Source organism: Amblyomma mixtum, chromosome 2 (assembly GCF_055824585.1).
Source record: "Amblyomma mixtum isolate Tamu chromosome 2, ASM5582458v1, whole genome shotgun sequence".
NCBI classification, from domain to species: Eukaryota; Metazoa; Arthropoda; class Arachnida; order Ixodida; family Ixodidae; genus Amblyomma; species Amblyomma mixtum.
Genome location: NC_143013.1, coordinates 230,794,553 through 230,849,209, shown reverse-complemented (window position 1 = coordinate 230,849,209; position 54,657 = coordinate 230,794,553). Strand labels below are relative to the sequence as shown.

At 48.9% G+C, this 54,657-nt stretch overlaps 1 protein-coding gene and 7 non-coding genes across 8 annotated transcripts; all 8 read right to left on the bottom strand.

The window, feature by feature from the left end:
* Window positions 1-26,903: 26,903 nt before the first annotated feature.
* TRNAL-CAG (transfer RNA leucine (anticodon CAG)) lies at window positions 26,904-26,987 on the bottom strand. Its single transcript has one exon. It is a non-coding gene; the product is annotated as a tRNA-Leu (tRNA).
* Window positions 26,988-28,569: 1,582 nt separating this feature from the next.
* On the bottom strand, window positions 28,570-28,653 carry TRNAL-CAG (transfer RNA leucine (anticodon CAG)). Its single transcript has one exon. It is a non-coding gene; the product is annotated as a tRNA-Leu (tRNA).
* A 12,715-nt stretch (window positions 28,654-41,368) lies between these two features.
* TRNAL-CAG (transfer RNA leucine (anticodon CAG)) lies at window positions 41,369-41,452 on the bottom strand. Its single transcript has one exon. It is a non-coding gene; the product is annotated as a tRNA-Leu (tRNA).
* A 75-nt stretch (window positions 41,453-41,527) lies between these two features.
* On the bottom strand, window positions 41,528-41,611 carry TRNAL-CAG (transfer RNA leucine (anticodon CAG)). The gene has a single exon. It is a non-coding gene; the product is annotated as a tRNA-Leu (tRNA).
* Window positions 41,612-45,167: 3,556 nt separating this feature from the next.
* On the bottom strand, window positions 45,168-46,085 carry LOC149362945 (uncharacterized). The gene has a single exon (XM_089569841.1). It carries the CDS (start codon window positions 46,083-46,085, stop codon window positions 45,168-45,170), a length of 918 nt encoding a protein of 305 aa, XP_089425967.1.
* A 461-nt stretch (window positions 46,086-46,546) lies between these two features.
* On the bottom strand, window positions 46,547-46,630 carry TRNAL-CAG (transfer RNA leucine (anticodon CAG)). Its single transcript has one exon. It is a non-coding gene; the product is annotated as a tRNA-Leu (tRNA).
* Window positions 46,631-46,705: 75 nt separating this feature from the next.
* TRNAL-CAG (transfer RNA leucine (anticodon CAG)) lies at window positions 46,706-46,789 on the bottom strand. Its single transcript has one exon. It is a non-coding gene; the product is annotated as a tRNA-Leu (tRNA).
* A 77-nt stretch (window positions 46,790-46,866) lies between these two features.
* TRNAL-CAG (transfer RNA leucine (anticodon CAG)) lies at window positions 46,867-46,950 on the bottom strand. Its single transcript has one exon. It is a non-coding gene; the product is annotated as a tRNA-Leu (tRNA).
* Window positions 46,951-54,657: the final 7,707 nt, after the last annotated feature.

Below are 54,657 nucleotides of genomic sequence, written 5' to 3'. Positions count from 1 at the left end.
GACTTGCATTTCTGTCGGAAAGATCCCTGTAGCGAGAGCAATGTTGTAAATGTGAGTTAACGGTACAGCAAGTAAGTCAATAATAAACTTAAAAGGTTTTATGCGGAATCCATCTTTGTCCTCTGCACTGCTACATTTTAGGTTGCTAAAAACTGTTACGACTTCAGTTTCAGTTGTGGGGCAAAGGAATATAGACTCGGCAACAATTGGTGTTTGCAAAGCGTAGCCGGGATTCGGTGCGGTGGAAGAAAGTAGGGTTTTTGTGATACTCGAAAAATGTTCATTAAATGCATTTGAGAGGTCGTCTCCGGTAATAACGATGCCGTCTTTCATTAATGAGGTAACAGGAGATTTGGGATTTCGGTTTAAGAGTTTGTTTAGTTGGAACCATTTCGCACTCACATTTTTACCAGACATGGATGAGAAAGTGCTGTTGTAGTAATTAAACTTCGCGGATTTCAGCTCTCGGTTAAGAGAATTGCGGTATTTCTTGTATTTCTCTAGCTTTGACGGGTCGCGGGATTTAATAAACTGTGCAAACAGCTTTTCTTTAACCTTTATTTTGCGCAGTAGGTCTTGCGTTAACCACGGCTTTTTAGCTTTTTGTTTGCGAGGACGATCAACCAAGAAGCATTTATCGTACACAGCCTTTAGTTTCTTAACCAGGATGCTGTATGCGTCATTCGCATCCTTTGAGCGCATCACATCATCCCACCTAGCTGCACACATATCCGTTCGGAAGCGTTCCAGGGTTATCATATCTATGCGCTGATAGCTATTGCAAACTTTTTGTCGGGCAGAATTGGACCTTGCAGCAGGAATGAAAGCGAAAGTTGGAATGTGGTCACTTACGTCTGATAGAAGTGTGCCAGCCTTTGCATTAGAAATTTCCGAGTTAGTAACGATGATATCTAGAGAGGAAGATGTAGAGCAGGTTATGCGAGTGGGAGTATTGATGAGGTTTGAAAGTCCGTAAGCATCAAAAAGGGACATAATTTCTGTTTGTCTGGTCGAGATGCTTTGCATGTCAACGTTCACGTCACCCGCTAAAACCAGTGATTGTCGATTGGTGGACACATAATCAAAAAGGCTTTCAAGCATATCAAGGCATTTCTCGAAACTACCGTCTGGGGGGCGATATAAAACAGTGTAAACTTCGCGATCATGCTCAACAGTTTGCATTTCATAGTCAGCAGTAGATAAAGTGAACTGTTTTACCTCTGTAACTGCGCGAGTATTCAAAACTTGGATTGAAACGCCACCACCTTTGCGGTCAGATCTATTGAGGGCAAAATGCGTGTAGCCCTCTAAAATTAAATAGTTCGATTCGTCATGATACCAGGTTTCTGTGAACATTACGACTTCAAAGGAAAATTTAAAAGAGTCGAAAAGTGACTGTATTTCATCGTTCTTGTTGTTCACCGATCGGCAATTCAAATGGAAAATCTTCAGACTTGGTTCCTCGGCAACCTTGTTTAAAGCTACCGGAGCAAGCAAATGATAACTCTCCATTTTCAAGAGGAGCCATCGATTTAGTGCACTGACTTAGGTCATTTTGTTCACGTCCTCAGTGGTCATAATCTTTAGCACTTTGCTCTTTTCCATTTTCCGTGCGTAGATTTGACCTCCACGGACCCAGACAAATTTCCAGCCTGCCTCACTTTTCTTTGTGATTGCCAGTGCTAGCAAACGCTTGCGATCAGGGCATAAATGCTCATTTATATACACCTGTGTCTTTCCTTGAACCCAAGTTCTTTGCAGGAAAGGTTCTTATTGCTTCTCGCTTTTAGAAGGACTGCATCGCGTTTTTTGCGGAGGACGAACTGGGCAACAACGTTAAATGCAGAAGGGTTTCCATACACAGGAACGCGATGGCATGCATCAAGGTCTGAGGCCGAGATTTCTTCGCCAATAACGTTACCGATTTTTCCCATGATTTCCGCTAGATCCTCCTCCGGTTCAACGGGTATACCTTTGATTTCTATGTTAGCATTTCTTGAATATTGTTCACATTGCACCAAGCGTGCCTCGCAGATTTTAGTCTGAGTTGTTAGCCAGTCACATCGCTCTTGCAATGCTTCATTCGTCTTTCGCAGATGCTCATTTTCATCAAGTGATTTCTTAAGGTCATCTTTCATTTCATCGTACTTCTCGCTTATGAAGTTCAGGCTGCTTTTTATGTCTCTGAGCTCTGAGCGGATGTCCCGCTCAAGGGATTCTTTGAAAGCTTCCAAGTCACCTTTAATTTCATTCTTCAGATCTTCAAACGCACTTAGCAAATCCTTATTTGGCATGATTGCACGAGGAACGCGGTTTCAATGCAAATACAGTTTCATGCAAAAAATGGCAGCAGTGGCGTAGCAGCTTTAAAGTACAGAACGAGCGGTTATGTCACAATTTTCAAAGCACCAACCTGCCCAAGAAAGAGCCGGGATAGCCAGGTAAGTGGGAGTGCCGTCCGTGCTGCTCACGCCACAGCCGCCTTGTAAAAAGTCGTCCGGTCAGTCGTCACGTTTTATAGATGCAAATGCGTTGACGTCACAGCTTATCCAGGCGTAGCTTGTGCGCAGGCGTGCCGATAACTGTCGATGCGGTTCACCGATTCCCATGCGCTGAAGTCGACGTTGCTCACACGAGGCCAGTGGTACTGCACAAGAAAGAGCCGGGATAGCCAGGTAAGTGGGAGTGCCGTCCGTGCTGCTCACGCCACAGCCGCCTTGTAAAAAGTCGTCCGGTCAGTCGTCACGTTTTATAGATGCAAATGCGTTGACGTCACAGCTTATCCAGGCGTAGCTTGTGCGCAGGCGTGCCGATAACTGTCGATGCGGTTCACCGATTCCCATGCGCTGAAGTCGACGTTGCTCACACGAGGCCAGTGGTACTGCACAAGAAAGAGCCGGGATAGCCAGGTAAGTGGGAGTGCCGTCCGTGCTGCTCACGCCACAGCCGCCTTGGCACGTGGGCGCCCGACTCGTGTCAACAAACAGCAGCAACACAGAAGTTGTGGAACGCTGAAGAATGCCCTTCCCCGATTTGTCAGAGTTGGAGCGTGAAATACTGAGACGGAGCGAAGGAGCCGAAAGCTCCACTGCTGTCGTTGCTCGAATCTAGAAAGCATCCTTTCAGGTAGCATGGCTGTTTTTGTATTTTCTTGTGCGAACGTGTAGTAAGCCTGCCGGCCGGCCAGCCTGCACGCCGGGATCCCGTCTGCCGGCGTCATAAAAACGAGCTAAAGAGTGTTCTTGACGTAAATAATAAAGCCTGGGATAGGAAAATAAGAAATATATCATTTTTCTTGGTCACTGGCCAATACCGAGTTGCTGGTAAAAGTGACAACTGTGGCACGAGCGAATTTGTTGTGAGAACCGCCTCGCAGCTGCCGCAACGTTGGCTGCCGCTGGCCCGACGGGGTCCGGCTCGACTGGCGCCCGCTAGCTCCGCTGCTGAGGGCGTAGCGGAAATTGACCACACTATTATTTTATTGTGAGATGATGCTGTTGACAGCAAAGCGGTGTGAAGAGTAGGCCTTTTATTATAGCGCAGGCGACTTCAGAAGCGCCGGGCCCTGCCACTTCGATGCGAAGCAGGCTATAGGCCTAGCGACGACCACGGCTGACAGGCAGCAGCAGAGCTCATCGCCCGGTGCGCGCGCGAGCGGTGCCGTTGCCGAAAGCGCGCAGCATAAGCAGGCATGCTTTGTCGCTGCTCGAGTATAGCTGGCAGTCTTTCTGATAACAAGGCGATCTTGTCTTTTCTTGCGATATTTATATACCAAGCCAAGCAGCGCTAAGGCACTGCTGCACGGCGGCGAAGTGCAACACCGGCTGTGGGCGGAGCTTGGGTAGAGCGGCGTAGCAGAAGGTCGCGTCCTTTGATGCAAAGTAATAGCCAGCGCCTCTGCTGGGGCTTTTTTTTAACAAACTTTGAAATGCTTTTGCGTAAGAAAAGATGCTGTTTTTTTTTTCAATTTAATATAAAAGGACACAACACAACATAGCATATCGGATTCGACATCAACAACAACTCGACGCTGGTCGCTACAACCTCCGACACCGATGCGTTCGGTACGAGCCCGGCGACTCTGTATGGGTATGGACACCTGTGCGCCGCCGCGGACTCTCCGAAAAGCTCCTCCGACGCTACTTCGGATGTCACATACGAAGTTGTTCCGCGGGACACGACCTCCTTACCACGTCGGCGCCATCCGACCGAGACTGTCCACGTGGTGCGCATGAAGCCCTACCATGACAGGCTGCAACCCGCCGCTTTACCAGCTTTACAGCTCTCTGTATTCTCTGCCGTCCGCCGTGTATACCGAACATTACCTTTGCTGTCCGTGTTCGTTTCCGGCGCCGGGCCGCCGCCTTGATGGAGGGGGTAATGGCGCGTGCTCATGAGAGCGCGCCGACGATGAAGACGAAGTGTGCGTGTGCCGGTGGACAAAGACGAAGTGTGTGTGTGGTTCGGACAGCCATCTTGTGAGTTCTCTGCTGTGCGCTGAACTTCGCTGAAACTGTGATCTGTGCCGGTCCTGTCTTCGTTACAATATTTTTGCTAATGAACACAATTAGCTTGTTACTAGTTGTTCATCCAATCATAATCGCCCGCCAGCTGAAGTCATATCCGCTGCAAAAGACCACCACTGTGAGACGACACCATCAGTGCCATGATTTTGGTTCTCGAGCAAATTAAAATATCAAATACAGTAATATGCGTGTTATGACCGGTGGTAATAGCGTCGCCATAACTCAACAATTACAACAAGGAAGCAAAACAATGCACTCAGATTATGTTGCAGGGCCCCTTTAAAGGCGGAGCTTAAGTGTGCCCCAAATATACGCTTCGTTTTGTTTCTTTTACTACGATATCGTGTACAGTAGGGTCATTTCGCAAAATCCCGGCGTCGGTGTATATGAGACAAAAGGCTGCTGCAACTCCACCATCAGGCACGTTTCCAAGGGGAGGGGGGGGGAGGGAGGGGCGAGAGGGCCCTCCCCGTAATAAAGCTCATCACCCCCTTTACCCACTTCAATTATCTTGGTAAGTACATCCAGGAACAATGCCGCGGTCAAGCGCTTCAAATGTTTTTGGCGCTGGACGGATGACACTAGGTCGACCACGTTGTCGATTGAAGAGCGTCCACGTCGAAACCCAGACATTATATCCGGATATATGCGGTAGCGCATACGACAATGTAACCCACCAGGCTATTTTGGACGCTCTGGAAGCTGCCGAGCTTGGTGGCCGCGTATTCTGCTGGATACGTAGTTATTTATCCAACAGATCTCTCTTTGTGCAGACAGAGGAAGGCCCAACATCTTCTCATTTCACTTCCCGTGGAGTCCCGCAGGGTGGAGTGCTCAGCCCAACGTTGTTCAACCTTACACTTGTCGGGCTTGTCGATATACTACCACAATCGGCGCAACTCTCAATATATGCGGATGACATCTGTATCTGGGCATCCGGAGTTACGCGCCCACAAGTTCGAGCGAGACTTCAAAAAGCGTCAAGTATTCTTGCGCCCTACCTTCGCCAGCAAGGACTACAGATTTCAACCGAAAAGTGCTCGCTGGTTGCCTTTACACGAAAGAACATGTCTCCTTATACCGTATGCATAAACGGCACAGCAATACCCTACGTAAAGAGCCATCGGTTTCTGGGAGTAATCATCGACCGAAATCTATCATGGACCCCTCATATCTCATACATGAAAAAGAGACTGACAGCGATTTCTCACGTTCTCGCCTTTCTTGGGGGAAAGTCGTGGGGAGCGTCGGTGCGGTCGATGATGCAGCTCTACAACGCCTTATTCATGGGATTTCTTCGCTACAGCCTCCCTGTACTTGGAAATATTCGAAAAACAAACATACGAAGCCTGCAAAGCGCTCAAGCTCAAGCTCTCCGGACTTGCCTAGGATTGCCGAAATGTGCCTCTACGGCCGCATCTGTACTTATCGCCCAGGAGCATCCAATCCCTACCTACTTAACAGTTGACGCACTGAGGGCGCATTTCCGGCACATTTCCCGGGTTCCCTCTCACCATCTTGCCAGTCTTCCTATCACCAGGCCGCGTACATCGTTTGCAGACATCATTGTCGCACATCCCGCCATTCTGCCGTCCCAGTTTACACCTGCCTCTAGACCGTCCTCGCCACTTCGGAGCCTGCACAATCCCCGTGTGCTCCTTTCGATACCTGGCATCAGGAAGAAGATAGACTTATCGCCGACCGAACTACAACAAGTCACCCTTGAATATTTACATGAGCACCATGCAAACCGGGTGCACGTTTACACCGACGGCTCAGTGAACCCTATCTCTTCTTCTGGCTCCGTCGTCATACCCGCAAGCACTACAGAAATTAGAGTTAGGACAGGTCACCGCACTTCTTCGACGGGTGCAGAACTCACCGCTCTTCGTGTCGCCATTGAATACATCAGTCAGCAGCGCCCTCAGCGGTGGTCTATTTTCACTGATTCGAAAGCTGCCCTCCAAGGCTTACAAGCAGCTCTTCGCCGCGGAGCCCATGAACAACTGGTCGCAGAAATTCGACAGCTACATCACTCTGCCATCAACAAAGGACATGACATTATCTACCAATGGCTACCGGGGCACAGCGGCATAGCAGGTAATCACCGCGCGGATGAGGTCGCGCGAACTGCTCACGACGACGGCGATTTTGTGTCGATCCCCATTTCGAGATCGGATGCAGCGAGCAGGCTTCGCGCACTTGCGCGGGACATCACGCTTGCCGCGTGGAATTCCGGCCAATTTTGCACTTCCCGTTTACAATCCTTGGACCCAGATCTGAAGCTCCGGCTACCATCAGGCCTACCAAGACGAGAAGAAACTTTGCTGTGTCGCCTCTGGCTTGGTGTAGCTTTCACCAACCACTACTCATTCTTAATTGGTATGGCTGATAGTCCCGCATGTTCCATCTGTGGGCATGACGAGACCATAACCCACATTCTCTGTGACTGCCCTGCCTACACCACCGAAAGGCAGTCTCTCAGCCGTGCGCTGGAGCGCCTAGATACACGCCCTTTCACGGAATTGAAGATTCTCGGCCACTGGCCGCGGCGGTCGTCGGCGGAGAAGGCCTGCAAGGCACTGCTCCGCTTCTTGAGAACTTCTGGCCTGCACCATAGGCTGTGACTTTAACGAACAGTGACGTTTTATAGTGACTTCAATTTTCTGTTACTCTCCTTTCTCTTTCTTTTTTTATCCCCTCACCCCCTTCCCCCCGTGTAGGGTAGCAAACCGATTATTAGTTCGGTTAACCTCCCTGCCTTTCCTCTTCTATATCCTCCTCCTCCTCTTGGTAAGTACTTTTCTCGGTTTTGCACCCCCTCCCCCCTTCCCGTAATAAAAGTATTTCCCTCGGGCCCCACCTGAAAAAAAAAACAAAAATCCTAGCTACGTGCTTGTCGCGACTTCAATCACACATCGTTGATGACATTAGGGTAACAGTAAGGGAACCTGCGGACGAAATGGAGCCTGTTATGATTAGGTAACACGTTGTTTGCCCACCAACTGCTTTTATGCGTGTCATCTTTCATATGAAAAAAAATTCAGAGGGCACTTTGACGACACACGAGGCGGCTATGGGGCGACTTTGATTAGCTAGTCATGACTAATTAGTCACCACCCATCATTAACTAGTCATGATTGTTTAATAACTAGTCATTACTAATCAGTTAATGACTAGTTAGTGACAACTAATTAGTTGATGGCTAACTAGTCATGACTGGTTAATGTCTAACTAGCCATGACTTGTGACTGGGTAATGAATAACTAGTCATGACTAACCATTAATGACTAACTAGGCATTATTGGTTAATGAATAACTAATCATAACTGGTTAATGACTCCCTAGTCATGACTAACCAGTAATGACTGGTTAATTACTAGTTATGAACAATCATTAATGACTTACGAGTCATAATTGTTTCATGACTAAAAAGTCGTGACTGATTAATGAAGAACTCACGACTAACTAGTCATGACTGGTTAATAACTTGTTAGTCATGACTTGTGACTAGTAATGTCTAGTTACGACTTTCACTTCAGATGTAACGGACGGACGGACAAACTCATGGCTGCGAGTATGAGCGCTTAATCGCCTTAAAATACTGGTTGTGGGGCCTGTAGAGAGGGCAGAACATTGTTCTATGGAATGCTCGAGCTGTGCGCTCTGGAGTGCGAAAGTGGACGTCGAAGCAGCGGCGACGAGCAAGGCGAGAAAAGACGACGCCACTCCGACAGTGTAGATGCGCGTGCTCGATTTCAGCCCGTTCCGAAGCAGGTCTTACCGCTAGATGTCGCATGTGTTGCCCGGAACACGTCCAGGGCACCCACCCCAGGCGTTTCAAACAAGCGTTTTGACCTCTGCACGAGTGTATGCATAATGCGATCTGAAAAGAGCTGAGGAGGATGTAAAGAGGTGCGGCTTTCAATGAAGTCGCCTCTTCTGTGAAAAAGAAACAAAAGCCGAAACTTCCTACAACAAACTTCCAGTTGCATCTCTGCCACTCGATGAAAGCGAACTGTGGTTGTGGTTGTGCTTTTCATTCTTATTGATGCAGATATTTAGGTATTATTTCTGTCATCCACGCTCGTAACACAAATCAGTTATATCAAGTTTCCGATACCTCTTTACGTGGGTGAGATCTTAGTAGGGAACAAAACAAGCACCTTTCTCGCTGAAATGCCCGTTCTCTCTGTCTTGGAAGAAGAACCCTCGCTCTGCGCTGATGCAACGACGTATTTCTAAAAAATTCGAACATCCTCGCTGTATTCAAGGCAAATCCACTTGGCGAATTCGCACTTCTCGGTTACATAACGTTGCCGATGCTTAAGCTTTTATATCATGTTAACTGCAACCGTCCTGGACGAATAGTATGCGACCAAGATAAAATCGTCTCTCATTTCCTCCCCTTCCCGTTCATGGTGCGGAATTTGTCTATGCTTCAGCGGGATTTATTCACTGTTCACGTGCTGAAAGGGGCTCCCTGCACCAGAAAAAAAAAGTGCAATCAAGGACACATGCTGCGTAACAGAAAAATATTTACTTTTCGCAAAGGTTCGCCAAATATACGCAACAGTGGAAAGGGGAGCTCTTGAAACGAATGTCCATAAAAGCCGCGTACACGACGGCTAAAAGTTGTCTAGCTTATTAAACAGCAAGCCAAGGACGGTCCGCTGACGTCAGCACTGTAGCATGTGCACTTAACACAAAAACAAGCTTGTTTCCTTGAATCCTCTCGCTCCTTTTTTTGCCGATTGGGTCAAGATCTCTATTCTACCAAGCGCCTGCTGGGACCCGGGATTCAAGGCCGGGCTGTAGTTTCGGTACACCATATGACATCATCATCATCATCATCAGCCTGACTACACCCACTGAAGGGCAAAGGCCTCTCCCATGTCTCTCCAATTAACCCTGTCCCTAGCCAGCTGCGGCCACTGTAATCCAGCAAACTTCTTAATCTCATCCGCCCACCTAACTTTCTGTTGCCCCCTGCTACGCTTGCCTTCTCTTGGAATCCACTCCGTTACCCTTAAGGACCAGCGGTTACCTTGCCTTCGCATGACATGCCCTGCCCAAGCCCACATCTTCCTCTTGATTTCAACTAGGATATCATTAAAGCGCGTTTGTTCTCTCACCCACTCCGTCCGCTTCCGATCGTATCAGTTCAAATTTCATTCGGCAGAGAACTGTTTGGAACACACCCTCATGGTTTTCAGCGGAGTTGTCTTTAGAAAAAAATCTTAGGATTTCATGAGTAATGGCAATGTACTGTAATAACCCAAGGCAGATATATTCCTTTTCTATTTCATTGTCATGTGGTGCATGGCCCTCTCAAGTAACGTCGTAATCTTAGTGCAGTTTAGATAAGAAGTAGCAGTTACGTTTCGACAACTCAGCGAATATAGTCTAAATAATCTAAGATGCTTGACTTGCAAAAATCAGTTTAGCGGCCACTTTTGGACAAGACGCACTTCTTTACATTCTGCAATGCTCCAAGGATGTCTTGCTTCAGTGGACGGGTTGCATCGCATCCATGGCTAGAAATCCCAACAAACGCGAGTAGCTCACAAGTCTTACCACCTCGTTTTAGTACTTTTAACTGTATGTGTATCTATGCAATGCCGGCGCAAATATTCTGCGCCAGGTTGCTTACCCCAGGGGACATTCATGGGACATTTCCCAACGAAATTTATGTAGATAAAAGGTTAACTCGGAAATGTTTTCAAACAATAACTGCTTAGCATGTAAAGCTTTTTAGGGATGTCATCGTACATGCAGAGCAAGCAGTGAGAGATATTTCTCCCCTTAGTGGGGAGGCGTGGATCTTATGTCAGAACGATTTGGTTGGTTATTCAAACTAAACGTGTCTCAAGATAGTCTTAGCATTCAGGTCTAACATTTATTTCGCCGAATTTAGAATCTCCCGCGAGGGTGGGTTCTGCGCGTCTCATCCTGCGGTTCGTGCCATACGACTTCGCTGAAGCTTGTGCGAATACAAAGACTATTACATCGACATACATCAAGCGGCAAAAACAATACACGCCGCACATCCTCAGTTTTTTTTCCATCTGCAGAAATGCATGCAGTAGGCATCTCACTAAACTGAGGAGAAGGATCTCCACATATTTACTACATTGTTTAACGTCACGACTGGTTTATCACTAAAAAAAATATGCGTCCCGCTGCTAGGGCGTCGGCGTCAATAACATGCTATAGTGTCCGACGTCATTTGAGAGGTGCCGTTTGTCACATTCGTGGTGCAAGGGTGCCGCGGGTCGACAACAGGCCCACTTCACTTGCGAAGAACCGGGCCGCATCATTTTTTCTTCTTGTGGGTCTTCCTTCCGAAGGGCCAAAAAGCGGACCTGTTGTGGCCGGTTAGATCAAGGTGTATCCTAACTTCGTCACCCTCGACTACCGTCACGTTCGTCGGGCGCTGCTCGCTGATGGACGGTGCAGTACTAATTCCCGACATGGTGAAGTCCGTTGAAAGAGGTCGGGCAAAAGGCGTGGTCGTCGACATCACACCCGCCGCAGTCGTGGCCAGGGACTGTGTGGCAATGGCTTGTGCAGACACGGGTTGAGTGGTGGAGACGCCGGGCTTTTCGGTGCCCTCCGGTAATCTTGTCGCGGTGGCGTCACCTACCTGCGTTGCCGAGGCAACTTCCCCGTCGCTAACCGCTGAAACTAAATCCACGGCGTGTTTCGCCTTCCTCCGAGCCTTTCTGGACTTCCCGCCATGTTTCTTTGTCCTGGAGTGTCTCGGTGTGTGGCGAGAGGCGACAGCTTCGTCCATGGTTTTCTCAGCGCCCTCGGCGGTTGATGAGCGAGGGATGTCGGGATTAGATAATCCCGGCGCGAATTCCGTGGCAACCGTGGCTGCAAGAGGTGGAAGGGCCTTCTCAGCCATAACAGGTGCTTTGGATCTGTGCTTCCTGTGGTGCTTCTTGTGTCGCTCGCTCGGAGGTCGGCTAGACGACGGGGACCGGACTGTTGTGAAGGTCGTGCTGTGTGTCTTCTCAGCAGTAGCAGCCATCGTCGAGGGCTTTATTACAGCTCGGTCTTCGGCTTCTGTGCTGCTCCCTGAGAACGCCTGGCCAGGCGGATACCTATCAACTGTGTTGAGGTTGTTCTCACCCCCGGAGTCCAGCAGTGAAGAACTTCTGGCAGGCAAAGTTGGTATTTCGGCCCCTCCAGCGGTCTTATCGTCCATGCCTCCCACACAAGGCTGCCTGATGCCTATTTTTGTGTGGACCATTGGTGTTGCGTTGCTCGGGAGGGTGGGAATCTTAACAGGACCTTCTTGCGACCACTTGATATCCATGTAGAAAGCCTGGTCGGCTTTCATTCCTGTTGGTCTCATGGGATCCTGTCGCGGAAGAGTTGATGGGCTTGCCGCAATATCTGTTCCTTTTGTTTCTGGGAGCTCTGCTGACGTGGTCCCGGTAGCTTCCGAAGAATACTTACTGGTGGAGCTTAGCTGAACTGAGCTAGCCAATTGGTAAGCCTTGTCCTGAGAAGGATCCCAGGTTTCGAGTTTGCGCCGAAGTTTTGTTTCATTGTCGGCGCCACGTTCTTGTTTGGTACCTTTACGGGATGAGCTCTGCAAGGCTTCGGCCGACTGCTGTTCTTTAGAACGCGTCGCTTTCAGTTTGTCCTTGGACCTCTTCTTGTGACTTTTGGCCTTATGCTTCCTTCTTTTAGTCTTGTCTTCCTTGGCAGCAGCTTCCGTAGGCCCAGTTGGAGCAGCGCCGTCGTCACCTGTCACAGACTTCCGTTTAAATTCCGTTGTGGTTGTTGCCATGACGTCAGCCCCTGGCAGGCTCACTATTCCGGTAGTTGTGCACGACTCAGATGCAGTTGCAGACGGGGGAGTCAGAGCTTGTTCTTTGGCCTTTTTGTAGGCTTCTTGTGACACCTTGGGCTCCGTCTTCTCGGCCGGGTGGCCACGCAAAATAGATTTTTTGGGTGACAATAGGCCCTGTTTTTTGTTATCTTCCAGCAGATCCTGTAAGTTCTTTCCCTGATCCGGCGGAGGTGATAGTTTCCGGCCCCTCTTGGTCGCCTCACCTTCTTCTCGTTCAATAAAACTGCCCTTGGACTGCTCTGGAGAGGTGATCGTGATAGATTCATCGAGGTGCCTAGAGTCGATGTGGGCTCCCGCTGCCTTCACACTACAGAGGGACGACGTCTCGGAATGCATATCAGACCGGCCATGGACTTCGGGCGGTGGTGATGCCCCGGGCCTTTTTTTACGACCTGAGAGCGCTCTGAACGCCCTCAGGCTGTCATTGTCCGGAAGAAGTTCTTCTGCGCTTATCATATGGGCGGTCTTGGCTGCCGCGCCCCTACCGACGTCCTCGGTGTCCGTGCTTTCCCTGGAGTCCGACGAGCCAGCCACATCTATGACGACACCACGCACCGGAGACACACATTCCATGTCCGCCAGCGGCGTGCCTGAACCGCGCACTGCCTTCCCAGCACCCTTCTCTCTCTTGGGGGATAGGATAGAGCCACCGCGGCCCAGTAAGCCATGTCGCTTTGGCCCAGGGCCACTGCGGCCGTCCACAAACTTCTGCCTACTCTCTCGTATCTTCTCGATGCGCTCCTGCTGCTTGCGGTTGCGCCTCATCTGCGTGTACAGGTCTCCCTGGAAGGCGAGCTCGTTCTGCTGGGACGTACTGGGCTCGGGCGAAGTGTCTCCTGGTTCGCGGTTTACCCTCGTCCAGGCCTCGGCGTCAGTGGCCACGCTCTCGTCCGTGATGTGCAGCACAGATGTCTCTTCGCCAGGTTCGGTAAAGGGGGCGGGTGCGGCTCGCGAACTGAAGCCGGAGGTGATGGCATCCCCGATGGTCTCGGACAGCCGCCGCACGGGTCGGAAGAGGTTGCTCAGGGCGCCCGAATCCCAGAGCTGGATCAGCACAGGACCATACTTGTCGTATAACAGGGCCGGGTGAAGAGTCCAAGCCATGCCCGCCATGGGTCAGTAAATCGTTCTTTTCAGCTCTGTGCAGACCTGTTGGGACTGTGGTTGCAGTGCGAGCGTCAGGGCACTGCAATTATCATGGCAGCCGTGCGAGCAACAGCCGCCCGCCAGGTCGGATTTCTTCTTTTCTCTCGAGGCCGCTATTGACGGTGATGATTTATTGGAATATGGAGGTGTTTAGGATGAAGATGTGAATGTTGGGCTAAATACATAAAGGCATGAAAAGAAGTATAACTAAACAAAATAAACAAGTATGCTCCTGTGGACTAGCCTTGCAAAATATTGCAACATATTGCGCCTGCATGCAAAATGCAGTCGCAATTCGGTAAAATACCATTTTAGCAGAGGGTTTTGTTATTTACTGTTACAGCTCCGTCGCTTAGGAGCCGCTTGAAGGGCCCCTGATATGGTTTGCGCGGTAGGTAAGAAAAGCGATAGATTAACGAATGCTGAATCGTCCATTATCCTTCCGCAAAAATATATATATAATGTATATATAAACTGATTGCACCAGACATATCGGCTATTCAACACGTTCCTCTTTTCGCTCTCACTTTATTCGCCAGAGCGAGCCAAAAAATATATGAATATTAGAGACCGAAAGCCTAGACTATACGAGACCCCGCTCCATCCACGAATACCTCACCGGGCTCGGTTAGTTTTTTTTTTTCTTTTCACCGCTCTCTCCTGCGCTATGGTACGGCAATACAGGGGAGATGGAAGGAATCGGCCCGCCGCCGTCTCCAACAGGGCGTGTCTTGCGCCTCCTTAGCTTGCTTTGTCTATGAAAGCAGTTCTCGTTTTTAGCGAGCCAGTGAAAGCACCTCACGCCTGACGTCGCATGGCAGGATTCGCGGCAGGGACATGCACCAATAGTCGCAGCGAGGCGTGGGAATGCGACATTTTAAACATTTGGTAAGTTATCGGTTAGCTTTTCGAGACTGGTACGCGGCATTGAACGCTCGATGAGCTTTATTTTGATAATCGCTTTGCGGTTTCATGCAGTTCACTCGCGCGCTTTACAGCGATGTTAGTTTGGCGTGACATGTTGGTACCTGTGTTTAATCCCGCACACCGTTCGCAACATGGATATTATAATATAGGATTAATTACGCATTGGCACCCGTACAAGCGCAGCCATATACGGCTACAAAGGAAAGCTATAAAGCTTACACAGAAACTACGTTAGTTATAGAAAAATTCGCCATGGTTCTGAGTTATGTGCAAGCTGTATTAGCTTTCCTTTGTAGCGTGTGGCTGCGCTTGGGTGGGTGCCATTTAGTAATTACTCCTTTATTAGAAGTTTACCACACATTGTTGCTACCACACATTGTTTACCACAGGTTCGAGCGCGCGTGCTCGAACCACTGAGGGGCCGCCGCAGGTTTTTCCTCTCTGCGCCGGTGTTCTATTCGCGTTGCACGCTACAGTTTGGTGGAGCAGTGCTGGGTACGCTTCCCGACCTGCAAACTCCGTACAGCGTCACTACGGACCTCACACCGGTTCACCAGCGACCCAGCCGCCGTCTCCGCGGAGAGTCGCCTGAATTTGGGCTCCTTCCCCCGCCAACAAGGACGACGCAACCTCGACCGCCCAGCCCAACTGACATGGCCACTGACACCAGGCCCTCGCCGCCGATCCAGCCTCTACCGTCGAGTCCAACTGCCATGGCCGCTGACACCAGGCCCCTGGCGCCGATCCTTTGCCACCCACCGCGAACACCGCCATCTTTTCACGGTGACGTGTTCGAAGACGCTGAGGATTGGCTGGAGACTTTCGAGCGGGTGGCACGCTACAACGGCTGGTGCGACGAGCGCAAGCTGAATAACGTCTACTTTGCCCTGGAAGAGTCTGCTCGGACGTGGTTCGAGAACCACGAGGCCACCCTTCCCACCTGGGAGGCGTTTTGCCGGAGTCTCCTGGCCACGTTCCCCAACGCTGACCGCCGGGAGAAGGCTGAAGCTGCGCTGCACTCCCGAAATCAGCGCACGAACGAAAGTGTGCGCATGTATACCGAAGATATGGCCCGTCTCTTCAAGCGCGCCGACCCCAACATGGCAGAGGAGAAGAAACTGCGCCATCTCATGCGTGGGGTTATGCAGGAGCTGTTCGCGGGCCTCGTGCGCAGCCCACCCCGCACGGTGGCGGAATTTATAACCGAGGCGACCACGATGGAGACGACGCTGCAGCAACGGGCCCACCAGTACAACCGGGACATCAACAGCATGGTGCCCGAAGGCTTTTCGTCGTGTCTCGGCGGCAGTGCAGACACACTGCGCGAACTAATTCGCTCAGTTGTCCGGGAGGAACTTAAACGGATCCATCTGCCCCAGGTTGCACCACCTGCGCCGCTGGCAGCGCTGACCGAAGTCGTCAGGGACGAGGTGCGACAGGTTGCGCAGGCGCCTCCTGTCCCCGAAGCGCCGCCCCGGTTCGACGAGAGACCTACGTACGCATCCGTTGTACGTCGCACGACTGGCTACGGTCCCATTACCCCGACGCCTGGCGTGACCAACATCGGTACGTGTCACGCAAACATGCCTGGCTACGGTATGACCCCTACGACCCCCGTGAGTAACATCGCCGCATATTCCGCCACCGCATCTGCTACAGCTGGTCCATGCCCTCGCAAGACGGATTTGTGGCGAACACCGGACCGCAGGCCTCTTTGCTACCACTGTGGGGAGCCCGGTCACCTCTACCGAGCGTGTCCGTACCGCCAAGTGGGCCTTCGCGGTTTCCATCCCGACGCACCTTGCCCGCAGAACGGCGAACGACCGCATGAGATTGCGCAGCATCTCTGGGCACGCCAGAACCCTGTCTACTCTGGAAGGCGCGAGTCCCGTTCGCCTTCGCCTCTCCGTTATCGCTCTTCCAGCCCTGGCCGCCAGAGTAGCTCTCCTGGCCGTCGCTCGCCGAGTCCGCGTCGGGAAAACCAACACCAGCGACCTCTGGAGGCAAGGCCGCTGACGTCGGGACGTGTCAAGATCCTCCATCGTGCAACCCTCGAGCCGACGATACCTTGACAGAGAAAGGCAGCGACAGTATCAGATACGCTGCATCCGATTTGCGTGTGACAATTGATGGCACTCAGATTACCGCGCTGCTCGATACCGGTGCTGATTATTCTGTTATGAGCCGTGCCTTTGCTGGAGAACTCAAGAAGGTTCTGACACCATGGACGGGGACCCCCATTCGCACCGCTGGTGGCCACCTAATTTCCCCTGTGGGCAAGTGCACGGCTAGAGTTGGGATTAGTGGTTTCACGTACGTTGGTGAATTTGTTGTACTCCCCGAGTGTTCCAGAGACTTGATTCTGGGGATCGACTTCCTGCTGTCGAACGGCGCTGTGATTGACTTTCAGGAGGCACGCGTCACGTTCTCGACCAAACAGGCCGTGGCGCGCTTTGACAACCGCGATCCCTGCAGCAACGCCCTGCGCATTGGCGAGAGACAACCAACTTCTTTCTCTACTAGCGCATGCACTACTACTGTCTCTTCGAAGGCATGTATCAATATGTTGCTACCGCGAATTTGTTTGCGATGCATGAAAACGGAGGCACCATGGAGAGGAGATATCGGAATGTCTGTAGATTTATAAACGTATTTACTTTATTTAGTATCTTACAGCAAATAATCCTTATTTTTTCAGTCATGTTTTATGCTCCTTGCATTATTCGTAGGTCACTTATTTTCCCTGGTTTCTTTTCTGCAATTCATGCCGCATTAATAATAGCCCATGTGGTGAACGTCGTTCGCTCAAGTTTGTCCAGCTTGAGTTCTGTCAGTATAGCCGTAGCAAGACCTTTATTCACGAGGCACTTCAGAAATGACTGTTCATTCGTAGCTTCCGCATGAGGCTCGCAGAAGCCGGCTAGTACATGCGTTCGCCTGTTACCTGCAAGATAGATAACAAGCAAAAGTACCTCTCTTTCACTCCACCCCGTTACAGCAGACGACCACAAAATCTAATACGCAGATAGGAAACAGAAGAAGAGCAGAGCTGACACTGGACTGGTGCTGGATTTTTAGCACTGGACTCACCGCTTTGTACTCGTAAAACTTTACAGGTTGCGTGCAGGAGATATTCTCCATAGGGACGGCCGTTCTGTTGAGCATGATGCCAGCGCTGCCTGCAGATGGGTCATCGGCCTGGCGAACGAGTAGGCCGGAGGCATACAGCTTCATGAGAACGGCTATCCTCTTGGCTGGGTTTGGTGCAATAACAGAGGCTATGGGCGTTTGGCCCTCAAGCAACTTGATCCTGTTGGAAGAGAAAAGTTTGTCTCCGAAGTTATCAATGGTGCATGGACGTTGTTTGGTTTGTTCTTGACAGAAAAACTATCAAGCGGCTGTAAAAGGCCGCGTTATATAAGGGCAGTGCGACGGAAAAGAACAAGGTCAAGCAAAAGATAAAAGCGATGAAGACGTGAAGTATCTTACAACATTTACATAACTACACGGACCTTTATCGATCTCTTAGACTGCCAACAAGTGAATGTCGGTCCATGCACACTTGGGCATACCCGAGGTTCATGATGCGTCTTCAGTCAAAGCTGTTCATGTTATTGCGAAATACACACTTACTCGCTTCGCGCTTTCCATTCACCATAGAACAGTATGTAGCCTCCCGAACGAATTTTGACGTCCGTGTGATTGAACTGGTAAGTTCGTGTTATTCCAGAAGCCTACGGAGGGATCCAGAAAAAGGCCTCTTAGATGATAACAATCGTCGAAGTAGTCCCACAAACCAGCCTTCCTTATAATCTCTCCATCAGGCCTCCGCCCACCACTCCTGCGTTACCTTTCCATGGAAATCCGCTCTGCTATTCTAACGGATTATATATTAGGTGTCCTGCACACTACGCATTACGCCCAGGTCAACGTCCTTCGCTTCATGACCACTTCCATATCACAGCGCTAAGCACTTCAGCGAGATGAAGCGTGGCGTTAGTGTGTGTGATGTCATGACCGAAGCTGTCGTGTCTCTGAGCTACTAAATCGTTGCACATACACGCTGGTGTAAGGATTCACTTCTCAAGGGCCATACTATGCGGTAGGATACGCTCTATCCCACAGGCTAGCAGATTGTATTCAACGCTATATCTGACGTCAGTAAATGATGGCCCGAATACCTGGCAAGTACGAACGACGCTTGGAGCTCAAGCGTGTGATTTTAGCCATCATAATAGGCAAGAGTACGGCTACAGATACGCCTTTAAAATGCAAACCAGTCTAGCGTGGGAAAATTGTTTGTAATCCGACTCCTTATTGGCTTCTGCTAGCACAAGCTGCCCCATCAGTCTCATCATATTGTGGCATAATAAGCGGCTTGGCGGGACAAGGTACTATTCGCCGATGACAGCCACGGCTATAGAGGAAACTTTGCCAGCGTCAACGGCGCAGACTTACCGTCATCGACGCCACGGGGTCGTCCATGGTGAAGTGAGTCTCGAGAAAGATAAATGGCGCGTTCCCCTTGGGTGGTGCCCGAAAGACGGTGTGCTCTTCCGAGTACTTCTTGATGGTGTCCGATGGTGCGAGGAGCTTATTGTCAATGTAAACCTGCGGAACGTTGGCCCTTGTTTGTGAAGGGAGTAGGGCTTCTTAACGACGATGACATTCGAGAAGAATCACGAGGAAAAATTGAACAGCACTGGCCGACAATTACGTGCATCAGCAGCGCTGCTCGGAGCCTGTTTCTTTCGGTTTCTGTCCGTTACCATTTTCGGGATCGGGCTACTGCATTTGGCATTCTCATGCGACACACTATTAGCCCAGACGCGCGTAGTGGTGCAAGACTCAGAAAAAGATTTCGATCATCTGGGGGTTATTTATCGTGCGTTGAAATCTCATCCACTCATAACAAAGGTCACAGAAATGCATCCACCGCGGATGGTAACTGAGCCCCTGAACTTAAGCTCAGTAGCCCAAAGCATTCGCCGCTGACCAGTACTGTGGAGAGGAGCATCGATGAGGCGGACATCACAAGAAGTTTGTTTCACGGGCTCTGCAAAGCTAAACAATCAAGCGCGGAATTCTCAATGCAGACCCATTCAGTCCTTCTTCGAACAAATCTCAGAAGGATCCGAGTTCGAGGCCAAGGTACACCAGCTGACCACTGCCCAATGAACATTAGAACTCCCATACACGTCCTGCGAATGTCTAGGACGTCTTTAGGACGTCTCATGGACGTCCAAAGGAGTTTTAGTGTCCATTGGGTGCATGGTGGCTATAGGTATGGCTTCTACGAGGCGAATGAAGAGTGGCTAATTCTTGTGTACCCTCAATTAGAGCTGGATTACCTCCGAGCAAACAGGGGTCTGCGCAGAAGAATTTTTGATATACAGTGGGTGGGGAAGAAAAAACTTCAAAAAATGCCTTTTTTTTAAGACACACTATAGGCTGAATCGTGTTTCTAGACAGCTAGAAGCGTCCTAGACGAAAACTGGAAAACGTAGACTTTAAACTTCACACGCGTGTTACCTGTACCTTGAGAGGTGCCCCATCACAATGCCCACGCGGTTCGAAACACATCATTTTCCATTTGTAAAACCAAATACATTTTACTTTCATTCCATTAGTCGAAGCGACATTATCTGCCCCTTTAGACAGTCAGGAAATGTGGCTTTCCGCTTACCTCAAGTACATTTTTGCTTCTCCTGTACTGAAGTATGTATACGTTGGCGGTTCTGGTGCTGAAATTGTCGGTTGTGGGAATGCGCTGTTTGCTTCCGTCCGTCTGGAGCTGAAAGCCGAGAGTGTCGTTCAAAATCTCAATTTCGGCGTACGAGTCATCGGCGTCGTGGGGAACTCCTAGCCTGAGAGGGTAAACTCCTCTGAAAACAGACGGAGTAGATAGGAAATAAATGGAGAGGGCTGATTATATAAATTTGAAGATACGTGTATCTAATACATCTTTTCCATCTTCATTTAATTTCATTTCTCTTCTCCTTAAGAATCCGAAGGCATTATATAGAGGGAGTTGGGTTAGCACGTTTAACAATTCATGAGCAACGTTTGCTTGGGGGCTAGTTTGTTTATGTTTTCAGGGCGGGATTCTTTTTAATGAGAATTGCATGTGGGGGGGGGGGGGTGAAGTTGAACTTGATTTCGGGGACGGGCCCCCTTGGACCTCAGCCCCCACCCCCTCCCCCGCCCTTGGATACATGCCCGCGCAGGGTGCATGACATAAAGGAAGGATTTGGTTTGACCATAATATACATAATCAGAAGGAGCTGTTAAGCGGAAATAGAAATCGATACTTTATCTCTCATAGCTCTTCTGTGCAAACTTCATTTGAATACAATGTCTTTTAAGCCAAAGCGGCTGAAGATTAGGTACAATGGCCGTGTGAACGTTGAAATCAAGCAATCATGGATAATGAACTGCAGGCGACAAGGGAGGAACAATTTACTGACGTCCTTCAGAGTGTAATTAATGCCACCCTCCCGCTAAGAGTTTTACTAAAACGGTTTAAATCAGTTATTTTTTATTCGAATGGGATTGCATTGAGCGGGGACGTCATTTAGGCAGATGTAGCACAACTTCACTTAAAAATTCAACCTGTTTTTAGGCGAATCGTAAATGACGGTAAGCGTAAAAAATTTCAGGTAAACACTAGAAGATTTCGATAAGGGTAAAAATAGTATAGCTCACAAAAACTTACTGGCTGGTTCCTAGGTACTGAAAGACCACTGTGAAAACAGAATGTTCTTGCATAGGGCAGGGCAAATCGGCTCTGAAATCCGCTTTATTGGCGTCGGTGCCGCCCTGAAAGGCAACGCATAATGCTTATGCAGGGAAATTCTTTTGCGTTTCCGATGTGGGAGCTTTTATAGATGCACTACGGTTTCTTATGTTTTAATCCATGTAACTCGCTCGTAGCCTTAAATCATCCCAGCAGAATGTTTGTAAACGATATAATATATTCATTACGCTTTTCATAGGGGATGTGCGAATATTCGAAATTTTCGCACAGCGAATCGGATGTCGTCCTATCCGATTCTCAGAACGAATGAAAAAGTGAATCTTGAATATAGTCGTCCGACAGAAACCGAATATGATCTCAAATATTTATCGAAAAAATAGCACAAATTTCTAAAAAAAGACAAGCCGTAGTTTTTTTTTTTTGGACGACTGCCCACTGCGACGCCGAACAGCATGATGCAACGATTGGTCCTCACCGAATGAAAGGTTCAGCTCCACGACGCGGCCTATCCATACGGCAGTATTCGGAATACTAATACATGGCCTTCAAGAAGATTGGGCGGCGCAGCAGGCCTCGTAAAAGTTCAGTAAGCCATGCCTTGATGCTTCCTTTCGGGGGCAATGGTTTATTTAGCTCTCGCCCCTGTCATCATCTGAGATGTGGTGCGTTAATACATTGCCGCCATGAGCAGCAAAACCACCTATAACTCCATAACGCATAGCACAGCGTCCCTGCTAGCGCTGGGGTGTTTCGTTTAGTTTAGTTTAGTTTATGGGGTTTAACGTCCCAAAGCAACTAAGGCTATGAGAGACGCCGTAGTGGAGGGCTCCGGAAATTTCGACCACCTGGGGTTCTTTAATGTGCACTGACATCGCACAGTACACGGGCCTCTGGAATTTCGCCTCCAAAGAAATTCCAGCCGCCGCGGCCGGGATCGAACCCGCGTCTTTCGGGTCAGCAGCCGAGCACCATAACCGCTGAGCCACCGCGGCGGCGCTGGGGTGTTTCGTACGATTACTTGTTTTGTACGAAAGGCAGTACTAGCGGTTATTTAAAACGACACAAAGAGAAAAGAAAGCATTTCGCCGGCCGCTGCAGTTGTTATCTAGTATCTTAAGCATCCGAGCTGCGGCCAGCAGAAACAGGGAGCGAATAGAAGTACAGATATCAGCGATAGCGAGAAAGTACAGGATCGAACATTCGCTGTAGTAGCAGGTATTGGCAAAAATATTCGATTCGCATTCTCTTCGATCAGGTGTTTCCTTCACTATTCGTATTCGATTCGGTTTTTAAAAACATCCCTAGACAATTCGCAAACACTATCGCATTTAACCACAGATGATCATTCCAGTGAATCTTCACTTATTTGTGCCCAAACTTGCTGCGGATATGCAACGGTGCAATGTACGAGTCTGTAAATGATTAATTGACGAAGATAAAGTTTCTAGTTTTTACCTTAATTAACAAAACTTATTGTAAGACCATGTTAGGAGGTCGTTATTTTATCTGGCAACGCCATCATCAAAACACTACTGCACTGAAAGGTGACAGAAACTGTCACCATCAGTTCGGCGCTGTCATGTTGAATTGTACAGTTGACGCACTTTGTCAGAAAATTGGCCCTGATTATGGTGGTTTATTGCGTCAGATGAAATTTATAGTGTGGTCAGATAAAACTGGCCCTAATTCAATGACTGAAGTAGGCGTTAGTTTATTACGCGAATGGGTTCGTTATGCCTGCAATTTCGGTATGTGGATGCTATCTGGATTAAATGGACGCTCCGTCTATCCTCTTCGCAACTTCTTTGGTGGGGACTCTGGGCTATAAAGCAATGCTGTGGAGATCGGCCATCGGTTGATTGGATTGCAAAACGTTTATTTCGTCAGAAAATACGAAGTGCAGATGATTCGTACTAGGTAATTATCAGTCCACGGCTGACAGCGACCTGAGTAGCCCATTGAACGGCCCGGGTTTGAACGCCCAGGTCTGAGCTGACCAACACGGCCTCCCAGTGATCGAGAGTTGAAACCTGTATTCGAGATTCCGGTGGTGGCTCCTCTTTACAGTTCCACAATATGGGATCGTAAATGGCTATTTTGCCAAATAGTGTACATTCCTGGTCGTGATCACCGGGATAGAATTTTGATAGTAAGTAAATAATCATGTAGATCGCGTCTATGGAGTCGTCTCCAGGTGGTCTCTCTCCTGTTGTTTATCTAAGGTTTTGTGTGCAGGGGGAATGATTATCCTTTCTTGTTTCAAATGATTGGTAATATGATATGATGCTACAGGCCGTCCTTCGAGAAACTCCCAGTAACTACCGCGTCCCCTGCTCGGCTGGCGAATACTCGAGCTTTGATGTGTGCCGCTTCGTTACCAGGGTTCCTTTAAAGAAGAAAAAAAAAACACATTACAACTTAGTACCCTCCTCCTCCTCCACATGGGATGAGGAGGTAGCTGCCGTAGCTGTGCCGTACTCTCTCCCCTTTTTTTGATGGCAAGTGATCCCGGAGATCCTTGATTATCAGATTTGTGAAACTCCTCACGCAGCCTGGGCATGGAAATCTGGCGCTATGACTAGGCCGAAATTTGGACGCCATCATATACTGTCGCTCCACCTTCGGCGTTCAGATGAACTTCTGAGCGATCACGAATGGGAGAAACAAAAGTCGCGGGGAAACGCCAATAGCGGGCTGCCCAGCTAATAGGCAGAGCCACGGCCTCCTACACGAAGTCGAAATAAAGTTGAAAATAACTTTCGAAATAAAGTTGAAAATAACTTTTCGATGTCCTGAACCAAACGGGAAGCTGGCTAGAAAACAAAAAGAATGTTTGTCACACACTGTTAAGTGGTAATCATTAAGTTGATGCCCATACTTTGCACCCTTTCATACTGGAAGGGCCTAACACAACCTCAGTGTTACATGTGACGAAAGCCCTGCCAAAATTTCTTGCTGGGCACGAGTCTCGTACGTCCCTTTGAAAATGCTGCGTGTGTGTGTTTTGTGTGTATGTGCTCCGCTTCAATTTTATCGCCTTCATATCTGAAGTAGGATGCCGTGCATATTGCCAGGTTAGCATCTTAAGTGATTAAAAATGGCCTTAAATGCCTGAAGCTTTATTCCCTAAATCAGGCGCATCGTTTTCATCTATGTTTTTAAAACGTAAAAAAAAATTAACATACAGACACGACTTCGTTTTCCCCCTCACCGTGAAGTACGCATGAAATCCACGTCGCTGCCTCTGTTCAACAAGGATGAATACTTGGTGCACATCCGCTTCGTTCAAGTAGACCGCAGGAAAGGCCATGCCGAAGCTTCTCTTAGTAATGCTGATGCTTCCTGAGCAGGATTAATCCCGGCCGAGGAATCGGTGTATAGACTGTATTTTGGTGATTTCTAACCTCTTAAGGCAAAGGGAGCTAATTGCTCTAATATGGTGAGCAATGTATACAGATCGCCTAAAGCTTAGCGCGTGGTACAGTGAGCTGAAGGTAATGGTAATGAATACGACCAAGCACTGTGCGGCAGCTAGTGCCCTCTTGGATAGCTTAATTTTGCCACAAGTTGCGGGTATCCAATACAAACGTCAAGTAAAAACTGCCAGGGAGTCCATCGTATTAGGAGAGATATGCCTGGAGAAACAAGGCAGAGTTCAACGCTGAACAATACTTTACTGTTGGACCAATTACAGCACTTCTGGACGTAGCGATGCAGCTGGCTTACTGAGTTTCATAAGTCACGGCAGAATCTTATTTTTGCGCCAGCTCCCATTGAATCCTGCAGCTGAAAGATGTCGAGAGCATGGTTCAGAGACAGAGATAAATTGGTCCTCTCTGACATAAGTTATTCTTCTGCCAATTCGATACCAAAAGGCGGTGGTAGCAAAACGTATAATTTGCACCTTTTCTTGTTCACGCTTGACGAATATTCAAAAATTCTGGACAATTTTTTCGTATAATGTAAGATTTCGCAATAACGGTCAATATATCTGCAGATCACTCGACGGCAGTCTTGTATTTTTTTTTCTTTTAGCGTTTTTGCTATCGTCAAACGCGTTCCTCATTGGTTTTATAGGACAGTCTTAACTGTTCAATGCGATCGACGGAAACATTTTATAAGAAAGTTCTTGCTACATACCAGAAGAATGGACCACACCTTCAGTGCTTCCATAACAATATCTTACATTTTTTCTATTTTCAGAATTTGTGTGCGAGAATGTTGGACATGTGTTGCGCACGAGTCAGTGCATGCCGGCGCTTGACACCGGATAGTGCTCAGTAGATAAAGATGGAATGGTTTGAAGCAAGCTAAACTCCTAGTTTTCTGCTCGGGATCTGCAAGTATTTGCATACTTGGCATGTGGCTTATTTATTTATTTATTTATTTATTTATTTATTTATTTATTTATTTATTTATTTATTTATTTATTTATTTATTTATTTATTTATTTATTTATTTATTTATTTATTTACACTACATCCAAATGCCCCAATTGCGAGGGTATTCTCCTCTACGAAGTGCAACCGCACTCTTACGCGTCTTCCATTAGAATTTACTGAAAAACTGCATTTAAAAGTAAGCGCTACGTATTGGCGGTTTTCACAAAATCGACGCCACGCTGCGGCGGCGCTTCGATCCCGTTCCAGCCAATAGCGTCGGATGATCCTCGTGACCCTGCTATAACCCTGCTAGTGTGCCAAAGCAGGGAGTGGTAGCTGAAAGGGGATAATCCCTGAACTCTATGGTCCACGATAGACCCATCTCTCCATTGTCCGCTCCCTGCATTGTCACCCTAGCAGAGTGAAGAGAATAGGCCGACGCCCTTGGCTGGAAAAGCAGAGGCGCTCTTGAGTTGCATTCGACTGTAGTCTACGCAGGATCGTCGAGCGCGGAAACGCGTCATTTGCTTCGTTGCGTGAGTTGTTTTTCGGCACATTCAGACCTTACAGAGTTTTGCTGCAAAATATATCTTAGGAGATCTGTTACACGGACGTTTCCATGGTAACGCGGTAAAAAAGTCGCTAAGTGCCGTCTCGTGTGTTTTCTGGTGCATGCTAGTAATACGCAGAGAACATGGGAACAGGAAAGTTCCTCATTGTAGTGGAACGCTTGCAGAATGCAGTTCTTATCAAGAATTGAGCCTATATTTAGTTGCTTTGATCAAACAAGAAGAGGTTATGCAAAAACGGGCGCATTTCAAGCACGAGGAGTTTTGCCCACCATTGCTTCTAAAATGCCCTCATTCCAGTTCAGTTTGGTTTGTTTTAACCCTTCGTTATTGCGCTGTGCCCTCACTGTCACTAGAATCGGTCAGTCAGACACGCGGACGGAAAGAATAGGATAGAATCTCACGAAGACAATTATTTCATAGCGGCCTTACATTTATTACATGCATTTCATCCACTGCCTACAAATAAACTGAAAGCACGAGGCCCGGTTAATTGCCACCCAGAAAACAGAGCGCCGAAAAAGGCGACGTCATTGTTACCGATCTTCACCTGTATACGGTTATTAATCTAAATTCATATTCGAAGTTGCACGTTGTCAATGAAATTTATGAGCACAAAAAAGGGCAAAACGGCGCACGGATAGTGGGAGAGCTGGTGCAACGGTCGCAATGAGATCGTTGCAGAGTAAAGCCTTCCTTTTTGGTCTTGCGGGCATAAAAAGAATGTGATGTCAGAAGTGGGATTCAAACCCATGCCCGGAAGACCGGACTGCGACCTGAACGCAGCGCCTTGGACCGCTCGGCCATCCTGACAGAACATTTTTTTTCTTTATTTTCGAGATTGACATGAAAACAATAAGACCACTTCAGCTACACTTGAGCTGATACGGGTGAAGTTAAAATTTCCTAAGTTTCACTAGATCATCTAGTAGTGTTACCCACTGGGGTGGGTCACGCTGCGCCTGGTAACATTCCCGCAGATAAACAGCACTTTCAACAAAGTTCTCACGTGTACTGCGAGTGTTTATATCCGCATGCCTTACTTGCATTCACGTTTTCCACAAGCTGTGGAGGCCAAGAAGCATTAATAAGTCATAGGGCACCTCATTGCGATCAACTGGTAGAAATCTGATACCATAAGGGTGCAGAGGTAGTTCTTTCTTGATGGTTCTCTGCAGGACATCCCAGAAAAGTATGGCGTCCCAGCAGTCTAGGAAAACATGTTCAATTGTCTCCGGCTGCTTACATAACAGGCAGTTTGTTGTCCATGGGACAAAGATTCCTTTTTTTTTAATGCAGCCAGGTTTTAACGGGTAGTGTATTAGAGTGCAATTTGAAAAAGAATGTTTTCACTGTCGGCCGCACCGGCATCATTTTCACCCGTTTTAAAATATCCTGCCCTCGGCCTCCACGGTAAGGCGCACGATACAAAGGTGGCGGCAGCATAATATCAACCAGACTCTTATACAGCTTCTTTTTGGGAACGTTATACAGGTATTCTAGTGAAAAACGCACTTCCAACAACCTGAAGGAAAGGACAACCTCACGCAAATATCCGTTTGCAGCACCACACATGTTTTCACACGATGACACTATGATTCCGGGGAGCAGCCTTTGCAACCGCATTTGCATAACAGTTCTCAAAGATATATCATTTTGATCACGAAGCAAAATAAAGCGCGACACCACTTGACGCAAAAACAAATAAACCAGTCCAACGCCACCGCTTTTGACTGAAATAAACAAGTTTGTTCGCCTGGTTTTCTCCCAGGTCGACGCCCAAAGAAAAACTGCAAACACTCGATGGATTTTTTGAATATTGCTGCGCGACGCACAGAGCACATTCATCACGTAACATATCTTAGAAATCAAGAAAACATTGCTCACAAAGGCACGTGAAAAGATTGACAGCTGCCTTCCTTGCCACGCGTCCGCTTTCTCTCTTGCCTTTAACGTCTCCTCGTTCCAGTGTGTGCTGGGATCGCGATAACTTTTTAGGGGCACCCCAAGGTACCGCGTCGGTAAGTCAGTCCATTGCAGTCGAGAAAAAAAATGTGGTGAAATATCCCATTCCCCATGCCAATATCCTGAGCTTTTTCCCCAGTTTATCTGACATCCAGTTTGGTCGCAGAACTTTTCGACCACATTCGTAGCTTCACGAATGCTGTCTCTGTTTGTGCAAAATACCGCTATGTCGTCCACGTATGCAAGGATTTTCACTTCGGCTGCCTGAAGCTTGAATCCAGAAATGCAGTCACTGTTAAGAATGGCCAAGCACAACGGCTCGAGATATACTGCAAAAAGCAGGGGAGAGAGCGGGCATAACACGAGTGCAGTGAGATCGGTGCAGAGTAAAGCCTTCCTTTTTGGTCTTGCGGGCATAAAAAGAATGTGATGTCAGAAGTGGGATTCGAACCCACGCCCGGAAGACCGGACTGCGACCTGAACGCAGCGCCTTGGACCGCTCGGCCATCCTGACAGTTTTTCTTTTCTTTATTGCCTTCAAAGGCGTTGGACTACAGTGCATTACAACATATGTGACTCTTTACATGGCTATTTACATGGCTACAGCACTCCTCGCTTCCAGCGACCATTCCAACTTCTTCAGTTGGGATAGATTCTGGAAAAGGGATACAATTTCTTCGTCAAAACCTCGGTCTTTTAACACATCGTAAATTTTCAGGACACTCTCAACAAAATATTGATACACAGATCTGGCTCCAGGATCGCAATGGCGATATGCCATAGCACTACGCCACACTGCATGCAAGCCAAGTAGAAAAATGGTGTCATATGGAGCTCCATCGTCTTCGACAGGCAGAAACCTAATGCCGTGCGGAGTGAGCGGCAAATCTTTCTTTATGGTTCGCTGCAACACGTCCCAAAAGAAGATTGCATTATTACAGTCGACAAAAACATGGTCAATTGTTTCTTCCTTCCTACACAGAATGCAATGGGTGCCCCACGGGACGTACATGTCTCTCTCATGTAACCAGCTTTTAAGGCGGAAGCCTTTAATGTCTCATCGTTGTAAGCAGCAGTTGTCGACAGAAAATGTCACGCTTTTCAATTGGTGGAAACGGTCGTGACGTCACAGTGCGCGAATTTCAAACGGTGCCAATTGCACTTTGGCTAGTAACAATACTGTGAGACAGGAGACAGAGCGCAGGATGGAGCGAGCTTTAATGGCACCCGCAAGTATGGCGACCAACCCTTCGAAGAAGAAGATGATCGATGATGATGGATATGTACAGATGAAGACGAAGGTCGCATGTTGTGCTTTGAGCGATGATGATGGATATGTACAGATGAAGACGAAGGTCGCATGTTGTGCTTACACTTTCTCCCCTCGCGTACGAAAGCGACCGGCCCGGGCGCAGATTAGAGCACAGTAGGGCGACGGGTAAAGGGTTTGAGGCGGGAAACATGAACAATCTCGGCACCTCGGCAACGACGATCATTAACAGGATGAACAGGGGCAACGCGATAGTTCACCGGGGACGTTTGTTCGAGTACAGTATACGGACCAATATAACGGCTCAAAAATTTTTCACACAATCCCGGGGTACGCACTGGAGTCCACAGCAGTACCTCATCACCAGGGTGAAAAAATATGGCACGGTGGGAAAGATCATAGGTGTTTTTCCGGGAGGCTTGGGAGGCGTCGGTATTCAGGCGGGCAATGGCACGGCAGTAGGTAAGAAGAGAAGTAAACTGTTCGTGAGAGAGTCTGGAAGAGGTTGAGGGGGCGGAGAAGAAAGACGCTTCGAGGGTGAAGGTAGGTTGACGTCCATACACAAGGAAGAATGGGGAGAAGTTGGTGGTTCTTTGCACGGCGCTATTGTATGCAAAGGTAACGAAGGGAAGCATGGTGTCCCAGTTGGTGTGGTCGGGCTGGATGTAGGTGGCTAGCATATCGGACAGCGTGCGATGAAAGCGCTCTGTGAGCCCATTGGTCTGAGGGTGATAAGCTGAAGAGGTTTTGTGCACGGTTCTGGAGGCGTGAAGAACTTCGGCAAGGATGCTGGAGAGGAAGGACTTGCCGCGGTCACTAATAAGGACACGAGGAGCTCCATGGCGCAGAAGGATGGCGTTCAGGAAGAAGTGGGCGATCTCTGAAGCAGAGCCGGAAGGAACAGGGGCCGTTTCAGCGTATCTAGTTAAGTGGTCGATGGCAGTGACGATCCAACGGTTGCCCGTTGGTGTTAATGGTAAGGGACCGTAGAGGTCAATCCCAACGACTTCAAAAGGGGAGAAAGGACAGGGGAGAGGCTGTAGAAGGCCCGCAGGGGCAGACGTGCTCCGTTTACGACGTTGGCAAGAGATGCAAGACGCAATATATTTTCCAACAGCGGTTGAGAGGCCAGGCCAAAAGAAACGGCGCTTGATGCGGTCATAAGTTTTCTGAAAGCCTAAGTGGCCAGCCGGGGGGTCATCATGAAAGGCCTGCAAAACTTCTCGGCGAAGAGAACGAGGTACGACAGGCACCCATGAGTCACCGAAGGGGCTGTAATTGTGCCAAAGAAGGATGTTGTCGAGTAGCTTGAAAGAGTTAAGTTGGCGACGTAGGCGGGCATTCGGTGGCCGCGTAGCACCGCTCAGACGGTCGATAAGAGTCCGGCAGTAAGGGTCGGCCCGCTGCGCTAGGCGAGATCGCCAAGACTGGGAGCTGGCATGAAGTCAATGGGTGCGGCGGTCAAGGTTGAAATAGCCGTCGAAGGGGTAGTTTGGCAGTTTGAGGATGCGGAGGGCACGGGTTGCGGATGCGGAGGTTGGGTTTGGGCGAGGGGACAACGAGATAGCGCATCGGCGTCCTGGTGTTTCTTGCCCGATTTATAGGTGACGGTAAAGTCATATTCCTGGAGACGGAGAATCCAGCGGCCGAGGCGGCCGGACAAGTTTTTCTGCGAGGACAACCAGCAAAGGGCATGATGGTCAGTGACAACTGTGAACTGGCGGCCGTACAAATAAGGGCGAAATTTCTGAATGGCCCAGATAACAGCGAGGCACTCTTGCTCAGTTATCGTGTAGTTCTGCTCCGCTGCAGTCAGTGTACGACTGGCGTAGGCGATGACTTGCTCGCACGAAGAGTGCTGCCGCTGCAGAAGAACTGCACCAATGCCGTGTCCACTGGCGTCCGTGTGTAAAATCGTTGGAGCATTGTCGTCGAAATGTGCCAGTATCGGATCAGATGTGAGAGCCTTCTTTAAGGTAGTAAAAGCGACCTCACAGGCCTCAGACCAAACAAACGGCTGGTCAGCGCAGAGGAGCTTATGCAAAGGGGCCGCAATAGAGGCAAAGTTGCGTATGAAGCGCCGGAAGTATGACGCTAGCCCCAGAAAACTGCGCAGGTCTTTGACGCGCGATGGGCGAGGAAAATGCAAAACTGCAGCCACTTTGTCGGGATCAGGCTTTACACCCTTCTGGCTAACGACGTGACCGAGTACCTTGATAGAAGTGGAAGCAAAGCAACATTTCTTGGTGTTTAACTGTAGGCCGGCCTCAGAAAGTGCGCTTAATACTTCATCGAGACGAACAAGGTGTTCAGAAAAAGTCGAAGAAAAAATGACTATGTCGTCGAGGTAGCATAGGCACGTTTTCCACTTCAGGCCTCGGAGAACGGTGTCGATCATGCGCTCGAACGTGGCCGGAGCATTGCATAGGCCGAACGGCATAACGTTGAATTCGTATAATCCGTCGGGAGTGGCGAAAGCAGTTTTTTCCTAGTCGGCCTCATGCATTGGTATTTGCCAGTATCCGGATCTTAGGTCGAGACTAGAGAAAAATTGTGCACCTTGAAGACAGTCGAGGGCGTCATCAATCCGAGGAAGCGGATAAACATCTTTTCTAGTGATCTTGTTAAGGGCGCGATAGTCAACACAAAAGCGTACTGAGCCATCCTTCTTTTGAACGAGCACAACAGGCGAAGACCAAGGACTCGAAGAAGGGCGTATGATGTGGCGCTTGAGCATGTCGGCTACGTTATCTTGAATAACCTTGCGCTCACTAGAAGACACACGATACGGGCGACTGCGAATGATGCCCGAACCATCTGTGTAGATGCGATGCTTAGCTGCGGTGGTTTGGCTCAAGGTTGTTGCCTGGGTATCGAAGGAATGTTGGTCAAATGTTTAGGGGAATCCCCCAAGGTGGAGTAGATTTGTAATAAGGGAGTAATTACTCATTGGCATCCACCCAAGCGCAGCCATACGGCTACAAAGGAAAGCTATACAGCTTTCTCAGAAACTTCGTAGTTAAAGAAAAATTCGTCCTGGTCCGGGGTTCGAAACCGGAACCACCGCCACACCGGAGCAGTCGCTCTACCAATTGAGCTAACCGGGACGGCAAGCTTATGGTAGGGCGAGAGCGAATTGATCAGTAACTCGAAGTGGGAAGAGTGTTGGTCAAATGTTTAGGGGAATCCCCCAAGGTGGAGTAGATTTGTAATAAGGGAGTAATTACTCATTGGCATCCACCCAAGCGCAGCCATACGGCTACAAAGGAAAGCTATACAGCTTTCTCAGAAACTTCGTAGTTAAAGAAAAATTCGTCCTGGTCCGGGGTTCGAACCCGGAACCACCGCCACACCGGAGCAGTCGCTCTACCAATTGAGCTAACCGGGACCCAAGCGCAGCTCGTATGGCTGCGCTTGGGTGGATGCCAATGAGTAATTACTCCCTTATTACAAATCTACTCCACCTTGGGGGATTCCCCTAAACATTTGACCAACACTCTTCCCACTTCGAGTTACTGATCAATTCGCTCTCGCCCTACCATAAGCTTGCCGTCCCGGTTAGCTCAATTGGTAGAGCGACTGCTCCGGTGTGGCGGTGGTTCCGGGTTCGAACCCCGGACCAGGACGAATTTTTCTTTAACTACGAAGTTTCTGAGAAAGCTGTATAGCTTTCCTTTGTAGCCGTATGGCTGCGCTTGGGTGGATGCCAATGAGTAATTACTCCCTTATTACAAATCTACTCCACCTTGGGGGATTCCCCTAAACATTTGACCAACACTCTTCCCACTTCGAGTTACTGATCAATTCGCTCTCGCCCTACCATAAGCTTGCCGTCCCGGTTAGCTCAATTGGTAGAGCGACTGCTCCGGTGTGGCGGTGGTTCCGGGTTCGAACCCCGGACCAGGACGAATTTTTCTTTAACTACGAAGTTTCTGAGAAAGCTGTATAGCTTTCCTTTGTAGCCGTATGGCTGCGCTTGGGTGGATGCCAATGAGTAATTACTCCCTTATTACAAATCTACTCCACCTTGGGGGATTCCCCTAAACATTTGACCAACACTCTTCCCACTTCGAGTTACTGATCAATTCGCTCTCGCCCTACCATAAGCTTGCCGTCCCGGTTAGCTCAATTGGTAGAGCGACTGCTCCGGTGTGGCGGTGGTTCCGGGTTCGAACCCCGGACCAGGACGAATTTTTCTTTAACTACGAAGTTTCTGAGAAAGCTGTATAGCTTTCCTTTGTAGCCGTATGGCTGCGCTTGGGTGGATGCCAATGAGTAATTACTCCCTTATTACAAATCTACTCCACCTTGGGGGATTCCCCTAAACATTTGACCAACACTCTTCCCACTTCGAGTTACTGATCAATTCGCTCTCGCCCTACCATAAGCTTGCCGTCCCGGTTAGCTCAATTGGTAGAGCGACTGCTCCGGTGTGGCGGTGGTTCCGGGTTCGAACCCCGGACCAGGACGAATTTTTCTTTAACTACGAAGTTTCTGAGAAAGCTGTATAGCTTTCCTTTGTAGCCGTATGGCTGCGCTTGGGTGGATGCCAATGAGTAATTACTCCCTTATTACAAATCTACTCCACCTTGGGGGATTCCCCTAAACATTTGACCAACACTCTTCCCACTTCGAGTTACTGATCAATTCGCTCTCGCCCTACCATAAGCTTGCCGTCCCGGTTAGCTCAATTGGTAGAGCGACTGCTCCGGTGTGGCGGTGGTTCCGGGTTCGAACCCCGGACCAGGACGAATTTTTCTTTAACTACGAAGTTTCTGAGAAAGCTGTATAGCTTTCCTTTGTAGCCGTATGGCTGCGCTTGGGTGGATGCCAATGAGTAATTACTCCCTTATTAGGTATCGAAGGAAGCGGCATGCTTGGTCAAGACGGCAAGCAATTCATCTTTTTGAGTCGGGGTGAGACCGGGGCTGATAGCAGCTGAAATAGATGCAGAGGCAGAGGCAGGGGTCGAAAGAGCGAAGCTTGATGGGGCAGAGGAAAGAACGGCCACAGGTTGAGTGGTATCCACAGAAGCGATGGCTGTGCCTTGACGCAGAAGAATGGGTTCCGGCGTAGTGTTGAAGGCAGTCAGTAGTGAAGACCCATTGGTGAAGCGGAGCAGGGACGCGACGAGAAAGATGCCCCTTGAGAGAACACGGGGGCTTGGTGTGACGAAAACGTCCCCAGCGTTGACGTGGGCAGAAGCAACAGAGAGGACATCTTCGCAGCCGGGGTAAAGTACATGATCAGCGGTGGTAACCAGATGATGAGATGGCAGGACAGAAACGGCTGAAAGGTCGGATCCAGAAGCCTGTAGAGTGGGGGGACAGCAGGTAATTACAGCTTGCGCAGAGTGGAGGAAGTCCCAGCCGAGGATGAGGGGATAAGCACAGGAGGGAAGCACAGCAAATACTATGTAGTGCAGGATGCCGTCGATAGTGACTCGTGCCGTACACAATCCGGAAGGACGCATTGATTCATCATTGGCAGCACGGAGAGAAGGACCACTGTAAGGGGTGCGCACCTTGCGAAGACGAGAACATAAATCAGAACTAATTACAGAAATGGCGGCGCCCGTATCGATCAATGCTTCTACTACAGTGCCTTCAATGTCAACGGTTAACATGTTCGATGGCTGTGCAGGAGGAATTGAGAGGGCGGCGTGCGGTGCAGTTTTACCTCCGGAAACTGCACAATTTAGTTTTCCGTGTGGCCAGTTGTCTGGGAGGATGGTGGACGTAGAGGCGACGACGATCGGCGGAAAGGCGATGGGGAGCGGCGGCGCGACGGCCTGTCGGTCGAGGAGCGGTCCGGAGAGGTAGAGGAATAGGAGGGACGATAATTGGTAGGGTCAGCAAACGGTGGGCGGTAAGCGTACGACGAGTGCGGAGCGTCTTGGGAGAAGTCCCCGTACGATGGGCGACGAGGAGGACTGGAGGCAAACGCCGGACGGTAAGCAGGTGACGAGTACGTAGCTCCGTTGCGAAAGTCTGGGTACCACTCGCGCTCGTCGCGTTGACGCCGACGGCACACACGGGCAACATGCACGCGAATTCCGCAGTAGTGACATACCGGCCGACGTGCAGGCGGACTCCAAACAGGACACATAGCGGGGCTCGGGGACACAGAGACCGGAGTTTGCTGGACGGGCTGTGGATGCGACGGGTAAACAGCAGCAGGAGGCGTCGCAGCAACCTGGGCATAGGTAGGCACAAAACGCGGTACAGGTGGTTCCGCAGCCAAGGGGCGAGTGACCGAAGCGAGCTCGTCTTTGATGAGATCACGCAAAGGCGAGGACGACGGGGCTGGAGGCGGGTGGGAATCAATTGCCGCTAAGGTGGAGCCGTGCAGTTCCTCCCGGATAATGGAGCGAATGAGGGAGCGTAAGTCCACGTCAGGTGAAAGTGGGGTGTGCCAGGTGTCTTTTAATCGAAGCGACTGAAGGTCGTCAAGACGATGGCAAGTTGTTCGGATGTCTTGGACTGACGTTGGATTCTGAGCAGCAAGCGTGTTGAAGGCAAATGACCCAAGCCCTTTCAGAAGATGACGTACCCGATCGTTCTCTGACATAGCGCTGTTGACACGTCGACACAGGGCAAGCACGTCTTCAATGTAGGATGTGTAGGACTCACCGGGTAGCTGAACGCGCGTATCTAGCTTTTTTTTGTAGACAGCGGGGCTTGCACCAGATGTGCCAAAGATTTGTCGTATCTGTGCCGAGAAGTGAGCCCAGTCCGGGATGGCATCTTTGTGGTTGACGAACCAAGTCTTGGCCACGGCAGTGAGGTAGAACGACACGTTTACAAGTTTCATCGCTGAGTCCCAACGATTATAGGCACTGACCTGGTTATATTGGTCGAGCCAGTCCTCGACATCGTCCCCACGAAGACCAGCAAAAATGGGAGGCTCGCGCTGGAGTGTGGTGATGGTCCAAGTGGGGTGTCCAGAAGATTGGGAAGAACCGGGTTGGCTCATCATCGCTGGCTCCAGACGGTTCGAATCGAGAGGAAGAAGAACGGGGGGCCCACCGGGAGTACGAGTGGTGTTGTCGCTGACGGTATCCATCGGTGCGGATGGTACGAGCAGGTGGCGACCGGAACGTAGCTGCAGTCTGGCGGCAGAGAGGACGCAGGGATCGAGAGCACACTCCACCACTTGTGAGACAGGAGACAGAGCGCAGGATGGAGCGAGCTTTAATGGCACCCGCAAGTATGGCGACCAACCCTTCGAAGAAGAAGATGATCGATGATGATGGATATGTACAGATGAAGACGAAGGTCGCATGTTGTGCTTTGAGCGATGATGATGGATATGTACAGATGAAGACGAAGGTCGCATGTTGTGCTTACAATACAACCAATTGAAGGGATCGTATAGTGATGCTCCAAGTAAGTGGGACTGAGCTTAGTTAATTGCTTAATAAACCAATTAGCCTAATCAGCTTTACTAGTCAGGCCATATAAATAAATAAAAGCGATTAAGAAATTGGTCGAGCTCAGGAATCGAACCCCGGTCTTCGGCGTGAGAGACGAGCACGCTATCCACTCCGCCATGCCAGCTCGATGGTTTGGAATGAGCAAAGGCGCATCTAGTGAATACGGTGTCTTCACTCACTCTCATCCTCCTCCATTCCCCTCCGGCGAGGTTTAGGTGTCCACCGACAAATGAGAGACAGATACATTTCCTTTCCTCAAAAACCAATTTACCGACGAGCGAGGCGTAGAACAGAATGGGCGATGGCGTTCTATGGACTCCTTGGCAGCGTTGCAAGACGCTGTCGCGTTCCACTCTTAGGGGCGAAGCTTAACATCTTAACCACACATCAGTGACCACACTTTAGGTCAAAAAAGTGCCCCCCTGAATTTTAAGCCGAAAGCCTTTAATGTCTCATCGTTGTAAGCAGCAGTTGTCGACAGAGAATGTCACGCTTTTCAGTTGGTCGAAACGGTCGTGACGTCACAGTGCGCCAATTTCAAACGGGGCCAATTGTACTTTGCCTAGTAACCATGCAACCAATTGAAGGGACCATATAGTGATGCTCCAAGTAAGTGGGACAGAGCTTAGTTAATTGCTTAATTACACAATTAGCCTAATTAACTTCTCTAGTCAGACCATATAAAAAAATAAAAAACCTAGTAAGAAATTGGTCGAGCTCGGGAATCGAACCCCGGTCTTCGGAGTGCGAGACGAGCATGCTATCCACTCCGTCATGCCAGCTTTTTTTTTCTTTATTGCATGAATGAATACATCAATAAAATATCGTAGTTGTCGTGCCCCTTGGCAGACAACCGTGTCTAATGGACTTTCATTAACACAAGTTGGTCCATCAGACTCAATACATCATCCGCGCAATCTTGTTGCTTCAAGACTTCTCTTAACTTATACACATGTTCCACAAAATAGCCACATACCGATCGTGCATCCAAGTCACAATGTCTTACAGCCATTCTACTCCTCCAAATGCTGTGAAGGCCCAATAACATAATCTGGTCATACTGTGCAACATCACTTTCAGTGGTCAAGTACCGAATTCCGCGCGGTGTCAATGGTAAGTCCTTTTTTAGGGTTCTTTGCAAAACATCCCAGTAGAACACCGCATCCCAACAATCGAGGAACACGTGTTCTACTGTCTCCGGTTTTCTACACAGGAGACAGTTCGAGCCCCAAGGAACAAAAAGCCCCTTTTCCTCTAGCCATGTTTTTACTGGTAGCGTTCCTGTGTGTAATTTAAAAAAGAATGTTTTGACGCCAGGTGCAACAGTCATCTTTTTAACTCGCCTGAGAACGTCTTTCCCAGGGCCTTCACAGTATAAGGTTCTGTACAGTGGCGCTGGAAACAACTGTTCAATAAGATCCTTGTATAAGCGCTTCGGCGTTACATTCGCTACATACTCTAGCGAGAACCGCACTTGCAAAAACCTGAATGACCAGACAACCTCTCGCAGGAAGCGAGACACTGTGTACCGTCGAGCATTGCACGAAGAGACAATGAATTCTGGAAGTGCACTGGATAACATGGTTTGTATGAATGTTCGCAGGAAGGGGTCATTTTGGTCACGCAGGAAACAAAACCTTAAAACAACCTGCCGTACATAGAGATGCATTAGAGACAGTCCCCCGACCTTTACTCTCCGGAAGAGATTATCTCTGCGAATTCGTTCCCAATTGGACGCCCAAATGAAGACCGCAAAAACCCGATGAAACCTTTGGATATTGGTTGGTGCACAATATAATACTTGAAGTAAATACATGATCCTTGCCACAAGAAAGGTGTTACATACAGTTGCGCGCGCGAAAATAGAAAGATTACGGCCCATCCATCCCTTGGTCCGGTCCCGCATTTCTTCCGCTTTTTCATTCCAGTAATTGGTATTTTCCCCATATCTGTCCAGCGGGACTCCCAAATAAACTCCGGGAGTTGTAGCCCATCGGACCCCGCAGAACAATTCTGGTTCCAAGTCCCATTGCCCATGCCAGACTCCGAGACATTTATCGAGATTAACAGCGCTACCAGTTTGCCTGCAAAACCTTTCGGTTACTTGTAACGCTTCTACAATACTTTTGCGATCTTCACAAAAGAGGGCAACATCATCTGCATATGCCAGTATTCGCACCTCACACGCTCCCAACCTAAATCCTCGGATGTGCTCGCTCGCAGTTATCATCCTACAAAAAGGCTCCAAATAAATTGCAAAAAGTAGAGGGGACAGTGGACATCCTTGTCGAACAGAAGCCCTCACATCAATTCTTTCAGATAATATTTTGTTTACCATAAGTCGTGTCGAGCAACATGCATAAGCCATTTTTACCCCATTGAGAACAACCGAACCAATACCAATATGTTCCAACAAACAATAGAGTATTTCATGAGACACCCGATCAAATGCTTTTTCAAAGTCAATTTGAACCATAGCCACTTTCTTATTTAAAGCATCGCAGCACTCGAGCACGCTGCGTGCTACATGAATATTCATGTAGCATGCCAGCTCGATGGTTTGGAATGAACAAAGGCACGTCTAGTGAATACGGTGTCTTCGCTCACTGCCATCCTCCTCCCTTCCCTTCCGGCGATTTTTATGTGTCCACCGAGATATGAGAGAGAAATACATTTCCTTTCCTCAAAAACCATTTTACCGACGAGCGAGGCGTAGAACCGAATGGGCGATGGCGTTCTATGGACTCCCTGGCAGCGTTGCAAGACGCTCTCGCGTTCCACTCTCAGAGGCGAAGCTTAACATCTTAACCACACATCAGTGACCACACTTTAGGTCAAAAAAGTGCACCCCCCCCCCCTGAATTTCGACGGGTGTCCACCGAGATATGTGAGACAGTTACTGCGTAATTTTCTTTCCTCAAATACAATTTTCATTTTCTTCTTACGGGCCATCTTCGTCTTTCTTCTTTCACTTCCACTTCCTCCGTTCCTCTACGGTGCGGTTCAGGTGTCCACCGAGATGACAGAGATTTACTGCGCCATTTCCTTTCCTCAAAAACCGTTGCGTTGAAACGGCAAAGCATCGCGCCGAACGGGTGGTGGCGTTCCGTGGACTCCCTGGCAGCGCTACAACATGCTGTCGCGTTCCACTCCTAAAGGCGAAGCTTAAGCTTAAGCTTAATTAGCAGTTAATTAGTATTCAGGCATTAATCAGTAATTAACCATTAATTAGTGATTTGTCATCACTTAGTAATTAGTACTCAATTACATGTGACGCCACCAGTGCCACAGAAGCACTGAAAGTGGTGCGGAAAACGCTTTCGCCTCTACGCACTTTAGACAGTCAAAGTGCCCCCTGAATTTTTAACAGGTAAGGTACCTGCGCGCGTAAAAGAGGGCAGCAATAATCCACACTCGAATGACTCCACGAACACCCCTTGCAAGGTCACAGCGACACCAGGTTTAAACTCTTTGTAAAAAGCGGCACTCAGTCCATCTGGACCTGGCGATTTTCCAAGGTTTAGTTCGTCGATGGCTCTTTCGACTTCACCAACGGTGATATCTCTTTCGAGTGCCGTTGTAGTATCAAGGTCCAGCCTAGGCATTACTGTGAAAAAACCTTCTTCAATCCCCGGTTTATCGGGTAATCTGTGGCCGAACAGTTCCGTGTAGCAATCCTCAAATGCGTTCTTAATACCAGCTTGGTCATGCGTTGTTTTCCCCTTGTAATCTATCTCTAATATCTCTTTAGCTCTAGCATATGCTTTTTCGTCTGACCAGGCACGCTTAGTTGGAGCCTCACCCGCCAGTAGCTTTTCTCCCCGTGCACGTATTATTGCTCCTCTATACTTATTTTCGTCTAGTTTCTCAAGCTTTCTTTTTATTGCTAGTATTTCCTGTCCGAACCCGCCGGGGAGTTGGGCTTCTATTTGAAGCAGCGCTTCTAGCTCCTGTCTGAGGCTTTTCTCTTCCTTCTGCGCATTACGCTTCAACTCGCCCCCTCTTTCTATTGCTTTCATTTTAACCTTTTGTTTAAAGGTTTCCCATCGTTCAGTTATGGTCCTTCCGTCTGATGTTAAAAGTGCGTGTAATTCTTCCTTCGTTCCCAAAACAAACGCGTCACCATTCAACAAATCCGCGTTGAGTTTCCACAAGCCCCATTCAACCTTCTTCCTTTTCTTTCTACCTAGTGATACCATAACCAAACTGTGGTCACTAAATGAAACTGGCTCCACCACATAGTCCTCACAGTTAGGAGCAAGTGGTGACGATATGTAAACACGATCCAATCTAGCACGGCTAGATCCTTGATAATGAGTGAAATGTTGACGCTTGCCCCCTCTTGCCAAATAGGCCCCATCCAGCAAGTCTACCTCATTTATAAGGTCTGTCAGATATACCGCACTTGCATCTCTGCAGGTGTTGGCTGGCGTTCTGTCCTCCATTTCGCATACACGAGTGCAGTGAGATCGGTGCAGAGTGAAGCCTTCCTTTTTGGTCTTGCGGGCATAAAAAAGAACATGATGTCAGAAGTGGGATTCGAACCCACGCCCGGAAGACCGGACTGCGACCTGAACGCAGCGCCTTGGACCGCTCGGCCATCCTGACAGAACGTGGGTGCATTGAGATCGGTGCAGAGTGAAGCCTTCCTTTTTGGTCTTGCGGGCATAAAAAAGAACGTGATGTCAGAAGTGGGATTCGAACCCACGCCCGGAAGACCGGACTGCGACCTGAACGCAGCGTCTTGGACCGCTCGGCCATCCTGACATTTTTTTTTCTTTATTGCCGGGCTCCGACACGGTACACAAACACTAAAGGAAATTTACATTGTACCCCTTTCAGGTGGTACTCACACTCAACCGTCTGCTGCAGGCATCGTCATGCTAAAAGCCCTTTAAGGACACCGAAGGCTCTACCCTCGAGAGCCACTCAGGAACGTGAGCAGCCGTTTTCTGTATTTCGACAAACCAGTGCACACTCTCGCGGAAGTAAATTCGTGCAGGCCTCGCATCCGGTTCACAGTGGTATCCAGCCATTCGTGAGCGCCAAATAGCGTGGAGGCCCAGCAGCAGTATTGCATCATAAGGCACTCCCTCTTCGTTCTGTAGAGGGAGATACCGTATTCCATACGTGTCTAGAGGCAAGTCTTTCTTCAGCGTTCTTTGCAAGACGTCCCAGAAGTAGACGCCTTCCCAGCAGTGCAAGAATACATGATCGATTGTCTCTGGCTTCTTACATATCAGACAATCTGAACCCCAAGGAAGAAACATTCCCTTTTTCTCCATAAACACTTTCACGGCCAGTGTTTCTGTGTGTAATCTGAAAAAGAAGCTTTTGGCTGCTGCTGGTACCTGCATTTTCTTCACCCTCTTCAACACATTACCGCCCTGGCCTCCACGGTATATGGCCCTGTACAGTGGTTCAGGCAGAACAACATCTCGTAAATCCCGATAGAGTGTTTTCTTTTTTACAGTAGAGAGGTACTGCTGCGAAAAACGAGCAGCTAGAAATCTAACACTCATAACCACTTCTCTGGTGTAGCCAAAAATACGACCTTGAATGTTATCTGTTCCAACAATCCATTCCGGTAATGCATGGCCCAGCCTTACTTGACAGATTGTGCGCAAGAACGGGTCACTCGCGTCTCGAAAGAATAAAAATCTGCTGACGATTTGGCGCAAAAACAGATGGCCGAGCCCTTGTCCTCCGTCTTTTACACTTCTGAACAAATTTGTCCGGCTGCATCGTTCCCAGCTCGAGGCCCAGACAAACACAGCAAAGATGCGGTGCAACTTCTGCACGTTAAATCGCGAACAGTGCAGTACCTGCATCACGTACCACAACTTGCTGATGAAGAATAAGTTGCACACTGTAGCTCTGGCAAATGTAGATAACATAGCCCCTTTCCACTTGCCAGCTTTTGCCCGGGTGTCTTCCAGCTGCCTTTTCCAATGCGGTTCGCTATCTCGATAACATTCGAGTGGGACACCTAAGTACTTCACTGAGGTCGTCACCCAGGACACATTCGCAAAGTTAACAGGAGTGGCTGGCCACTCACCATGCCAGAAGCCAATACATTTGGCCCAGTTGACTCGACTTCCTGTCGATTGACTAAATTGCCGAACACAATCAATGGCCTTCCTTATGCTCTCATAATCAGTAGCGAAAACAGCTACGTCATCCGCATAAGCCAGCAACTTAATTTCTGTCGCTTGTAACTTAAATCCTTGAATACCGTCATTCTGTATTATGCTCAAACACAGGGATTCTATGTATACACCAAACAAAAGAGGGCTTAGGGGGCAGCCTTGGCGCACCGAACGCTTCACGCTTATGGGGGCCCCCAGACTCTTATTTACTATTAGTCTCGTTGTGCAGTTTCGGTACGCCATGGCCACTCCCTTCCTGATGACTGACCCGACATTCACGTGATCCAAAATTAAAAACAAAAGTTCATGTGCCACGCAATCAAACGCTTTTTCCAGGTCTAACTGAAGGATAGCAACAGGACTGTTCGTAACATGACAACACTCAAGAATACATCTTTCTTTATGAATATTAGACACAATAGAACGACCTTTGATGCCGCACGTCTGATGAGAACCAACTATCACATTCATTACTCTTTGTAACCGCCTTGCTAGCACCTTCATGAATATCTTGTAGTCCACGTTCGTAAGTGAAATCGGCCTGTAGGCTGTAACATGCTTTAACTTTTCACTATCTTCCGTTTTCGGAATTAGGACAGTGTAAGATACCCCAAAGGAAGGAGGTAGTGCTTTTAATTCATATGCGTCATTAAAGAGTACCGTTAACAAAGGGGAAATGTCGTGCTTAAAGGCTTTATAGAAAGCCGCACTTAAACCGTCTGGTCCAGGCAACTTACCCGAGTTTAAATTTTCTATTGCTGTTTGCACTTCGGATTCAGTAATTGGTGCCTCTAATCTCTGTTTCTGTTCGTCGCTCCTAGAAACCTTCCCCTGAATGTGTCGATGTCTACGTCGTGTTTTGCGAAAAGCGACTGATAGAATTCAGCAAAAGCTTGCTTTATATGCGTTTCGTCATCTGCTACGACACCTCCCAATTCAATTTTATCAATCCTATTGCGCTCAGCCCGTGCTTTTTCCATGCCCAATGCTCGTTTTGTTGGTGTTTCACCGAAAACCGCCTCTTCGGCTCTCGCACGCACCAGCGCACCGCGATAACGCTCTTGTTCCATAACTTCAAGCTTTGGTTTAATTTTCTTTACGTCATCAATCCACTTACCAGGAGCTTTACTCTCCTGCTCAATTAGTTTCCGCAGCAGTTCTCTTAAATCCTTTTCCTTAATTTTTTTCTCTTTTTTCAAGCAGCTAGCCTTTTCAATTGCGTATATTTTAATTTGCTGCTTACATAGTTCCCACTGCTCCCAAAACTTTTGTCTTGAATTTGGCTCTACTTTGCCAATTTCTTCTTTTATATTGTCACAAAAACGTTCACACTTTAACAGCTTATCACTAAATTTCCACAAGTACCAATTAAAAGCATTGTCCCGTTTTGCTGTTCCTATCCTACACTGTACCAAACAGTGGTCCGAGAAGGACACCGGTTCAACCTTGTAATTGTTGCATTTTGGCAGCAGGTCTACCGCCATATAAATACGGTCTAGGCGTGCGTGACTCGTCCGCTGAAAGTGCGTGAATTGCACACCCCGCTCACCCTCTAAACAGTCAGCCACATCTTCAATATTCCATTTTTCCACTAACTCGGACAGTCTTTCGGTACTTATGTCTCTGAATATTCTATCACTTGTTTTGTCACGCGCAGCCAAGACACAGTTGAAATCACCCATGACGATCATTTGCCTTTCGACAGTGAAGTACTCCTCAACTTTTCCAAAAAAGGCTGCCCTCTCGTCAACTTTGTTAGGTGCGTAAAGGCAGATTATTCTCCACTCCACATTCATGTAAGCATAATCAAGCACAATAAATCGTCCATGAGAACATGTTGCAAAAGCCTGAACAACCAGGCCCGGCAGCTTTTTGACGAAGAGCACACACCCAGCCGACGTTCCAACTGCATGAGCCACTACTGCGTAATACCTACACGTGAAACGCTGCACCATGCTCCCGGTCTCTTCCTCCCCATCTACTTTAGTTTCTTGCACCGCCAACAGGTCGATGTCATAGTCTGTTATAAGTCGATATACTTGACTCTGTTTTCTTTTACCCGCCAACCCCCTTGCATTAAGTGTGGCTATTTTCAGACAACATAGCGGAGCCATTTCGACAAAAAGGTGTAGAGACCGAGAGCATGGCGCTTATCTCTCACGTCCAGCGTATCGCTAGACGCTTCGTGTGACGCCAGGGTCCTCAGGTCGGTCGCCATGGCCTTGCCTCAAAGGTGAACTTGCGGCGACTCGTCTTTCAGATGAAACGTTGGGGCGCGGCTTGAATGCAGGCCGCCGGGCCTGCGCAGCTTTCGTTGGAGGCTCCTCTGCAGTGGTGGTAGTATCGTTGGTCCCTTCATTGAGAGTCAGACTGTGAGGGCGCTTGACGGGAGCACTAACGCTCGCCATGCGGCTGTCGCCGTCATCAATGCCCTCGTCGCTGCACATAGGTTCGGGAACCTCGGTTTTTGAAGCACCTGCAGATCCGCCGTCCCCTGCCGTTTCGGTGGCCGCGGCGCCTGGAAGTTCAGGCTCCTTCCCTTGGTCGCTGGGCGTCTCGGTGTCTTCCGCGGAAGCAGCTGAGGAGACGGTGGCTGCTGCTACCTTCTCCGCTCCCCCTGCCCCCTTAGCCGCCTCCTCAGCTTCAGCGGCATCCATTTGCAGCTCCGCCTTTTCGTCCTCCAACGCAGCTCCCGTGGCCGATGCGTAGGTGCGAATGCAATCAGCCTCACCATGACCGAATCGCTTACATTTCTGACAGCGAGGAATTTTGCATTCCCGCCGTACGTGTCCAGTGCCACGACAGCGCAGACATTGCATTGGCCTACCAGGCACAACCACAAGCGCAAGCTCTCCTGCCACCCTCAGCTGATGAGGAATGTCTTCGACTGTTACGCCTGGCTTCATCTTCAATAAAACAGTCCTTGTAGTAGAAGCCTTTTCAGTCATTCCTTGAACTCGCCACCGTTCACGGGTCACTGCGGTGATCTTTCCGAACGCTGCAAATGCCGTTCTGATGTCCTCGTCATCGACGCCGGGCAGCATCCAATGCAGCCGTAGTTTGACATGCTGGTCCTCAGGGTCGATGATCATGCACCGCCCCCCTTTCACTTGCATTTCCTTCACGGCGAGCAGCCGCTTGGTTGCCTCGGGAGTGCTCAGGGTCACCGCCCATACGTGGTTAACCTGGTACGCCCCCACCGCTATCACGTCAGGGAGAGTTTCGTTCTTGACCAGGGCATCGCGGAAGTCTGCAACTTTGAAGGGCCGCAGTCGCACATCGCCATGAAGAAAAACAGTATTTAACACCACCCGTCCGGTAGGCAAAGTTGGGAAAAGAACCTGATACTCGTTATCAGCAGTTTCAGCAATCCTGTTTCCGCGGCCGGCACGGGCCGCAATCGCTGCTCCAGTGGAGCCCATTCTACAAGCGTCCGTCACGCTCGGTGGCCGCAAGTAGAATGACGGCCATCCTGACAGAACACGAGTGCAGTGAGATCGGTGAAGAGTGAAGCCTTCCTTTTTGGTCTTGCGGGCATAAAAAAAGAACGTGATGTCAGAAGTGGGATTCGAACCCACGCCCGGTAGACCGGACTGCGACCTGAACGCAGCGCCTTGGACCGCTCGGCCATCCTGACAGAACGTGGGTGCATTGAGATCGGTGCAGAGTGAAGCCTTCCTTTTTGGTCTTGCGGGCATAAAAAAGAACGTGATGTCAGAAGTGGGATTCGAACCCACGCCCGGAAGACAGGACTGCGACCTGAACGCAGCGCCTTGGACCGCTCGGCCATCCTGACAGAACACGAGTGCAGTGAGATCGGTGCAGAGATGAAGCCTTCCTTTTTGGTCTTGCGGGCATAAAAAAAGAACGTGATGTCAGAAGTGGGATTCGAACCCACGCCCGGAAGACCGGACTGCGACCTGAACGCAGCGCCTTGGACCGCTCGGCCATCCTGACATTTTTTTTTTCTTTATTACCGACTTGGCCGGGCAAACAAAACAAAAATACAATGACATGAAAATAAAAGCACAGGTCAGTTTCTAGCTAGTGCACGATGATAAAATGGGTTAAATGATTTTAGTTGGTCGAGGACAGGCAGCCACTCAGGCTGAGGAGCTTGCTGTCCGAAAACTTCCTGAGTATACATGATGCTCTCAATGAAATACTGATGAGCCGGATTCACAACAACATGTTCATGCCTGACATCCATTCGCGTACGCCATAGGCTGTGCATGCAGAGCAACATTAGCAGGTCGCAAGGCACTTCACCTGGCTCTGCACATGGTAGGAAGCGTATTCCAAAAGGAGTCAGGGGGAAATCTTTTTTCAGTGTGCGCTTCAACACATCCCAAAGAGAAACAGCGTCATGACAGTCGAGAAAGATATGTTCTATAGTTTCCACTTTCTTGCAAATAAGACACTCTACTGACCAAGGTACAAAAAGGCCTTTGCTTTGCAACCATGGCTTCACTGGGAGGGTTCCAGTATGCAATTGAAAAAAGAAAGACCGCACTGAAGGCTTCACCTGCATTCTTATGACTCTTTTTAGCACATCCCTTTCGGGACCCAGAAGATATGCACTGCGATAAATAGGCACTGGCAGAAACACATCAAGCAGGTCCTTGTACATCTTTTTCCTTGTTACAATGGTTAGATATTCATCGGAAAATTTTGACCGAAGAATACGGACTGCTGCAACAACTTCTTGCAAAAAAGCACTTAACCCACTCCGCCCTGCAGACATGGATGACACAACATAATCAGGCAGTGATTCTGACAATCGCACTTGTATAACAGTTCGCAGAAAATCATTATCTTGACGCAAGAAAAAGAATCTAGTGACTATCTGTCTCAGAAATAAATTTGATAACCCTAGCCCCCCGTTCCGCACCTTGTGGAACAGATTGCATCGGCTGGTACGTTCCCATGTTGACGCCCAAATAAATGTTTGGTTTTGGTTTTGTGGGGTTTAACGTCCCAAAGCGACTAAGGCTATGAGAGACGCCGTAGTGAAGGGCTCCGGAAATTTCGACCACCTGGGGTTCTTTAACGTGCACTGACATCGCACAGTACACGGGCCTCTAGAATTTCTCCTCCAAAGAAATTCCAGCCGCCGCGGCCGGGGTCGAACCCGCCAAATAAATGTTGCAAACACTCTGTGCAACCTTTGCACTGAAGTCCTTGGCAAAGTTAACGCTTGCAGAACGTAAAAAATCCTCGCTATTAAAAACATGTTGCACACCGTAGCTCTTGCAAACATGGAAAAGTTGTGACCGCCCCATTTGCTTGTCTGAGCTTTGACTTGTTCGGTTTCATGGGCCCAATATTCTTTGCTTTCTCTGTAGTTGGTTAGCGGCACGCCGAGGTACTTTACTGGCGTGTCTACCCACTTCATTTGACAGAATACTTCTGGCGTGGCCTGCCACTTTCCATGCCAAAAACCAAAACATTTCTGCCAGCTTATCGCACAGCCACTTGCATCACAAAAATTTACGGCTTCTCTCACCACTTCTTGCACGCTTTCCTGGTCTCTGCAGAACACTGCTATGTCATCTGCATATGCCAATATCTTCACTTCAGTAAGACAAAAGGCGTAACCTCGAATGTTTTGCGTAGTTAACAGCTTTAAACAAAAGGGCTCCAGGTAAAGTGCAAAAAGCAGTGAGAAAGAGGGCAACCCTGCCTCACTGACGACAAGACAGGAATACTATTACTCAGGCGGTTATTAATTATGAACCTTGATGTACAGCCATCATAAACCATTTTCACGCCATCAGTGATGACACATCCCACATTCACATGTTCCAAAAGCACGAACAAAATTTCATGCACAACTTTATCAAACGCCTTATGCAGGTCCAGTTGCATCATGGCGACACGACCCTCCGTTGCATCACAGCATTCAAGGACACTCCTAGCTACGTGTATGTTAGTAAAAATGGATCTGTCTTTTATGCCGCAGGTCTGGTGTGGGCCAACAAGGGTTTTAATTACTGTTCGGAGTCGTCCGGCTAGCACTTTCATATATATTTTGTAGTCTACGTTAGTTAAGCTTATTGGGCGGTAACACTCAACTGACTGCAACCTACTAGGGTCGTACGATTTTGGGATTAACACCACGTGGGAAGTTCGAAAAGACGGCGGAGTTAACTTTCTTTCGTAACACTCGCTTATTACGCGCTGCAATGCTATTGCCATTTCTGTTTTCAAAGCCTTGTAAAGTGCGGCACCGAGGCCGTCCGGCCCAGGCGACTTGTTTAAGCTCAGCTGCTGTATTGCAGCTTCGATTTCTGCTGCCGTTATGGGCTCCTCAAGTACCTGCGCCAGGTCCTCCTCGACTCTTGGCATTAGCGACATGAATGCAGTTTTGTAATGTTCAACATCAGGCGTTTTAAGGCTGAACAAGTTTTGGTAATATTCCAGAAACGCCCTTTCAATCACCTCAGATTCGGAAGTTACGTCATTGCGATAACAAATTTCCTTTATCTCTTTCGAAACTGCATACTGTTTTTCGTCGCTGAGCGCCCTTTTTGTGGGCGTCTCCCCAAGCCAAAATCTTTCACTGCGCGCCCTTATCACAGCACCTCGATATTTCGTTTCATCTATTAGTTCAAGCTTAGTTTTGGTCTCTTTTATTTCTTGTCTGTACAACCCCGGCTTGACGCCTTCCATGCTGAGCATGAATTCAAGCTCGGTACGAAGTTCCTTTTCTTGCTGTTTTTCTTTACGCTTTAAAACACATGCTCTTTCTATAGCGGCCACTTTCACGTCGCATTTAAATTGTTCCCTTGTTTGTATAAAGTCTGTCTCTTTTTCTAGCAAGCTTTTGACTGAGTCTTTTAGTTTCTTGCTAAACTCGTCCTCTTCCAACAATGAGTCATTAAATTTCCATAATTCCCAACTAAACTTGACAGTCCTTTTCCTCTCCCCAAGTGTGATCACGACTAAAGAATGATCACTGAAGCTGACGTGCACAGTCTGGTACTGGGAACACAAGGGCACAACTTCAGAAGAAACATAAATTCTGTCCAGCCTTGCGTGACTAACGCCTTGGAAATGCGTGTACTGTGCTTGTTCAGAACCTTGCATTATAATGCCAATGTCTTCCAATTCTGCCTCATTAATTATCTCAGAACAGCAGCTCGGCACTCGTGTCCTGCAGGGTTTTGTTCGTTGTTCTATCTTCAGGTCTACACACACAATTAAAATCTCCAAGCAATAGTATACGCTTTTCTGTCAGCAGGAAAGGTTGAACACTGCGAAAAAAGGCATCTCGTTCGGGAATTCTATTAGGTGCATATACACACACAGCTCTCCACTCTACACCAGAAAAGTAAAAATCGCATGCTACAATCCGGCCACTTTCACAGGAAAATACAGTTTCCACGGCGACTTTGCCGTTTCGAGTTAGAATCAGACACCCTCCCGACTTTCCTTCTGCATGGCACACGCAAACACTGAACTGTGCACGGTAAATTTCTGCCATCGCATCTGTCGACTCTTCGCTTTCAATTTTTGTCTCTTGAACAGCCAACAGATCGATTTCGTTTTCGAACAAGAGACGTTTAAGCTGATTTTGCCTTCTTCGCGCAGAAAGACCTCTCACGTTCAGTGTGGCAATACGCAAGCTAGATGTTAGTTGAGACGCCATCTAAATGGTTGGGATTCGCCGCTCTCGAAGTGACATCGGTTTGCAGCTCACCTCATCAAAAAACCTTCCAGCTTGCAAAGTACGGCAGTGTCAGCACTGAACCCGATCGAAGACCGGGTTACCAACACGAAGACCCCGCAAGGCACCTCCGCTAAGGCGGAGGGACGCCCGACGAAGTCCTACGATCAGGAGGGATGTTCGGCTTGGGCTTGTAGGCCGCGCGTCGAACAGGAGGAGCTTTGGGAAGAGGTTCCTCATGGTCCGTCCCGTCGTAGCTCGTCGCCTTGTCATCAGCTTCGTCGTGCGTCCTCTTCGCTGGCAAAGTTGACGCCGCGGGCATCTCCGTGTCAACGTCCTTCTCGTCGGTCGATTCCAAAACCGTCTCAGCTGCACCTACCGCAGCATCATCTGCTTTTCCCGCGTCCGCCTCAGTTCTGGTGTCAGGCACAGGTGGTTCTTCTGAGTTGGCAGCCTCATGTGCCGTGGGAAGCGTTGCTTTTTCTGAGGCTATGCTTTTCGGTACTGCGTCTTCCCGACTCTCACGGGTCGCCTCTACCGCGTCGACTTCGTCCATTATATGCGCCTCAGTAGTATCCCTACGACCAGGACCAGCTACGGTAGCATATGTTCGCACGCACTGGGCGTCGTCGTGGCCGAAGCGACGACAGAGCCCGCAACGTGGCACACGGCACTCCCGACGTATGTGTCCGGTGCCGCGGCACCGGAGGCAGAGCGGAGCTCTGCCAGGAACGTGGACGAGTGCGACGTCCTCTCCAACACGCAGCTGGTGCGGTAAGTCCTCGATGGTAACGCCCACCTTCAGCTTCAATGTCACTGAGCGCGTAGTAGACGACTTGTCGACGCAGCCTTTGACTCTCCACTTGTCCCGAGTTATGTCGGTCACTTTTCCAAAGCCGCCAGAGCTGCCTTCACGTCGTCATCTTGCACGCCGTGTAGCAGCCAGAACAGCTTCAGCCTGACGCCCTGGTTGCGTGGGTCAATGACCACGCAGCGGTGGTCCTTGACGTTGAACGCCTCCGCCTGTAGCATTTTGTTTTTTCCTTCTTCGTTGCAGAATGTCACGGCCCAAACATGATTCATCTGATATGCCCCGAGGGCAACCACTTCCGGCAGCAATGACAGACGCTCAAGAGCGTCACGAAAGTTTTCAACACGGTATGGCCTGGCTTGGACGTCGCCATGCAAAAAAACAGTATGCAAAACGCTCGAACCTGTTGGCAAATGCGGCAAAATCAGCTGGTAGTCCTCGTTCGGTTTTATCGTACTCCTGATACCGCGGCCCGGCTGGGCCGCTAAATCCGCTTCTTGGGAGCCCATGATACACACGTCCGTCACGCTCGGTGGCCGGAAGTCGAATCCCACCGCTCGGCCATCCTGACAGATTTTTTTTTTATTCCCTGCTCAGACACTTACATCACAAGAAAACAAGAAAAGTATACACACACTTAATGGTACATGGCGTCGGTATGGGCTAAAACCATCAACCAAACCTTGGCTGACGTAAGGCGCTAAAAGCGTTTCATATGTACAAGAGGCTCAATTCTCGGTACCCATTCAGGCACTTGTTTCAAAGTTTTGTAGATTTCCAAGAATCTGCCTACAGACTCGCGAAAGTACTCCTGCGCCGGCCTTGCATCGATGTCAGCATGTCGGGCCGCCATGCAGGCCTTCCAAATACAGTGCAATCCCATGAGCATTACAGCGTCAAACGGTACACCTTCTTCATTTTCCACTGCTAGGAAACGAATCCCACGGGGTTCAAGGGGCAGATCTTTTTTCAGTGTTCTTTGAAGAATGTCCCAAAAGAACACTCCTCCCCAGCAGTCCAAAAAAACATGCTCGATAGTTTCTGGCTTTCTACATATAAAGCAATGATCACCCCATGGAACATACAATCCTTTCTCTACCATCCAAGTTTTTACCTCCAACGTTCCGGTGTGCAGCCTGAAGAAAAAGTACTTGGCTCCCGGAGCTACATACATTCGCTTCACACGCTTTAAAACATCGCTGCCTGGATGGGTGCTGTACATAGTTCGATACAGTGGCACAGGAAAAACCAGGTCTGTAAGGTCCTTGTATAGCTGTATGCGTTTTACTTTTGCAAGATATTGGTAGGAAAATCGTGCGCTGAGGAAGTTACAGGAAACCGCAACCTCCTTCAGGAATCCAAACACACCTCCTGGTATACACTCGGTAGATACCACAAAATCCGGTAAAAGTCTGCTCAATCTGATCTGTACTACAGTACGCAAAAACGGGTCCTTCACATCTCGAAGGAAACAAAAACGGTTGACCACTTGCCTCAGGAATAAATGCGACAAGCCCAGGCCTCCTTGACTAACTCTCCGGAAGAGGTTGGTACGGCTTGTCCTCTCCCATGCCGACCCCCACACAAAGATGGCCAATACACGGTGCAACCTTTGTACATTGGCGCGTGAGCAGTGCAAAACACTTAGCACATACCACAGTTTGGTAACAAAGAAGACATTGCACACAGTGCTGCGCGCAAACATAGACAAGTCCCCTCCTTTCACCTTCTCCGTTATTTCACGCACTTCTGCAACTTGGGTCCGCCAGTAGGGCTCACTGTCGCGGTAAAACTCTAAAGGAGCGCCTAGGTACCTCGCTGGTGTATCAGCCCATTGCATGTTGGCGAAAGTGCCTGGTTTCGTCGCCCAAGAACCGTGCCAGAATCCAAGGCACTTGCCCCAGTTAACAGCGCTGCCGCTGGCATCACAGAAACGGTTAACAATTTCCACCGTTTTCAAGATGCTCTCATTGTCAACGCAGAAAACCGCCACATCATCCGCGTATGCCAACAGTTTCACTTCGGTTAGCTGTAATTTAAAGCCTTTTACGTAGCTGGTGTCTATTATACTAAGGCAGAAGGGTTCGATATATAAGGCAAAAAGTAATGGTGAGAGGGGGCAACCCTGTCGCACGGATCGTTGCACCTCGATCGGTGCTCCTACCGATTTGTTGATTACTAGGCGCGTTGTGCATCCCCTGTAAGCCATTGCGACACCCTCTGTGATGCTCCCACGTTGACGTGTTGCAAAAGTGTAAACAAGATTTCATGTGGTACACGATCGAACGCTTTCTCCAAATCGAGCTGGAGCATTGCGACGTTCATGTTTAGTGCATCGCAGCACTCCAGCACGCATCTCGCCGTGTGAATGTTAGTGAATATTGACCGATCCCTTATACCGCAAGTCTGGTGTGGTCCAACAATCTTTTATAACCGTTTGAAGTCTTTTAGCCAGTACTTTCATATAGATCTTGTAGTCGACGTTCGTTAAGTTGATTGGACGATAGGACTTTACTTGCCTTAAAGCGATTAGATCCTCTGTTTTGGGGATGAGAACTGTATGCGTGGCCAGGAAAGAAGGCGGTAGGCGCTTCCGTTCATATGCGTCTTCTAAAAGGTGGGCTATTATAGGGGCTAATTCATTCTTGAAAGTCTTGTAGAATTCAGCGCCTAATCCATCTGGTCCTGGTGACCTCCCTCGTTTTAAGTCATCGATAGCCAACTCTATTTCAGCGACAGTAATCGGGCGCTCTAACACCTCTTTTGAGTTGTCATTAATCCTAGGCATTAAAGCCAGGAATTCTGTCCTGAAGATTTCTAAGTCTACCGCTCTAAGCGCAAATAGACCTTTGTAAAACAGGGTGAAAGCGTTTTCGATGTCGTTCTGTTCGTTCAAAATAATGCCGTCTTGTTCAACTTCGGAAATCACATTCTTGCGGGCCCATTTTCTTTCCCTTGCCAGTGCTCTTTTAGTTGGTGCCTCACCGGTTATCTCTTTATCGGCTCTGGCTCGTACAAGCGCACCGCGGTATCGGTCGATATCAAACTGTTCGAGCTTATGTTTGAGCGAACAGATGTCAGCCTTGAACGTGCCTGGAGCTGAGTTTTCTTGATTTATTAGCATTTGCAGGCTCTTTCGTAAGTTCGTCTCATACTTATCATTCTCGTACTTTATAGCGTTAGC

What these genes read in the sequence shown, in the direction of transcription:
- LOC149362945 (XM_089569841.1), bottom strand. Translation starts at nt 46,085, where the DNA reads ATGATCATCGACCCTGAGGACCAGCATGTCAAACTACGGCTGCATTGG.